Source organism: Andrographis paniculata, unplaced genomic scaffold (assembly GCF_009805555.1).
Source record: "Andrographis paniculata isolate CXL003 unplaced genomic scaffold, ASM980555v1 Contig55END, whole genome shotgun sequence".
Classification (NCBI taxonomy): domain Eukaryota; kingdom Viridiplantae; phylum Streptophyta; class Magnoliopsida; order Lamiales; family Acanthaceae; genus Andrographis; species Andrographis paniculata.
This window is the reverse complement of record NW_026137590.1, coordinates 4178344-4250432: the sequence shown is the minus strand read 5'-3', so window position 1 is coordinate 4250432 and position 72089 is coordinate 4178344. Positions and strand designations below refer to the sequence as shown.

The 72089-nt window shown below is 33.2% G+C and overlaps 2 protein-coding genes across 2 annotated transcripts; one reads left to right on the top strand and one right to left on the bottom strand.

Annotated features, from left to right (window-relative positions):
- Positions 1-16037: 16037 nt before the first annotated feature.
- LOC127256377 (2-oxoglutarate-dependent dioxygenase DAO) lies at positions 16038-18591 on the bottom strand. Its single transcript, XM_051282354.1, has 2 exons — positions 17680-18591; positions 16038-16434 (listed from the first exon to the last, which is right to left on the bottom strand). Exons 1-2 carry the CDS (start codon positions 18472-18474, stop codon positions 16144-16146), a joined length of 1086 nt encoding a protein of 361 aa, XP_051138311.1. The 5' UTR covers positions 18475-18591; the 3' UTR covers positions 16038-16143.
- A 36637-nt stretch (positions 18592-55228) lies between these two features.
- Positions 55229-63618, top strand: LOC127256145 (jasmonate-induced oxygenase 2-like). The gene is made up of 3 exons (XM_051281992.1): positions 55229-55759; positions 55866-56196; positions 63203-63618. The coding sequence occupies exons 1-3, from the start codon at positions 55254-55256 to the stop codon at positions 63452-63454; spliced, it is 1089 nt and encodes a 362-aa protein (XP_051137949.1). The 5' UTR covers positions 55229-55253; the 3' UTR covers positions 63455-63618.
- Positions 63619-72089: the final 8471 nt, after the last annotated feature.

Below are 72089 nucleotides of genomic sequence, written 5' to 3'. Positions count from 1 at the left end.
AATATTGGTATCATTTTGTAATAAATAAAATTTTATAAAATATAAAAATTACTAATAAATATATATAATAAAAATATAATGTACAAAAAATAACTAAAAAGAATATTTTTTTTTTGTCATATGTTATTGAAACACATGGCAAGAATACACCTATATCATAGTTTCGTAGATTGCTGCAGCAGCAACCAGCTCTACATGCTGGCAGTAAAAAAAATTGATTTTTAATTATTATTATTATTATTTTTTATCCGACGTAATGTGGATGGCCTTAGACCATTTACAATGCAATATAGGTAACAATTGTTCTTATATTTTCTCTTACTGTAGAACACACTAAAAACTAATTTGATTCTTTCATTCACATTGTAGAATTCGTTCTTAAAATTTACTCATTAGCTTTACATAATTTGTTCTCATTTTTTACTTTTATCCGTCCCACATAATTTGTCATTTTCTTTTTGAAAAATTAATTATACACTTTTTAATCATATTTTAAATTTTAAAATTTATTTTTTTATTTTAATTATATTATTTAGTTATTTTAATCTTAATCTATAATTATTTTTACTAAATAATAATTACTTTTATAAATATACTTCTTAATTACTTATTAGTTATATTTTACCTAAATTTTCATATCTACAATAATGCGCCATTATCTAGGACGGAGGAAATATCTCTTTTCTACATCAATAAATGTATTATTTTATATAATACTATATTTTTATATTATATACCATTTTATATAATCCCTCCGTCCACAAAAAAAGTATACAATTACTTTTGTCACAGTGTTTAAGAAAATAATAGTATTTTAATTATAGTGGGTAGTTAAAAGTAGTGTAATAACATTTTTGCCCTTGCTTTTTAGTGTAAAAGTAATGATGTGATGTAAAGTAGGGGTATTTGTGGAAAAAAGTAAGGTATTTAATGAAATGTTTACTTTGTAATTCGACGTCCCAAAATAGAAACATGTATACTTTCTATCTGAACGGAGGAAATATAATAAAATAATTTTAAATATAAAAATTATATTTTATAAATACTTTTGTATTTCTTATATTTTTAATTAAAAAATATTTTTATTTATATAGATATAAATAATTTATAAAATAATATTTAATAATAGCAATAATATAATATAAAATAATAGATAAAATACTATTATTATATATATAATAGCTCCGTTCACCAAATATTTTTATATAAAATAGTTTAATGTCTGACACGAAAAAATTATGTAAAAAATATAAAATATATATTATTTTAGATTTTAATAGTTGAATTTTTGTTTTATAGTGAGTATTTAAAAAATTTTGACCTTTTGATTTTTATTATCATTTTTGAAAAGTAAAAATTAAAAAATAATGTTAAAAGGAAAAAAAACGATTATTGTATTTTAATACTTCTTCCATTTTATTGAAGTATTGTTATTTTTAATTTTTGTCTGTCTCAAAATAAAATTAGCATTTTCTAATTCAGTAATTATATCACCTATCTAACATAATAAATATCCTTCAAACTTATAGTATATTACACAAATGTAATTATTTTTATAATATATAGTACTAATAGGGATATTTTAATTTTTTTTTAACACAATTCAATATAATAATTTTAAAAAATATACATGCAAAAAGTAAACATCATTATTTCAATGGGACGGAAGATGTATAATTTACCGTTATTATAAATATATTAATTTTTTAAAAAATAAATAAATCATTAGAAGATTTTTATTAGTTCTTAGGCCATCTCCAGCGGGACTGCAATTTTGACGTTGCAGCCCCGTAAATGGAGATTTTACTCTCCAACCCTGTGGTATTTTCCACACAAAAAATGATGTTTGCTACATTGTACTATAGTAACTTTATTTTTATAGCATTGTGTATTTTTTTAAAAATTTGTATATTAATTAATTTATTTTTTTAAAATTTTTTTTAAAAAAAATATCAATTTTAGATATAAAAAGTGGTTTGAAATAATATATAAAATAGAATATTTGAAGAATATTATTTTTGAAGTAAAAAATAGAGTTGTGGGTTACAGTATAGCAACTGCATTTTTAGAATTATAATGACATAAATAAAATTATCCGATTGAATATGGTCTCAAGGGTAGTATATTCGTTTATGAGATTTCAACATGATTTTGCTGTGGTTTTACTGTTTAAATTGTTACCCAACAAATCCTAAAAACCCTACTTTTAATTCTACCATATTAGTATTATAAGACGCTAATGAAAGTATTTTTGTAATTTTTTTTTTAATATACTACGTTTTAATATAATAATTAATACTAAAAAATCAATATAAAAAAAAATAAAACCCTTAGAACTAGATAAATTTAATATAACAATAATGGTGAAAGTACCCAAGCAGGGGAAAGAAATCAAAAAAGAAAACCAAACAAACTCACCGGCGGTGGCGGACTTCGTCTCCGAAAGAATGGTGCCGGCACAATGTAAAAGAAGGGGGAAGTTAGGGTGTGATTGCATCTCATTTTTCTAAAAAAATAAAAAACATCAAATCAAATATTTATTTTCTATTTTTTATATTATATTAAAAAATTAATTTTATATTCAAAATATCACATCAATATCAATTTATATCATATTATACAAATATTTAAATTTAAAATTTTTACTATTTAAATTTCTAACTCAAAATTCTACCGCAAACAAACACACCCTTGAAAGGAAAAAAATAAAAAAAAGACAGCAGACAAAGAAGAGAGGAAGGAAGAAATGGGAAGAAAGGAGATACGGGCGGTATGGAGTGCGTTAGAATTAGAGCTTATATATATATATATGTCAAATTAATATATTTATATTTATTAATTATATCTTTTTAAAAGTATTTAAATATAAAAATATTCAAATTATTATATCAATATATTCATTTATTAATAACTTAATAATTTTTTTAATATAATTATTACAAAATTTAAATTCTCAAATAAACACAATTTAAAAATTTTTATTTTAAAATTTTCAAAAATTTAAATTTAAAATTCAAATACCAAATAAACATACCCAAAATATTTTATAAATTACATTATTTTATTAAATATATTTAAATTATATATTAATTTTCTCTCTCCTACTTGGAGGAGAGAGAACTATGGTTACTATGCATTGTAAATGCTCTTAGTTCCCCTCATTATTTTCATACAGGGTGTATTTGTTTTGGTTGTTTGGATTTTGAGTTGAGATTTGAACAGTAAAGATGTTGAATTTGAATAGTTGTATGATGTGATATAAATAGGTGTTGATGTGATATTTTGAATGTAAAATTAATTTTTAGTATAATATAAAAAATAAAAAATAGATGTTTGATTTGAAAAAAAATGAAATGAATAATAGAATTTTATCAAAATCCTACCAAAGAACACACCCTAGGAGTACTCAAACAGTAAATTTGGGGAAATAGGGGCTAAAGAAACATGCTCTTAAAGTTTTGAGTTGAAAGTTTTTTTAATATAAAGTAGTGAGAATGGTAGGATAATATAAAAAATAATATTAGTATTAAATTTTTTTTTTAAAGGATAAAATATATATATATATATTGACAATCGTATTACGAAAAATTATTGGGCAAATAAATCCAAATTAATTACAACATTGAGCAAAAAGCATATCAAAAAAACATCTCACAAAATTTGTGTTATATATATATATATATATCTATATATATATATGTTAAAGACACGGATCAGTTGCTGATCCGGTCAAATTAATGCTGATTTGACCGAATCAGTATATACTAAAAAATAATAAATATATATTTTTTATTATATTTATGATACAATATATATCATATTATAATACATAATATATTATTTTATGATACAATATATATCATATTATAATACATAATATATTATTTTATAATACAATATATATTATATATGCATAAATACATATTGATCACCTTATAACATATACTGATTCAATTAAATTATGATGTTACTGACTTAGCCTCCCAAAGAATCCGTAGCCATATCTTTATTATTATTATTATTACTATTTTTGGGTAATTATTTTTATGGCCCAATACTAATAATAATGTAATTCCAAAATAAAACAAAATTAGTGGGACCATTTATAAAATGGTCTTCTCTTATTTGATAATCATAAAATTAAAAAATAAAAAATAGTTTCTTTATAACTATCATTATACTCAAGACATTATTTTCAATAAAAAAAAATTAGTCATTGTATATATAAAATATGTGCTCTTTTGAGTTGATAGGAGTTTTAATTAATATAATATTATATTAATTGTTTTTTATATAAAATATATATTTTGAGAAATATATAGGTTATTTAACGAGATTAAGAGAAAATATTTTATAAATGAAGTGTGTAATTAATCGTGATATATATAAATAATTATAAATTAAAAAGTATTTACGAATTTTTGTTATTAATAAAAAATACATATATTTATGGAAAGAAAGACAAACATAATTTTGACGAACAAATAAAATATTATTTTTCTTATTGAATATATATGTGTAAAAAAAATATTTTTCTTATTCAAAATATATATGAGTAAAAAAATTAAGTGACATTGAAACATATTATGTAGTGGACCGTATGACTACTAGTAAATTCATAATTTGGCGTGATTGATTTGAACATCCTAGCAATGTAAAGACTGAACAAATTATTGAAAATTCAAATAGTAATTCTTTAAAAAGAAAAAAAAAATTATACATTGAACTAAAATGAATTCATTTGTGCTGATTTTTTCCGAAAAAATTAATAACTATGTCATTTCTAATAAAAGTTGGAATTAAATTCTTAGATTTTTTAAAATAAATTCAATGTGATATTTGTAAACTTATGGATCTTAAGTGTGGATCTTTAAGTATTTTATAATACTAATTGATGCATCAAAACAATAGTTACATATATATTTATTATCCACTTGTAATCTAAACTTTTTATATTATTTGTATAAATAATTAAATCATGGTCATAATTTTCAAATCATTCAACAAAAAGAATACATTTAGAAATGTTGAAGAGTTTTTATTACATACATTTGATGATTATCGTATGTCAATTTAAATAATAATGAAACGTTTTGTTTGTCATGTACATAAAACATCTTGTTTCCCATACACATATACAAAATAGTGAGGCTTAATTGCTAATTAAATAATTCTAGTTAATTATCAAACACGGTTAATGATGAATAAATTTTTTAAATCAGTTTGGAGATATACAATATTGTATACAACAACCTTTGTGAAAATAAAATTGATAAATTATCACTGTTATTCTCATATACAATTGTATTTGAAAAAAGATCAAATATATGTCATATGTGAATTTTTTTAATGTCCAGTTTATATATTAATTGTACCACCCCACACACCAAGATGGAACCTTAAAGATAATTGAGTATATATGTCGGGTAAGAATCTCCTTCAATTGTAAAAAAATTCTCATACAAACAACGAATGATTTATTTACTACGAGATTTACAAATTTTCACTTTGATGAATCTCATTTTTCAACACTAATGGGAGATATAATCAACTGATTTATTATTATTTGTGAGAAAAATAAATAAAAAATAATGATATTAAAAAATTAAAACAAAACTTGTAGCCCACGATTTTTTTTCCAAAAACCAAGTATTGATTTAAAAAATATACATTCTCTGGTCATGGACATGATAATATTTAGACATTTTGTGAGTTTGATTATACACAAAAATTTTGATATGCGATTAATAGATGTTGTTACTGTCTATCATTATAACTTATTAAACAATTATGCTGATACAAAAATTCTAAAATAATTAGGTCAAATGTTGTATAATTGCATCAACAAAATTTTAACATGAGAAAATTACATAAATGACTATATTTGTATGTGTTTTTATAAAATAAAATAAATCAAAAATTATAATAATTGTAGTATATATCAATGGTGTCAACTTAATTGAGACTCTTGTAGAGTTCCAAAAGAGTTGTTGAATAATTGAAAAAAAAAACAATTTTGAGATAAAAAATAAAAAAAATAAAAAAATATGAAAACTAAAATTTGTCTTTATTTACAAATTAAACAATCAAAATATGTAATCTTTATCCAACAATTACTAAAATAATTTTTAATAAATATATCATATCCACTAAGTACCCTAATAATTTTCAAAGCACTTAATCCAATAAAATATTTATTTAGATAAAAAGAATTTGACCGAGAAGTATCATATCTCAATGCTATAGGTGTATTTGATATACATTGTGAACAACACTTGACCCGATATATTATTTGCTATAAATTTATTAAAAAAATTTAATTCATTGCATATTCAATGACATTAAAACTGAATTAAGTTTTTTTTTTTTTTTGGCTTTTCTGATATCTCCAAGGAAAAAATTATCTTAAATTATTTTACTCGAAAAATTCTCAACATGTATTAATTTACTCACTATTGCAAGATATATATCTGGTCTACATAAAGTGAAAAATAAAATTGAGTATTTATTTACTTGTGGCGAAATTGTGATTTGTTGGAGATCAATTAAACAAATGCTGATATTCATTTTTTTTCAAATCACCCATAAATATTGACAATTCATAAAAGTAGTTGAGCATGTATTTTCAAAAGTTGAAAAATTAGATAAACTCTAAAATAATTCATATTCACCCAAGTCCACTATTTTGTTTTCTCCTCAAAAGTTATTTCGTATTAACCAAGTTCGCTATCTGATTTTCTCTTTAAAAATTATAAACCCTAAACTGTAAATACTCAAATTTTTTCGTATTCTTCTCTTGCTTTTCTCTTTAAGTTATAAACTCTATATCTCAAATTCTTTCGTATTAATTCTTCTCTCACTTTTTTCACAAAATTTATGAAATTTATATATCAATTTTTTTTTCACTGTTTTCACTTTTTCTTCAAAAGTTATACCATATATTATAAATAATCAAATTATTTTGTATTCACCCAAGTCGCTCTCTCACTTTTTGGGTGTACCAAAATTTTTCTACATATGGTAACTCTTTTGTATGCAAAAATCTTTTTATATGATATAAGTAAAGAATTTAGCTTATAAAAAATTTCAGTCTTGTACTGTACAATGAACCTTCTCTATTTCACATATTTTATTCATCATTTATGAAGTTTCAATTTTCTTAAATAGAATCAACCTGTTTACAGATCTATCATTCCAACCTTGATTTTAATAATTTCTGTAAAAGATTGGCAGATGTGTTTTTATTTTGAAGCACTAATGAATGTCATGATCTTTATTCTAACAGTAGGTGCCATAGACGATTGAGTTTTTGTTCTTCATCATTATCTCATTTTTTAAAAATAAAATTTACTAACGGACATCAAATTTTATTTGAACTAAGTTTATTTATTAGTTTTAGAAATCCCACATTTTTCACAAATTTTAGTCCTGGGCACTAGACCTAGATTCAAGCTAGTTTTGGCCCTATATGTCAAACCTATTTTTGTCGGCATAAAATTTTCTAAGGGTGAAATAATTTTTATTTAATTTAATTGCAATAATGTTTATAGATGAAAGAGATTCACCCATAATTCCATGTCATTATAATACAATGATCATCCTTAGTTCACTTGATCATTGTTACATTGGTATTCATAGACTTCCAAAAAATAGTTAAGGAAATTCCAACAGTAAATTGAATCAAGATTGGAAGAAACATTGATGTTTTGTAAAAAACTATTATAAATAGTATTTGAATTGTTGATGTTGTCAGAAATCACAATGAAGACCTGAAATGAAAGAAATGGCTAAAAGCGGAATTTGTTTTTGTTAAAAATGAAATTAATGATTATAACATAAAAATAAAGAGAATGTTGATGGAGGAATCTATAAGTAAAATATTATTCATGATAGATGAATGATAGAGCAATAAAAATGGCATGTGGTATCTATAGACTAGGTAAGAGCACAAAAAATGTCATATAATATCTTTTTAGAAAGTTTTTTAGCTCAATCAAGTGAAAATTTATTATGACGAGAATAAATTATATTTCACTTCAACTAATATTATATATGTTGAGTTCTAATGAAGATATTTTTTGTATAAAACGTTCTAAATTTTTGGATTTGAAAAGTAAAAATCCACGAAAGAAAAAAAAAAAATGAATACAAATGAAGATATCAACAATAGTCAGATACTTGAAAATGCCAATACAATCTCTAAAGATGTTAATGCTAAAAATCTTGATCAAAATAAAAAGATGTTATTATAAGTTCATTTAACTGTACCACAATTTGAAAATATTAGAACCGAAAAAGAATCAATATTTCTAATGTTTTTGCATATATTGTAGCACTTGAAATAATGCAAAATGATGAGGATTCTATATCAATTTTACTAGATATATGTCGATCGCCAAAGAGATAATTGACCAAAATAAAAATAACGATCCAATTTGAATTGAACTCATTAAATAAAATAATGGTATTTTGCCTTATAGTCTAAATACCCGAGACTATAAAATTCATTGGTTTCGAATGAATGTTTGTAAGAATAAGAAATAAAAAATAATGATATTACAAGATTAAAGCAACACTTGTAACCCATATTTTTTTTTTCCAAAAATCAGGTATTAATATTAAAAAGATATATTATCTGGTCATTGATAGAATAACATTTAGATATTTGATGGGTTTGACTGTACACAAAAAATTTTATATACGATTAATAGATTTTATTACTGCGACAATAATGTCTATATGAAAATTCTAAAATAATCTATTATGTTTGATTTTGTAAATCAAAGACAAAAGAATCATATTCTATTAAATTACATTAATCTTTGTATGAACTTAAACAATTAGATCGAACATTGTATAATTGCTTTAGCAAAACCTTAACGAAAGAAAATTATATAAATGACCATATTTGTATGTGTTTTCATAAAAAGAAAATATGTCGAAATTTATAATCATCTTTGTATATTGAATGATCTCAACTTAATTGAAATTCTTGGAGAATTTGAAAAAAAATTATGGAATATTTTAAAAGCATAATTTTGAGATAATTGTTTTTTGAAAAAAAAATTAAAATCAAAATTTGTCTTTATTTGCAAATTGAGCACATGTAATTATTATCCAACAATTAATTTATACCAAAATGATATTAAAGTAATTTTTGATGGATATGTGACATCTATTAAGTACCTCAATAATCGTCAAAACACTCAATCCAATAAAGTATTCTTTAGACAAAAAAAAAAAAAAAAAATGCACTTAATCAAGAATTATCTTATCTCAATGCTATAGGTGTATTGGTATTCTTGCAAAAAATACTTGACCTGACATATTATTTACTATAATTTATTGATAAGATTTGACTCTTTACATATTCGACGACATTAGAATTGAATTAAATTTTTTTTTTTTTTTACTATCTCCAGAGAACAATTTATCTTAGATTATTTTATTTGAAATATTCTCAACATGATTTAATTGACTTCATTAATGCAAGATATATATTTGATCTACATAAAGTGAAATATAAAATTATATACTTATTTACATGTGGTAAAAATAGGATATGTTGGAGATCAATTAAACAAATGCTGACATCCATTTCTTCAAATCGTACTGAAATATTGACAAGTCATAAAGGTAGTTGAAAATGTGTTTTCAAAAGTTTAAAAGTTGTAAACCCTAAACTAATTCATATTCACCAATGTCTACTTTATCGTTTTCTCTTCAAAAGTTGTATTACAAAGTTTGCTCTTTCATTTGCTCTTTAAAAATTATAAATCCTAAACTGTAAACATTCTAATTCTTTCGTATTTATCTCTCGATTTCTTCAAAAAATTTATAAATTATATATCTCAAATTCTTTGTATTAATTGTTCTCTTACGTTTTTCTCAAAATTCATAATTCTATATCTTCAATTCTTCAATTTTCACTGTTCTCACTTTCACTTCAAAAATTATAAACCTTGTATTATAAATAATCTAATTCTTTCGTATTCACCCAAATCTCTCTCTCATTTTTTGGATACACCAAAAATTTTATACATCTGGTAAGTCTTTTGTATGCAAAACTTTTTTTGTATGATATAATTTACTTTATAAAAAATCTCAATTAAATATTTTATTCATAATTTATGAAGTTTCCATTTTCTTAGATAAAACTAATTTGTTTAATATGATCTATCATTCCAATTTTGATTTTAAATTTTTTTTTGAAAGATTGGCAGATGTGTCTCTATTTCGAAGGACTAATGAATGTCATGACCTCTATTCTAACAGTAGGTGTCATAAATGATTGACTTCTTCTTCTATTACATCATTTTTAAAATAAAAATTACTAAGGGAAATCAAATTTTACTTGAACTAGATTTATATTTGTACAATTTTAGAAGTCTCACATTTTTCTACAAATTTTAATCCTGGGTATTAAGCTAGACTCGAGTTAATTTTTGCCTTATATGCTAAAATTAATTTGTCTGCACAAAATTTTTCTAAGGGTGAAATAAAATTTTATCTAATTTAGTTGCAACAACGTCCATAGATGCAAAGGTCTCGCCTCCAAATCCATGTTATTATAATACGATGATCTTTCATAGTTAACTTGATCATTGTCTATATTGATATTCATAAACTGCTAAAAGATAATTAAAGCAATTCTAACAGTAGATTGAATCAAAGTTGGAAGAAACATTGATGTTCTATAAATAATTAATTGTAATAGAGTATTTGCATTTTGAATGTTATCTAAAATCACAATGAAGACCTATAAGGGAAGGGAAGAAAAGACCAAGGGAAGAATTTGTTTTGTCAAGAGTGAAAGTAATGATCCAAATCTAAAAAAAAAAAACATATATTAAGGGAGGAATATATGGTAAAATTTTATCTGTGATAAATAAATGATAGAACAATACTGGTGGTATGTGCTATTTATAGACTAGGTAATAGTACAAAAAAACGTCCTCCAGTGTCTTTTTATAAAGTTATTTAACTCAATCGGGTATAAATTTATTATGATGAAATAAATTATATTCCAAATTCAACTATTCTTTATGTTGTTTTTGTGATTTTTATTATATAACTATTCTTCACAATATATACTTAACTTATCATTGTTGAGTAGAATTAAAATCAAATTCCTTTTATTACTTAATGGGGTTAGCTCTGTCAATTGTTCCATCACCTAAACTAGTGAATTTACTTGTATAAATGGTAGTTTCTAAGTAGAAAATTTTATAAATAATATTTTTTAATATATATAATAAGTAAAAAAAAAAAAAAAACCAAATGCGAGAGACTTGTACTAATAATTTGTCTTTTGGTTTAATATTATGGAACAAGTAGTTGCTTATTTAAGTAGTGTTCCATCTTTATAAATACAAATTTATTTCAATTATATGATTAAATTACGTCAAACCTTGATTATATTATTTTAGGAAAGTATTGACATTTTCAGTAGTTTTATATAGTTTGATTTCTGTTATTTGATAAAACTATTGAGTAAAAGACTTTGACAATTAAACTTTATGTAGTTTTTTTTTTTGTTTAGGTTTAAATTTACAGTAGTGATCTAATATATGTAAATTAACCATGTGGTTAAAAATTAAATACTTGTCACATTGAAAGCAAATCGATGATAAAAATTTTACGAGAATACAATGGAGAACAAAATTATTTTTATAAGTTAATTGTATTGCAACAATGTAAGAAGACTAAATATCTTGGATAATTTAATTTGATCTGGAGAATATCAATAAAATGTTTCATAATCAACCTTAACTTATTACAATTTAATTCATATTGTTACTACGAATATCAATTGTTAATAACTAACAATATATTATTAAAAACATGTAAATTGGCTTTCGGTAACAATAAATTTTGGTCTATAGACAAAATGATTCTCTATTGAATTCATACAAACGATTTATTTACCAAAATAGAAAAAATTGTACTTTACTAAAATTTACTACAAATTTGATGATCATAATAAGATAATGCACTTCATGCAACTCAAAAGGCTATAGTACAAACAATATATAAACGTTGATTTCCTACAAATATTGTGTACGAAGTTATAATTTTAAATCACTAGCAAGGGTTCATGAGTGTACATCTTTTCTCGATAGATATTTATGTATTTCGTTCGTACAACCAACCAATCTTGGTCATTTAAATCTTGAGGCATATCCTGTAGCTGAGATGGAAACCAATTCTCCATTATATTCTATAATTTCAATTCTATTTTATATAATTTTGATATAGACGTATTTATTACGGGTGGAATTCTCATTCCCACAGAAAAAATAATGTTGATCGGCTATGAAGTTGAACAAATCTTTGTTATTAGATCTTGGAATAAGTAATTGAGAAATATTGTCTATTTAATATACAATGTTGCAAGAATTTTTCTTGGGATATTTTAGGACAATCTTGTCCTTATCATGAGTAATTGATTATGTCTGTCTATACGTTGAGCAAGGCTCTTATTCATTGGTTATAATCACATTTCAATTTAAATCTCCAAATTAGTGAACAGATCCTTAATCAAATCTAGCAATAGGGGCAATGTCATGCATTTTTGTCCACATTCTTATATAATCCATATGCGATCTTATCTACATATGCAATATTTCAATATTTCAATATCTCTACTTTTTATTTGTCCTAAAAAGAAAATATTTTTATTTTTACCTATTTTTATTAAAATGTGTAACCGGTCAAATGGACATACATTTTGATGACGGGGGAGTATTACTTATACATTACTAATAGTATTTTTTGTTTACTTAATTAAATATACTTATATTTTGACACATATTGACAATCTTTCATTATAATTATCATAACTATTAATTGTACTTATTATTTATTTAATTTTTCAAAATATTCTTATATAATTTTTATTTTTATATTAAAATACTAGTATGTTTTTTTTTAAGTCATTTTGTCTAATCTTCTAGATATAGTTTTTAAAATTTAGTTTTATCCTTTTTATTGTGTATTGTATTTATCATAATTTTCTATATATATATATTCACAAAAGATCATATTTAAACTAATATTAAAATAGAAAAAAATCAAATGCTCTTTCCATCATCGAAATCTATATTCACTTGTATTTTTAAGTTGTTATATATATATAAAAAAAAAAAAAATCTCATTTTTTTAGCAAAAAATATATCTTTTTTGTATATTTTTAATATAAAAGGCAAAAAATATAAATACAATTGGATAACGGAGACATAATAACTAACAATGTATTTATTATGTGGTCAATTACGTAAAGGAATATTAAATTGTAAAATAGATTAATTAAATTATATGAATACAATAACTGTGAAAAATATAATTTGTCGTTCAAATAACCATTGAGAAGTTTGATGGAAAAAATTCAAATACAAAGGAAAAACAAATAAGGTAAGCATCATTTTGTTTGTTTTGATATTCATTTTTCTATGATCTTCGAAATCAAAATGATAGTCAGGATGAATTAACAATCAACATTTCAGATCACCATATTTATACTCAAATCATAAAACACAACAACTATGCATTTCCAAATTGGCCTATAAATCATTTCATTAGTGAAATTCAACCTATCCTAATTATCCTAAAAAGATCATGACATAAGTTGAAAAGTTTTAGTAGGAAAAAAAATGATAATAGAATATATAATTTTTTTATAATTGTCAGATCAAAAATACTATTGACAAAATAATATATAGTGAAATCAATAAAAATCACTAATATTAAAACTGTAGAAATATTTAAACCATAATAAAAAAGTGAAGTCGCACAACCACACTATTATATTATAGTCATATTGCTTTTTTTTTTTTTTTTTTTTTTACAAAAGCGCACACACACACATATATATATATATGAACATTTAATTCACGATACATGTCTATTGTCAAGATAATAATTCTCAAGTTTAATAACGAGATCAATGTCTCACGGGCAAATTACATAATACAATTTTATTTAGAATGAATGAATTATCCATCATGGAAATAAATTTTTCGTAAAATCAAGAATATATTTCAAGTAAAATATCACAACCAACCGAAATCAAAGTCCAAATCGTACGTCTTTCATATCAATTGGTTCTTCCTTCTTGAATAAAAAAAAGAATGCAAATGCAAAAATATTTCTCAATCTAAAGATAAAAAATAAAATAAAATAATGATATCAGTCATTTTTTCGCAGAACAATCTATGACCCGTAGTGCTTCAGTTCACTCGTATTGCTCTCTAAGGTAGAATGATTTACATAATCTTGAAGTAACACAATTGTCAAAAAGCACCGGCTAATAGGATGAGGGTAATATCTTCAAAAGAGATTAAAGAAAAGAGAGAGAGAGATAAATATCTAGTTTTGGAACAGAAAACACTTGTGTATGAAAAGAAAATTCACTTCTTAAAAGTCTAATAGATTATGCTTATATAGACCATTCCACTCAATCGAAAAGAAAAATATCCTTAATTGAGATCTTAAAAAAATAATAATTGTAATTAAGAATTAACCATAATTAAGAACCAAAATAAGAAAAAAAAAAAAAAAAACTACATCCATCCGACTCTAAAGGTTTCATTTACTTTTTGCATGTTGATATTTAAATATTAATTTATATCAAAACATAGTATAAATTAAGAAAAATTGCAAAAATACTTTCACTAGTGTTTTATAATACTAATAGAAGGATATTTGTACAAAAAATTATACAAATATAAGGATATTTTTAATGTTAAGTATAATGACGGAAAAGGTAAATGTGATCCTTAGAGGCGGACGGAAAAAACATAATAATTACAGTTACGGCAATAATTAAGATTTGATTACAAGGAAATTCTTAAGTATAAAAACATAAATTAAAAAAAAAGAACACAAATATTTTAAAAGTTTGTCTAAAAAATTTTAGAATTTTTCTACTTGACCCGTGAGCTCACCGTCTCAATTCAACATTCGATCGAAAGCCTACTGTTCAGTTTGACACATCATTAAATAATCTAATACGGATAATTATATTTTCAACTCATCAATACTAATATGATAATGTCCGCTTTGGGCTGAGCTCGCACGAATTTGCTTTTGAAGTTACACCAAAAGACCTCGTACTACCGGAGTTCATTTAGACCTTATGAAATGTGAAATTTTTTTCGTATCTTCCAACGTGGGACTTGGGTTTGCACCCCAATATAAATTTTCTCAAAATTAGGGGTAAGCATTGGTCAACCCAAATTAAAATAATAATAATAAATCGGTTAATTAGTTTGGTTTGATCCAAATTGAATTTATAAATTTCAGTTTCGATTCGATTATGATTTTCAATTTTCAATTTCGATTCACCGAAAAGCCTAACCTTTAAAAAAATTTAAAAAATATATATTAATAAATAATAAATTATTATTTCAAGTATTTGTATTTGACTGTATATGTCACTTATATATTAATAAATAAAAGTTTGATTTATTCGGTGTTAAACTAAACCAAACCGAACTAGTTTCATTTGATTTATTTGGTTTTTGAAAGCTTTGATTCGGTTTCGGTTTTAAATTTTACAAACCGAAAACTAATCAAAATTTAAAATTCGGTCCGATTTGAATTGAACCTACCGAATACACACCCCTGTTCAAAATGAGTATTCCTAACACTCTTCTCTTTTACAATATTATTATTATTATATTTTCTATCAATCATATTCTTCTCGAATGTGCAGAATGTTAAATTCTTTTTTTCACGGTGCAGACCACCTGCCTAATTGAGAAAAAGAAATGTTATAGTAATCCATTACAAATAATTTGAAAAGTATAACAGTTTATTTAATTGAGCACAAGAAAAGCAAATTGTAAAATAAATCGATGCCATAAAATTATTTTTTTAAAAATATATTATTATAAAGAAAAAAAAAAGACAATATATATATATTTCTTCCCTTATTTATTTTTTTTTTGTGCATCCATTGATAATGAACTTCACAATCAATACAAGAGTGCAAATAAACTGCAAATAGAAATCACAGCATAAAAAAAAAAAAAAAAAGTCCAAAACAAACTCCACATAAATAAACTTACTTCCAACATCGATTACACCGATCTACTCTCACAAATTCTATATATACATATATATAGAGAAAGAGAGAGAGGTTCAAATTCGGTATCTCATCAGGGTATCCTTAAGGTGCAAGCACTCGTGATAAACCCTCCATGCATAATCTTCGAAAGAAAAGGAAGTGAACAAACTCTTTGATCCATTTTTCTCGTAAATGTCATCTTCTTCTTCTCTGTTTTGTAGTGATACTAAACTAGGAATACGAGGGGAGACAGTGCTCTCGACGGGAAGTGTAATAATCAACGACATTGTTATGCAATGAGAGTTGTTATTTTCACTAGGAATAGGCCTTCCTCTCACTTTCTTCACTTTTCCATTGCTCCAAACCTATTAGTATATATAATAAATCACGTACAAAATTACAAATACATATATATATATATGTATATGCTAAAGATAATCAAATACAACAATCTCAATTAAATAAACTATCATTTACAAATATTTTTTGTTAGTTGAGATTAAAGCTCTATTATCTCTCTTTTTATCTTTTTTTAACATGTGTAAAATTATCTTATAATTAAAAAATATATGGGTGTATTCATATAAATATTTTTTTCCAATATAATTTTCAATATATACAATATTTGCTCTTTATTTTCTAACAAAAAGTAATAATTTAAAACAAAATATTATTATTTTATATTATATATATACGATTCATCATACCTCACGTAAAATAATATATTAATTTTTACAATTTTTTACTATAAGAATTTTATGATGTATTGTGATTTATGTGGGATTTAAATCATAATTTTAATTTAAATAATATATTTAACCTATTATTTTTTGTTAGAAAAAATAGTTTTTATATTGAAATGTCTAAAATTAAATAGTAAAAAAATATAAAAATTAATATTTAATGAAATATTTTGTAAAATATATATTCTTTTGTTTAAAAAAATAACAAACTCAAATATTAATTTTTTCTAAAAAAATATATATTATTACATACACACGGTTTCATTTGTTTTACTATTCAAAACTGCACGTACAAAATTTATAATAATAATAATAATATAATTCCAATTTTATAAATTAGAAGTTTACCGCACGTGCTCCAATTTATATTTTATGATATAACATAATTAAAATATTATCATAACTAATTGTGGATCATTCTTGACCAATATGGAATCAGCATAAAATTAAGAATAAAAAAACTATACATAAATAAGCCACGTCAAAGATATGGTGCTAATTTTAAAAATTAAAATTATTAAATATTAAATTATTGGTACATAAATTATTTCGGTACGCAGTACAAAAAATTGTGTCAAAATATTAAATATATTATTATAAGTTGAATATTTGCTTTTTTTTTATCGAGATCTGATTTAATCATTATATTTGTTTATGATTAAATTATTTCTATTTAATCTTAATGCACAATATTTATTTTATAAATTTTAATCATGACAAGCAACTAACTTGGAAATGCTTATTACATAATTTCATAACTTAAATATTATCGGTCTCTGTTTTAATTATTTAAATTTAAATAATATTTTAGTGAAAAATAAGAATATTTTTAATAGAATCGTACTAGTTGAGTTGGGGAGCACTGACCTGAGCGATATCTCCAATAGTGACCAGCAGAGATTCTGGCCGGCCCGGGACTGTGACCCAACCCGAATCCGACAGCAAAAGCTGATTTCGTCTCTGCATTTGGTAATGGAGCCCCACTACGTACGGGTAGACCCGACCCGGTCTACTCGAACCACCCGATATCCACATCAGCGGGCAAAGCTTTTCGCCCTCCGGCGGGCTTTCGAATCCGGCGGCGGCGGCCAACGCCTCCGCCACCGTCAGCCCGATTTTCTCCATTTCGGCGGCGAACTCGCGCAGCGGACCCATGCTCAACTCCTCCGCCGACTCGGCGGCGCCCGCCGTGCCGTCGAGGCAGAACGACTCGGCGGCGCCGTCGTCGTCGCCGGTATCGTGGCCGAGCGGCCAGTTGGCCGGAAAAAGGGACTTTTTCCGGTGATCGGGGAGGTCGAAGAGAGCGCCGGCGGAGGATGCGGCGGATGAAGGGAGGCCGGCGGGGATGCGGTGATCGGCGAGGTGGAAGAAGCCGAACTGAGTGGCGGCGGAGAGGAGAGAGGAATTGAGGGAGGAGAGAGAAACTACTGGAGGTGTAGCCGTCTCCGCCGCCGCGGCGACGGCGGAGGAGGGGCGGCGGGAGAGGGAGAGGGAGGGAGGGAGGCGGAGGAGGAGATGGGAGAGAAGGTCGGAGGACGCCGTCGACGGCGGCGCAGAGAGGTTGGGCTGAGCGGAGGGGGTCGGCGGCGGTGCCGCTACCGTGGCGGCGGCGGCGAACGGAGCGCGGTGGCGGTGGGAATGATTTTCAGCCGACGATGCCATAGCTTGTAGTGCGAATGGACGGTGGAGATTGAATGATTGAAAATAAAGGGAGACTGAGCCGCCAAACTAATGTGATTTATATTATGTATGAACTCACACAGATGATATACAACAAAATAAAAAATAGGCTAAATTACACAAAATTCGTCGGTGTTATTATAAAATTGCCCTAAATCTCTCATATTTTTAAAATTGTGTCAAATTTCATTGTAGTTTCATAAATTCTGTGTTTAGCCCCTTGGCGGTCATTATCTAACGGTATTTGACTTAAATGCGCTCACACTGCGAATAAATTTTAAAATCTCAATCACTGAATCCCTAAAATTACAAATACTCCATCGGTCTTATAACTACATATCTATTTATTTTTTCCACGAAATTTTATAAATATTAATATTATATTAGAATGTAGTAGGAATAAAATAAAAATGACTAAAATAATTTTATTAGTATTGTGTGATATAAAAATAATAACATTTGTGTAATATATTATAAGTTGTAATGGTATTTGTAATGTTAGGTAGACAGTACAGTTACTAAAAAAAGAAATAGATATTTTGTTATAAGACTAGACTAAAAGAAAAAAATGAATAGTTTGTTATGAGACGGAAATAGTATATTTATTTTTTTTATATTTAGCTTGAAAAAAATAGTAAATATTAATTTTTAAAATATGAGAAAAATAACTATTTTTTAGTATATTTACTATTTTTTATGCTAAATATAAAAAAATAAATATATTTGTAATTTTACGGATTTAGAAATTAAAATTCTAAAATTTATTGGCAGTTTAAGTGCATTTAGATCAAATATCGTTAAATAAAGACCGCCGAATAAGTTAGATGCAAAATTTATGAAACCACGAATAATTTGACCAGATTTTAAAAGTATAAAAAATTTGAAGCAATTTTATAAAATTACATCGATTTTTGTGCAATTTAGCATCAAAATAAGAATTAATAAATTTAATATTAATATTAAAATTATTGGTATGCAAACCAGTTAATATAGTTTATTAGTATTTAAAAACAAACAAGCAGAGAACCACAAGGCATTGTTCCCGCAGGTTGTTGTCTTTTTATAAAAGTTAGAATTAAATCAAAGAAAAATAATTGAGCAGCTTTCTGCAGGTGAGCCCATCGTGGCTGTCACCATTTTAGTAATTTTTATATTTTTTTAAAAAATACAGAATAAACAAATACAGGATTTTATTTCTTAATTCCGTGTGGTTGGGCTTTGGGCCCAATATTGATGATCAACTACTGGGCCACTTGAGAATATGGGTGCTAATCAATTGTACTGATTGGGTACAAATTGGGGTTTGTTACTTTGTTTATATTGTTATTTGAAATTGATTTTAAATAATATGTTTGATTTATGTTTTTGTTTATATAAAATTTTAATACTCCTTCCGTCCTATAACAAAGTATTCATTTTTTCATTTTAGTCCATCCCATAATAAAGTATCCATTTCTTTTTTAGTAACTGTACTATCTACCTAACATTACAAATATCCTTTCAACTTACAATATATTACACAAATGTCATTACCTTTATATCACACATACTAATAAGGTTATTCTAGTCATTTCTACTTTATTCCTACTATATCGTAATATAATACTAATATTTCTAAAACTACGTGCAAAAAGCAAATGGATATTTAGTTCCGGGACGGAGGGAGTATGATATTTTATTAGATAAAATAAGGAGTATATTTTTATTAAAAATTTTATAAGGTGAATAATGTTGATTTGACTTTAAAATAGTAAAAAATAAATCCTTAGATTATGGTTTTAAAATTTTGATATGAAATGTAAGGTTGATTTAACTTTTTATTTAAATAGTACTCTCCCGCCCCATCTTTTATATTCGATTTACTGTAGATACAAAAATTTAAGTAAAAAATAATTAATATATAATTAACAAATAATAATATAAGTATAATTATAAATTAATATTAAGATAACTAATTAATTCAATAAAAATTTTTTAGAAAAAATGATTATAAAATTTTAAAATAGTATAAAAATATAATTATTTTTCATAAAAATGAAAAGACAAATAAAATGGGACACACGGAATAAAAATACTGAAGAAATAAGGTGGACAAATGGAGTATTTCGATGTAATGTTTATGAGAAAAAAAATACTATTTTTATTAAATATTGTATAGAATAAATGATATTAATTTTAATTTAAAATCATAAAAGAACAACTATAGACAAAGTCATGGACGGAACTATGTGGGGCTTCGGGTCACCTGCCCCGGCCCCGAAAATGTTTTTCTTTTTTTAGTTTAAAAAATAGTAAAATTGTGCGTTTTTAATATTTGCTCTCTTATTTTTAGTTTTGTGTAAAAAAAACTAATAAATTTTAGAGTCATATTGATTTGTTCTTTAATATTCAATACATTTTAGTAAAAAATAATAAAATTTATATAGTTATATTAATTTTTTTGTCTCAAATATATTATTTTTGTCCAATCTTTTCTTTTTCCTTCTTCTCTACGTACCAAATGGATCAAAAAAAAACAAAACAAAAAACAAAATCGAATTGATAAAATTAAATCCACGTTTTGCTCCCCTGTCTTAAGTATCCAATTCATACCTTTAAAATTATTAAGAAACATTAGCTCAACCTCACAATTCTTGCACATTGTAACATTCGTTGTTTCTCAGGGAATGATTATCGAGTGTTCGTACCGAACTTATACAGTTGTGTTTTTCCATTGAATCAAGACTTGAAATTTCAAGTGATTTGGTTGGGTTACCATGGTAACCTCTCCAACTTGTGGATTTCAAATTCACCCCTTTTAGCAATTTGGACATTTTATAACCCTTTGGTTAGCGGATTCCACTAAGTTTTCTAATGACTTTACATATTTAATAGTCAAAACTCCACTGACGATCAAATATTTTATAGAGTTATATCTACGCCGGATAAGTCGGAATTTATCATTGTATTATGTTCTTAAGAACTATTAATATTTTGGAGATTTTTTTTTAATAAATTTACTATATTTTTTTGCCTCAATCAAACTAAAAACCACATCCAAATGTTTTATATATTTATTTATTGTGAAAACTTATTTTTTAGTCCAATAGCTAACCTCAGTTATCATTTTAGTTTATTTTGATTTAAATAATAATTTGATATTTTATTTTATGAAAAAAAAATTATATTTTTATTAAAAATGATAAGATATACCCTTTTTCATCCAAACTTTTTATGTTATTTTGTTTTGATAAAGATATAAAAAGATTAATAATATTTTCAAATAAAAGTGAAGTAGGTTGAAAATAATACGAGAGTATTACGATTATTTTATTTAAGTGTTAACAAAAAAAAATAATGAGGTAAGTTGATAAATATTACTAAATTAGTTATTATATGTTAAAATGTTAATAATAAAATTATTTGTCAAAAAAAATTATATAAATATTCCGAATAAAAGAAATATATAGTAAAAAATTATGGGAAAAAAGTACAAATATATATATATTTGTATATATTGTATAACAAATCAATACGTCGATACATACATCGACAATAGTTAGATGCTTCTTGGTAAATTATGCGTCATACCTTCTAACAAACATTTGTCTATATATATATATATATATATTGTATGTGTATTAGAGAAAATAAGATATGATTCAAAATTCAAGTTATCTCCATTACCCTCTCATCCGGCTCTCTCTCTATCTACTGCACACTCTCTCTTTCTAATATATATATATATATATATATTATATACCTTAATACAAACACACCCAACATATACAATTATATTATATATCTACCTTTGATTGGTTCAAAAGAGATTCAACGTCTCCGAGTTTTATATGCAGCGAAAAATATGAAGTTGTGGATGGTCAACACAGCTTTGAACGCGTGGTTGCCTTGTGGTTGTAACAACAGTGTGTGTTCGTACACAAATCGATGGGTGAATGAATGCAAAGAAGAATAACACACGGGTTTGTTTACCCAGTTCGGTTTTTCAACTTGCGTTTGGGGGATTCCAATCCAAAAGTCTTAATTAAATCAAACTTTTGGCTTACACCATATAAGACACCAAACCTAACTATCCAACCTATCTTCTATCTAAACTCCATTTAGTTTATACAAACTCTCATGAACTAGCTGTTACTACACCGCAACAACTCCAGCAGGCCAGCAAACAAGCTAAGAATAAGGTTGTTTACCAGATAAATATCTTATTCGGCTTCGACTCCAAGAATCCTTCTTCTCGTCTTCAATCTTCTATTGAAGAACCTCTCAACACTCTCTCAAGGTGGAGAGAATACACTCACAAATGTTCTAATCGCTGTGTGTGAGGTACACAAACACAAATATACAAACAAAATATATACACACTATACAAAGGACAAAATTGACTATGACAACTTTTGGGGCATTGTGTTTAAAGCCATTTAATGCCATGCAAGAGGTATAAAACATTCCACAGTCACGTTTGCATCTCTTCCACATAGGACAATTCCTTTTGTCCCAAAGCATTTAAAATTCGATGGTCAAACCTGCTCCCTGTCAGATTTGCAATACCAAGTAGCTACAACATGTCAGTGCTTGTTCATTGCCAAAATAGCAAAAAAAGGACTTTGGCTTTTTGCTTGTTCCAACAAGAATAATTAATATTCTTATTTGTTATTCCTATAATATTAATATTTACAAGACGTTATCAGCACGATCAGTTTTTTCGGCATGGTAGATATATTTTAGTATTATTATGGCTACTAACATTGCAAAACAAGAATTTGTCTCACTTGTCATTTCTTGAAAAAATTATCTATCGTGGGCCATGGATGTTGAAATGCATCTGAAATCGATGCGCTTGGATGAAACGATTGTGAAAGATAATAATCTCACCATTCAGAACCGAGCAAAGGTAATGACATTCCTCCGACATTATATCGATGAAGGGCTGAAATGGAATATCTCACAGTCAAGAATCCTCTCGACTTCTGGAATATACTAAAAGAAAGATACCGATCAACTGAAGTTAAGAGTTTGATAACTCTTGATTTTACTATATTTTATAGTTTATTTTTATTTAATTAATTATTTATTTATATCGAATTTTGATATTATTTATGTTAATTTATTCTAATATTTGTATTTATTGTATCTTGTATATAAAACATTAATTTATTAGATTTTTAGGTGTAATTTATAAATATTTTGGTGTGTAAATTAAATTAATTGATTTGCTCTTTGAATTATACTTATAGGCATTCTTTATGTGTTATTTGAGTATTTAAATATGGCTAAATTAATATTATTTAGTAAGTATTATTTATTTAAATAAATATTTATAAGGTATTTATTATTTATTCAAGTGAAATAATGCTTGAAAACTGGTTTGTGGTCCAAAATTGATCTTAAAAAGCGAAAAAAATGGCTTCAAGAGCGAAAAAATAGCCATCAGTGCAAAAGTCAACACCAGTGAGTCAAAGTCAACGGTCAACAACCAACGTCAGCGCGGCTGCACGAAATCTATGACCGGAGCAGAAATCTCTGCATGGTGGTGAGCGAAGCAACGACTGCACGGAATTCCAACGGCGGCTGTACAGACATTAATGAACACGGAAAACAAGCGACGACTGTGCAAAAATTTCAATGAGCACATAAAGCAAGCGACGGTTGTGCAAAAAACGAGCGGCGTGTCACAGGTTAACTTCTTTCCCTCGAAGTAACCGTGCGCCCCTTAGCAACTCACTCCCGTCGGCTACTAAGGCAGGCTTCCCGACTCGGCCAAGCACCACAAAAGCCAAAGGCTTTCTAGAGAGACAAACTAAAGAGTGAAATTGTGGAGATGAATGCTTTTAATTGCCAAAACTTGGATGATACAAATAATAGATGTGGAGGTCCTTGTATAGACCAAGGACTCCAAAAGACACCCATAGATGATTCTAGAGTGTACAACCCTCAAAGCCAAAAGTACACCAATCTAGAATGTTCTACTAACTACTAAGGTGAGCCCAAAGATCACACCAAGTTCTACCACCTTCCGGAACATTTTAGAAGATTCTAGTGAGTTTGAGTGAAGTGTTTTGCATAATGAAAAAGTGCTAAGTATAGAAAAATCACTGCCACGTGACCACTCGAAAGTCTGGCCGTGACAACTCTCCCCCACCTAAACCTTAACGTCCTCGTCAAATACTCCCTCGGTATGCCTCGATGTGGTTCTTGAATTGCCATAGGTCTTGTTCTTTCTCCCACATCACATCGCTATCCGGCTCGCCTTTCCATCGGACTAAGTACTCGGTCCAACGAGGTGTCTCCCGTTTGCCCATCACACGATCTGCCATAATCTCCGCAACGTCTTTCTCGTAGGACACCCTGGTCATCGATGGAGCACGGTGTGACTCGTTCCGGGACGGGTCCTCATCATCTTTGTGATATGGCTTCAATAAGCTCAGGTGAAAGACCGGGTGGATCTTGAAGTTGTCGGGTAGGTTGAGACAGTAGGATCGAGTGCCGACCTTCTTTACCACCTCGAACGGTCCTTCGTACTTCCGTGTCAAGCCTTTGTGCACTTGACGGATCGCCTTCACATTTCTCCCCAACATTCGGACCAACACTTGGTCCCCAACCTCGAACTCACGTGGATGGCGCTTGTCATCCGCCCACTTCTTCATCCGTTTCGCGGCCTTTTCCAAGCACGCCCTTGCTATGTCGTGCTTCCCGTTCCATCCCTTAGCAAGTTTGTACCCCGCCGGAGTCGCTCCTTCGTATTCCCGTGCTAACTCGTGGGGCATCGTCGGTTGTTGCCCCGTAATCAACTCAAAGGACTCTGATTGGTAGACTCGCTACGCTGCAAGTTATACGAGAATTGTGCAACATCAAGTAAAGAAGCCCAATCGGTTTGATTGGCACTTACAAAGTGTCGGAGGTAGATCTCTAACAAGTGGTTCGCCCGCTTGGTTTGGCCGTCGGTTTTCAGGTGAAAGCTCGTCGAGAAGTGGAGACTCGGCCCCAAGAGTTTGAAAAGCTCCCTCCAAAACTTCCCGGTGAAGCGCATGTCACGGTCGCTAATGATATACCTCGGCACTCCCTAATACTTGACCACGTGCTTCAAGAATAGTCGGAGAGCTTCCTCGGTTTTGCACCTTCGTCGCCTGTATGAATGTCCCATACTTGGAAAACCTATTGACCACCACTATGATCGATCTGCATCCGTCCGACCTTGGCAATGCCGAGATGAAATCCATCATCACACTATCCCATGGCCGCTCGGCAATAGGAAATGGCTCCAAAAGTTCCGCCGGTTTGGCTTGCTCAACCTTGTCTTGTTGGCAAACCAAGCACGTCCGTACATAGACATTGATATCATCCTGCATGTTAGGCCAATAAAACGATTGCTCGACCAACGCCTTAGTACGGTAAATACCTGGGTGTCCCGCTCATTTGGAGTCGTGGCACTCCTTAAGGATATCCCGCCGAAGATTTTCCCACTGCGGCACAAATAGTCGATCCCCGACCATTTAGAGTAGGTCATTCTCTTTCCAAAACTTTTTCGTCGTGCCTTTCTTAGTAATTTCTATCAAGTTTGTGGCTATGGAATCCTCGGCTAATCCCTCCTTGATCCGGTCGGCAATGTCTCATTGCACTTGAGTTATCGCCGTAAAGGAGGCCTTCCGACTAAGCGCATCCGCCACAACATTGGCTTTGCCCGGCTTGTACACTAATGTGTAGTCGAACTCCGCCAAAAAGTCTTGCCACTGTGTTTGCTTCGGGGTGATCTTCTTTTGATTTTGGAAGTAGCTTGTCGCCATATTATCCGTCTTGATCACAAAGTGACTACCGAGCAAGTAGTGTCTCCAAGTCCAAAGACAATGGATGATCGCCAATATTTCCTTGTCGTGGACCGGGTACCTCCGCTCCGTGTCATTGAGTTTTCGGGTTCCGTACGCCATTTGATGCCCATCTTGCATCAATACTCCTCCGATGGCATATTCCGAGACATCCATGTGAAGCTCGAACGGCTTCGAGTAATCCGGGAGGCTAAGTACCGGGTCCTCCACGACCGCCGCCTTCAAGTTCTCGAAAGATGCTTGGAACTCGTCACTCCACTCCCAAGCAACTTTCTTCTTCAACAAATTCGTCAATGGCGTTGCCCTCGCCGAGTATCCCGCAATGAATCGACGATAGTAGTTTACCAACCCAAGGAACGACCAAAGCTCGGACACATTCTTAGGTGGTTTCCATTCAACGATTGCTCGCACCTTCTTCGTGTCCATCAAAATCTCGTCTTGCTTCACTTTGTATCCAAGGAATATCACATCCATTTGGGCAAACGAGCACTTCTCCAATTTCATGTACATCTCGTTCTCCCGCAAGGCCCGGAACACCAATCGCAAGTGCTCCGCATACTCGTCCAAGAACGTGTGAAATATCTTATTCATCAAGGTGCAAAATGTAACGGGTGCGTTAGTTAGGCCAAATGACATAACCAAGAACTTGTATAAACCATACCTCGTCACGCACGTAGTCTTTGGCTCATCACCCTCCACAATCCGGACTTGCCAATATTCCGATCGCAAGTCCAACTTTGAGAACCACTTGGCTTTCCCCAAGTGATTGAATAAGTCTGCCAACAACGGTATCGAGTACTTGTTCTTGATCGTCACTTTTTTAGCGTCCGGTAGTCGATAGTCATCCGGAGACTTCCGTCTTGTTTCTTTTGGAATAACACCGGGGAGCCATAGGGAACTTTCGAAAGTCGGATGTAGCCGGAATCTAAGAACTCCTTCAACTGTCTCTGAAGCTCCTCCAACTAGGGTGGAGCCATCGGGTACGGACCCATTGCCGGAGGTCTCACACCTTTTTCCAATTCGATCTCGTGATCGACCTTCCGCCTTGGTGGTAACTTCTTTGGCAACTCGGGAGACATAACATCCTCGAACTCATCTAACATGTCTTTGATCTCCTTCAGGACATTTTGGCCTTTCGACGGGTCATCTTCATTGAGAGCCACAAGATACATCTCGTGCCCTCGCTTAAATCCCTTCGACACTTGCATAGCCGACAAAACATGCGATTCAACTTTTTCAATCTGTAAAGGGACTTGAATAACTACATCACCTTCGGTGAAACTCATCGAGTTGGTTTTTTGGAAGATCACCGTCATCTCCCTCATAAACTTCACGCCGAATATCACCTTTTAATCGCTCATCGGAAGCACCATGAAGTCCAATTCGTCATGCCACCCTCCGATTTGAACCGAAACTCGTTTGGCCACACCGGTGATTGGTTTTGATGCCGAATCCGCCGGTTTCATCCATCTGATTCCCTTTGTCACCTTTACACCCATCTCTACCGCTTTTTCTTCGGATAAGAAGTTTCGATACGCTCCCGAGTCCATCAAGACCTTCGTAGGTACCCCGTTCACTTTGGCCTCACAATATATAAGTTCATACTTGGGTCCTTCCTCCATGGGCACCACGAACATTTCCTCGATTTTCTTCACGGCATTGAGGACTCTCATCGCTCCCAATCTCGCCTCATTGGGCTTCTCCCGCTACTCTTGGACTACAGTGGTAGCATTGAGAGCTTTCTTCTTCGGACAACTCCTGAACAAAGTGTGGTCCTCCACACATGAAACAACTCCGATCCTTTGCACCACTCTCGGGTGCTCTCTCCCAACCTCTAAATAAGGGTTTGCTCGTCGGCTTGTAGGGCTTGACTCCCCCACCTTTGTCCTTGATTACCTTCTTGGGTACGAAATCCCGTCGGATCTCCAAAAGATCTTCGGCCGCCAATATGGCTACTTGTAATGTTTGGACCTTTTGGCGCCTCAACTCAACCGCCGCCCATGTTTGCAACCCCTCGATGAAGTTAAACAATCGATACTTCTCGACCATCTCGGGGAGTTCGAGCATCAATGATGAGTACTCATTGATGTACTCTTTAATGCTCCTCGTGTGTTTGAGGTCACGCAACTTCTTCTTGGCCAACTCTTCGGCATTCTTCGGGTAGAATTGATCCTTCAAGTCGGACTTGAATTCTTCCCACGTATCGATTTGGGCTACCCCTCGGGTAATGTCATTGTAGCACCTCCTCCACCATAATCCCGCATCGTCCGAAAAGTACAAGACCGCCGTCTTCATTTTTTCCTCATCATCACATATTCTTTCTGCATCTATATAGTTCTCAATGGACCAAAAGAAATTATCAACTTCCTTAGCATTACGCTTACCCGAATACTTCGGAGGTTCCGAAGCTCTAACGCTTGAGCCTTCCCGCACCTTGGTGCCGCCACCATTCTCCAAGGTCGCCTTGAACAAGGCTCGATCCTCCTCAAGACGCTCCAACTTCAAGCCGTATGTTCCCGCAACTCGTCTAACTCCACCGCGGTCATGGCTTTGAATCCCACCTTAACGAATTTGTTAAGGGATGCCATCATGGTACCCTTCAACGCATTGATAGATTCCAACACGAAACTCCTCAACTTGTAAAGTCCCGCCAAGGCGTTGTTCTCGACCTCGCCCATGTTCGTCTCCAGGGTGTCCAACGCTCTATGGACTCCTCCACGGTAAGCTCCAGCTTGACCGCCCGTGCCTCCAAGTCAGCAAGGAATTTTCGAGACCTGCTCCGTCTCTCATTGCGTCCATCCTGGCCAACAGCATTTCCATCCGATACATTCCCGTCGTGTTCTCCCGACATCCCCACTGCTTGCCAAGATCGTTGCTCTGATACCACATATCATGGGTTAACTTCTTTCCCTCGAAGTAACCGTGCACCCATTAGCAACTCACTCATCTCGGCTACTAAGGCAGGTTTCCCGACTCGGCCAAGAACCACAAAAGCCAAAGGCTTTCTAGAGAGAGAAAGTGTAGAGATGAATGCTTTTGATTGCCAAAACTTGGATGATACAAATGATAGATATGGAGGTATTTTTATAGGCCAAGGACTCCAAAAGACATTCATAGATGATTCTAGAGCGCACAACCCTTAAAGCCAAAAGTACACCAATCTAGAATGTTCTACCAACTATCAAGGTGATCCCAAAGGTCACACCAAGTTCTACCACCTTCCGGAACATTATAGAAGATTTTAGTGAGTTTGAGTGAAGTATTTTACATAATGAAAAAGTGCTAAGTAAAGAAAAATCACTGCCACACGACCGTTCGAAAGTTCGACCGTGACATGTGGCTGCATTTACTCAACGCGGAAGGCCATGCATGGAGGTGAGCGAAGCGACGGCTACACGGAAAGCGAGCGATGGCTACTCGGAAATTCCGGCGGCTGTGCGGAAAGCGAGTGGCCGCTACACAGAATTTATGAGCGAGCACGAGAATCCTTGCATGAAATTTAGCGAAGCGGCGGCTGCGCAGAATTTCAGCGCTGGCCATTAATTTTTCCTCAATTTCAACGAAGCGGCGTATGAATTCCCGCTGGTCATGGAGCATTAACTCTGGTCAGCGGCAGCTGCATTAAATCTGCCAGATTCTCTCAGCTTCTGCATTTACTGCTCTAGCCAGCCTGCATTTACTGCACAATACTCCTCAGCTGCTACCATTAATTCCTGCATCTTTACTTAGTCCATATTTGATTATTTTGTGTATTTTTATTATAGAACCTTCTAGAATATAGGTAGTTATTACTAAGCTATTAGTAGCTATTTTTAGAGGTAGTTATTTATGGACAGTTGTAACCGCCAAATTTCTAGAAACTTCCCCCTATAAATATCCTCTTTCATTGTATATTTTATGTGTATAACCATACACACAACCATCATTCCATACACTTCATTTCTAAATTTCTTTTCTCTCATATTTTTATTTAGTTTAATAATATGTGAATTTTAGTTTTGTACCGCGACCAAGCTGATTTTCACCTCATTTCTTTTAATTTTCGCATATTATTTTAGCCAATAAAATTACTATCGTATTTCTCCACATCACCTTCGCCAAAAATTATGTTCTATTTGAATTGTTCTAAGCTATAGTAATGAATGTGTTTGTTTGTAGAGTTTTTGTACTTATTAATAAAAATATATATATTAAAAATATTAACTCAAATTGTATAATTATTTTATAAAAATTAAAAATTTGTAAATGATCAAAATAAAGGACTTGTCTATGTATATGCAAAGACTAGGCTTCATGTATTCAAATTTAAACAATTTAAACAACTCAAAGCAACCTAAACTATGAATAACTTCAACTTTAAATCTAAATGTAATAAATTAAAAATTAAATATTTAAAATATCTCAATACAAATATTTATTTTTTATTACAATAGATTTTATTTTGTATATTAAATTCGTACTTATTTATATTATATTAAATAATTGTTTGATTTAAAATTCTATTATTCAAAACTCAAAACTTACAAACAAACACTCATTTAACGACGACCTTATAATAGTGGTCATATCAAATGCCGGTAGTCCTCTAAGGTGTGTTTGTTTTGTATTTTGATTTGAATGATTTTTATTTTTTTTTTATGTAAAAATATAAAAAAATTTGTGCATAATATAAAAAAATAAATTTAGAAACATTTTACAAAAGAAACAATAAGAGATCAAATATTATTGTTGTTATTATTATTATTATTATCATTATTATTCTCTTTGTATCATATATTCAGGTATAGTGTTACAATTATCGTAGATATGAAAATTTGGAAATTAATGAATAAATAAAAATATATTAATAAAAATAAGTACAATATAATAAATATAATTATGAATTAAAATAACTAATTAGTATAATTAAAATTAAAAAATTTAAAATATAATTAAAATATATAATTATTTTTAAAAACAAAATGAAATATTATTATTATTATTATTATTTAAATCCACCAAAACACATTTAAGAGATCACTTGACATATGATTGCTCCCTAATCCTTTTTCTTTAATAAAAAAATTATTTCATAATATTTATTTTTCATTTGTATATCATATAAAATTTTTAAATTTTACGTAAAGATTTAAACGTAACACTTATGTATATCACTCTGAAAATATAATCATTTTGATTTGCCTACCATATTTATATTGTAATTTATGTCCGTTTGACGTCTTATTTTATTTTTATTCTTTGAAAAAATAATTACGTACATACTTTAATTTTATTTTACATTTTATAATTTATAATTTTTAAATTTTAACTAAAGTAATTAATTAATTATTTTAAGTTTAATTTATAATTATTTATAATAAAATAATTATTTTTACTAATATATTTTAAATTATTTACTAATTATATTAATTTTAGATATAATTTACATGTGAAGAAAGTAATCCTTATCCTCTATCAAACTCATTAAAAAAAGGGTAAATTATTTTTTTTAGTCATGTAACTGGACTCCTTATCATTTTAGTCCCGTAAGTGGAGTCTATCGCAAATTAGTCCCATAAGTGAAAAATTTTCGTTGTTTTAGTTCTCCGACGCCGGAGATGTCCGCGTAGCTCGCCGGAGGTGACGTGTCCGCCAGGTCAGCGACACCTGACGGACACGTGGATTTATTTATTTTTTTAATTTTTTTAATTTTTTATAATTGGACTAAATAAAAAAATAAAAAATGCAAATAAAATTAAAAATAAATTTAAAATAAGTTTTTTAAAAATTTTAAAAAAAATGAAAAAAAAAATCTACTTGTCCGCCAGGTGTCGCTGACCTGGCGGACACGTCACCTCTGGCGAGCTACGCGGGCGTCTCCGGCGCCGGAGGATTAAAACATCGAAAAGTTTTCACTTATGGGATTAGTTTGCGACAGGCTCCACTTATAAGACTAAAATGATAAAGGGGTCCAATTACGGGACTAAAAAAACGATTTACCCTTAAAAAAAAAAAAATCAAGGATTGTAGTTCACACAATTAATTTAATATCAATGTATTTGTTTTATTAGTTTTATATAATTCACAATTAATACATAATTTAATAAATACAATTAGCAATAATAATTTATATTTATATCTAAAAATTAGGCAAGCTAGTAGTACTTATTTTTTATTTGCATGTACTACTTTTTAAATATTACATTCAAGAATTCAATTTTATAAGTTGACTTTTCTTTATATATTTAAAATGACACCTTTTACAATTTCATTTTTAGTTTATCCTATTTTATTTGAAATATTTTTTTATTTGATAAAAAATTTTAATTCAAAATATATTTAATAAATATAAATAACTTATTTAGCATCATAACATATACTAATATCATTTTATCACATAGAATTCATTCAAAAATTTTCTAATCTTCTTAATAAACAAATATTTTATCTACACTTGAACTTTTCATCATTTTGTAAAATTAGTATATATTAATTATAAATAAATAAATATATCTTTTTATTTATTTGTGTTATATAAAATGTTATTCTCTATATAATAATACCCTCTCTGTCTCATAAGAAATATAGTATTTTTTATTTATGTCTGTTCCAAAAAAAAAATTAACTTAATAATTGTACTACTTACTAACATAATAAATACCCTTACAACAAATAATATATTATACAAATATTATTACTTTTATATTACACCATACTAATAAGGGACATTTTTATCTTTTTTTTTTTTTTATTACAAATCAATATAATACTAATATAAAAAATTTACATAAAAAACACAAATATACTCTTATTTCGGCGCAGAAGTAGTATTAATATTATATATAATTTTATTAAGGTATAACTTTTAAAACATTTAAATATATATTTTAAATTTATTTTAATCATGTATCAATTTTATTTTAAAATATTAATTTATTTAAATAAAAATAATATATAACTTAATATTAACTAAATAAATATCGTTTTCTATTTATAATAAAAACTAATAGGACAAAAAAGACACGTATTCTTTTGAAACTTGTGATGCAGATCAAGTAAAACGTGGATTTGTACCTCATAATTTACCAGTGATTTTTTTAATTAAAATAAATAAATAAATATTTAATATGATATTTTTTTTATATAAAATATAATAGGAAAAAAATCAATTTTGATACCAATATATTCAAAATTTATCAATTTTGGTCTCAATATAAAAAATTCATCAATTTTAGTGTCATTATAAACAATTTCAATCAATTTTAGTTCAATTATTAAAAATTTCAATCAATTTTGATCATACCGTTAAAAAATTAACGGAAATTGTTGACATAGATATAACAGAGATGACGTGGCAGGCTGGCAGCTGACCTGGTAACTACACGGCCATGTACAATTATACACGATCATATATATTTCAGTGTATAATTATACATGACCATGTTGATATACGACCATATATAATTTTACACAGCCGTATACGTTTCTGTTTTAGTGTAAAATTTTATTTTTCTATTATATTTTTTAAAAAAAATTATTTTGAATTTAAAATAGTTGATATAGTTAAAATGGACAAAAATCAATAGTAATCATATAATAACTAAAATTTTATCAATTTTAATTCAAATATAAAAATTTATAAAATATATTTTTTTGAAAGATTTTGTTTAAAATTCTATTCCATTATTTAATAAAAAAATTTCTCTTACAAACATTCAATAACACACCTATTTTTTAATTTTGTATATTATAGTAATATTAAAAATTAATTTATTATTTCAATACAGTAATTGAATGTTTGTAAAAGAAATTTTTTGGATAAATAGTATAATTTTAGACAAAATCTTCCAAAAGAACATACTCAATAAATATTTATATTTGAACTAAAATTGATACATTTTAATTATATTATAATTATAATTGATTTTTTTTCTATTTTAACTATATAAACTATTATAAATTCAAAATATTTTTTTAAAAAAAAATATAACAAAAAAATAAAATTTTAGACTAAAACAAAAAGGTAAACGGTCGTATAGAATTATACATGACCGTCTAACAACATGGTCATATATAATTATACATTAAAATATACATGGTCATGTAACAACATAACCGTATATAATTGTATATAGTAATGTATAAGTATATACTAAAATATATATGACTATGTAACAATATGACCGTGTATAATTGTATATGGCCATGTAGTTTCCTAGTCAGCTGCCACATTACCTCCGTTAAATCCACGTCAACAATTTCCGTTAGTTTTTTTAACGATAAAACCAAAATTGATTGAAATTGTTTACAATAGGACTGAAATTGATGTGTTTTTTATATTGAGACCAAAATTGATTGAAATTATTTACAATGAGACTGAAATTGATGTGTTTTTTATATTGAGACCAAATCTGATAACTTTTGGTTATATTTGGACCAAAATTAATTTTTTCCCAAAATTATATGTATACAGAGTTTTCCATCGTATCTACATATAAAGTAAATATTTGTTTTTTGCGCGGTGTTTAAGAAAAAATGGAATTTTAATTAGAGTGGGTAATTTAAAATAGTGTGAAATGCATTTTTGCCATTATTTTTTTGGTGTAAAAGTAATGATGTGATGTAAGTAAGGGTATTCATGGAAAAAATGGAAGTATTCAATGAAATGTTTATTTTGTAATTTGACATATCAAAATAGAAATATGTATTTTCTAGCTTGACGGAGGGAGTATATTATTATATATTTTATCTGATTCAATTTAATAGTATTTTTTTACTTTTTTTTCGCCTAAAAAATAGTTTTATTTTTATAAATAATCATATCATTATAAAATTATTTGTATTTTTATTATTATTATAAAAATATTACTATTTTTTACAATAATACACTCGTTAAGACAAAATTTTTTTACTCATATGTTTTTTTACCACTAATATAATACTTCTTCTGTCCTGGTGCAAGATTGTTGTTTAGGTTTTACACGTAGATTTTTTAATATTAGCATTATAATATATTGTAGTGAAAAAGACAAAAATATTTCAATTAGTATAGTGTCATAAAAATGTGATGGCATTTGTGTAATATAATGTAAGTTGAAATGGTATTTATTATGTTAGGTAGATAGTGCAATTACTAAATTAGAAAATAATAAACTTTTTTGAGACAGACGAAAATAAAAAATAACAACATTTCGATGGGACGGAAAGAGTATCAAGATTTCGTAAATCTCCAACCCAATATAAACCAAATATTCTATGAGGACGGAAGGAATATTATATTTAATTTAATATACTATTGAAGAGAACGAACTTGGCTTGAATAAATCAATTCCAAATCGGGTTTATAATGGATCGGGTCGGGTTTTGGTAGGTGCGGGTTTGAGTCGGCTGAATCAAATATATCATCAATACTATCTTTTTCTTAAAAGTTAGATTTAGGGGTGTTTGGCAAATAGTTTTTTGAAGAGCTTTTAGTTATTTGATCAATCAAAAAGCTAATTTAGGTGTTTGGTAAATTAGCTTTTTGGAATTAGCTTTTTGGACCCAAAAAGCTATATTTCTGAAAAGCTAACTTATCTAACGTTTTGAAATAGCTTTTTCTGAAAAAAAAAATTATTCCTTATATGCCCTTAAAAATTTATTATGCAATTTACACAAATAAATATATTTTGATTATTTATTAATTATATTAGAATATTTTATTATAATATAGTTTTACTTTTATAAATTTAAAATAATTAATTTTTATATAAAAATTATTTTAATTATAAAATATATAAATTTATTAAAATCAACATAAAATAGAAAATATAAATATTAATAATTTATTTTTATATTAAAATTACATTTTATAAATTTTATACTAAAAATAAATTAAATAAATTAAATTTATTGAAAATTATAAATATAATGAACTAATCGACAACTAACATAATAAATATATATATGAAAAATTTATTATTTTATATTTTACTAGAAAAAATTATTTATATATTTTAATAAAAATATATTATTTTTTAAAATATAACTGTAATAAAAATAAATATTTTTATAACACTTTTACAATTTTCAATGACTAATAACAAAAGATTTTAAATATTCTAAACACAAAAGAACATTCGAATATATTAGAAATAAATATAAAATAGAAATGTCTTCAATTGTCATTTTACATTTGTTTTAAATATCAAACAGTTGTTTTACCAAACATTTTAATACAAACCAGCTTCTATCAGCTAATTGTCAAACACTCTTAAAAAATTCATGGCTCTGATACCATGTTAAGACGGGGATCCGGGTTCCAATTTAAAACTAATTGATTGTAAATGGAGTAGCCCTTCACCCCTTATAAGGTAGGGAACCCTAACATTACATCCAACGTGGGATACTTAACATGCTAATATAATAAATATTCTTTCAACTTATAATATATTAAACAAATATCACCACCTTTATATTACACCATACTAATAAATATATTTTCGATTTTTAGACTACAATTCAATATAATACTAATATTAAAAAATTTACATACAAAAAACAAAGGTGGTGAAAAATAATTTTTTTATAATCATATTATATTAAATACTTTTCAATTTCAATTTCAATTTTAATTTTAATTATTTCGAAATATCAACCTCAAATAATAGTAATAATAATAATAAAATTTAAAGGAACACGCCCATAATGATCATAACCACAACAAACTGTATTGTCCTTATTTTTGTCAACCCCCCCCCCCCCCCCCCCACCCCCAGAGCTATCAGGAGCTCTCCTCCATAATCGTCACCGCAATAGAGTTTAAATACCAAGTTCGGGATAATAAAATGCGTCCCCCCCCCCCCCCCCCCTCTCTCTCTCTATTATAATATCATATCCCACATTACTTTCACGTTGCAATATATATATATATATTATGTGTTCCCACTTGCTTTTTGCCCCACTTGAACACATGTCGAAGCCTAGTTGCTTGCCTGTGTGTGTATATATATATATATATTTTTTATAGGTATAATAAAGTTTTTTCTAAAAATGAATATTATATTTGTGTTGATGTAATTTTTCAACAAAAATAAAGTAAAATTCAAAGATATAGAAAATATCTTTAAACTTGATTAATTAGTGCCTGAGATTAGGAATCTCTAAACACTGTATGGTACAGAAAATAAACTGGAAAATAAAAGACTGAAATTTAAAGTGGTGATCCCCAAATCTGACTTTGCTTTGTTGAAGTTGATTGAAGATCCCTTGCCAAATGATGATCCAAATTCTTAAATATTCTCTGGGAAACCGTACTGAAAACCGTCACCCGAACGGTTACAACGTCTCCTTCCCAACCGTCTTCCAACCCTTCTCATGCTGACACGCGTCCCCAGCAGACCAAAATTATCCCTATATTTCACTCTTTGAGCCGACCACAGACCTTCCGCTCTTTTGGCCCGACTGCCAATCTACAATAGTATGGGTCCGACCGCCAATCCTCCCGACTTGCGAACTATCTGGCTTGAGGTCTTTCCGCCTTGAGGACTTTCCGACCTGAAAACCTTCCGACTTGAGGTCTTTCCGCCTTGAGGACTTCCCGACCTGAAAACCTTCCGACTTGAGGTCTTTCCGCCTTGAGGACTTCCCGACCTGAAAACCTTCCGACTTGAGGTCTTTCCGTCTTGAGGACCTCCCGACCTGAAAACCTTCCGACTTGAGGTCTTTCCGCCTTGAGGACTTCCCGACCTGAAAACCTTCCGACTTGAGGTCTTTCCGTCTTGAGGACCTCCCGACCTGAAAACCTTCCGATTTGAGGTCTTTCCGTCTTGAGGACCTCCCGACCTGAAAACCTTCCGACTTGAGGTCCTTCCGTCTTGAGGACCTACCGACCTGAGGTCCTTCCGTCCTAATGACTTTCCGTCTTGAAGACCTACCGACCTGAAGACCTTCCGACCTGAGGTCCTTCCGTCTTGAGGACCTACCGACCTGAGGTCCTTCCGACCTGAGGTCTTTCCGTCTTGAGGACTTACCGACCTGAGGTCCTTCCGTCCTAATGACTTTCCGTCTTGAAGACCTACCGACCTGAAGACCTTCCGACCTGAGGTCCTTCCGTCTTGAAGACCTACCGACCTGAGGTCCTTCCGACCTGAGGTCTTTCCGTCTTGAGGACTTACCGACCTGAGGTCCTTCCGTCCTAATGACTTTCCGTCTTGAGGACCTACCGACCAGAAGACCTTCCGACCTGAGGATTTTCCTTAGTAATAAACCTATTTTCCTTGATTTCCTCATGGTACCCTTCAGTCAGTTCAATCAATTATATTGCCAGGCCCATTCTTCTTTTTACCTTGGGCTTTTAACCTAATTCTAAATTTCGTACGTAACAACTTGCCCGCCGCCAAGGGACTTTCAAACGCCATTTAACAATCAATGTTTGGAAGTTCATAAATCACCACCCTCTTGAAAAACTCCCTTAGCAACTGCACCAGTTACTGCAACGCTCCTGATTAACTTCCTTCTCCGCAATACAAGCTTTTGTGAATCACGATCCTAAAACACTCTAACCATGGCAAATCAATACATTCCTGCCCTTCCCTTCGACGGAACCCTCCCGGAGGGCCCATTTTCAGCCTCGAAAGTACTGACTCCGACGATCCGTCCATATTGCACTACTCCTGACGATTCAAATCGGATGAGGGAAGTCTTGGAATCCCGAAATTCCTTGGCTATCAACAGCCCTAACTACCAAGCAGTTCGCATTCGAGACAGCATCAAAACCCATCTCACAGACCCAAAAGATCCTTACCGCGCTTGGTATCGACGGGTAGCAGAACACTTCCAGACCCAATGGCGTTCCCAAAAGATCGACCAAGCAATACTACTGTCCACCATGCCTATCAACCTGCATGAGAAGGTGTTGTTGGCCATGTCTGCCTTCTGGAATGCGGAAAATGGGACTTTCCTCTTCCCATCAGGCCCCTTTGGCCCAACTCTTATGGATGTTGCAATGATCGCGCATCTCCCAGTCGTGGGTGAAGACCCTGTAATGGGAGCCCTAGATGGGCAGGAGCCACCAGAAGACCATTCAGGGTGGTCTTTACAAGGTGTGAAAGAATGGGGTTGGACAAAGTTCGCAACCGATCAGCAAGGGGCTCCAGGGACCCCTGTAACCGACCGGGAGCATACTGCCTTTATCCTTTTTTGGCTTTGTAGGTACGTCATTGTTTCCCCTTCCAAATGTGTTCTTCCTTCTCATCTCGACCTAGCCATTCATATCGCGTCAGGTCGTTTTTTCTCCCTTGGCACCCTGTTTTTAGCCAATCTGTTTGAAGGACTCACTAGAGTTAGCCTTCGTTTAACAGATAATGATAATAGGAAATTAGACACTGCCGCGTCGGGTCCTTTTTGGTTTTTAGAACTTTGGTTCCGGCTCTACTTCCCCAACGCGTTTAACTTAGGATCTCCGCCCACTATGCCAACAGCTGAAAAACATTTGGGATTAGCCCTTAACCGACTCTGCTCAGGACGCAATAACCTCCAATCTTCCGATCCAATAATAATCGCAGTTTTAACAGATACCCGCAGTAACTCTCGATTTTCTATGTATAAAAAATATGCGGGCTATGCTCCCGACCATTTTTGGCCTTTTCCAGTACCAAATCCGCTTCCGACTCCTGAGCCTTGTCCTCATTCCACTTATCCTTTTGCCTGGGACGTTGCCCTCAAACCCAGGTCTCTTTTTAGTAGCAAAAAACTTGATAAAAAAGGGCAGAAAACCTTTTACACTTTTAATTATGAACCTCAATTCATGGCGCGCCAGTTCGGCTGTTGCCAAGGTATCCCTGGACCCGTCGCGTGTCCGCATATAATTTTTCAAAGCCCTGACCGACGAGTCCTACCGAATTCAATCCCTTCTTATATCTCCCAGCTCACCACGTATATAATTTCCAATTCTTATATTCCTTTCCGCTCCAACCCTGAGACTGTAGAAACATTCAATGAATGGTGGTCGGTTGTATGGCCCCTGATCTCCCCTGATGAGGGTCGGTTGCTGAACATACTCCTTCCCCCCCAAGGATTGGTTCTAGGGGCGGCTAGACACACTAGCACTCAACAACAAACAGCCGCCCCGGGGACCGGGTCTAGTGTTCCAACGCGAAAAAGGAAGGCGTCCCGGCTGCCAACACCCCCGACCTCTGGGGCCGACCAGCAAGCTCCAGCGGACCTTGGAACTACTAAAACATCAGCAAGGATCCGACCCCGAATAGGTAATTTTTCTTAAAACCGTGAACCAATTCACTATATCTTAACTTTGATTTCACATATCATTCACCAGAACTGACCTTGGCAGCACCGACCACACAACCGACGCCAACCCCAGCCGACCAACCTTTGGTCCCGACTGAGGCAGTTCCTCTCCAAACCCCTACTCCACTTCTCACTTTGCCAATGAGCAGTCGAACGGAGGACCCGACGAAGAGGCAAACTCTTCCTCCCGAACCGAGGAGTGGTCGGGCTAGGCACCCGACCAGGAGGCAATCTTTACCAATTGTGCCTATAGAACCAGTAAGTTCTCTCATCAGCAATACTTAGGATTCTAATGATCAACCCTGATATATTTAACAACCAACATTTCCATGATTTTTTCACAGACACCTTCACCCATCGGATCAGCAGCAGGGGTCTCTTCTGACAGCGAGGGAACTACTTCCCAGATGGGTCGACCGCCATACATAGCATCAGACTCATCCATGTCAAAGGAAGAACCAGCCGCCCTCGCCGAAGCTGACCCTCAAAACGACATTCCTGATGCTGCTGATCCCGAAATCGAAGGTGCCCCAGAGATCCCGGACGCAGCGGCACTAGCCGCAGCCGCCCGACCAGCAACGGCGCTACCTCCAGCAATCGAATGGCAGGCAGAAGAACCACCTGTGGCAGCCCAACATCCAGAAATGGAAGAAGTTTCGTCATCTGATTCGGAAACTTCTGTAAATTTGGTAAGATTACACCAATCCACACCACAATGTTTCCCTCAGAAAACACTAACTGTATTATATACCGCGTTTCATAGGGACCCAGGTCGGCACCTCAGCGACCATTCGCAGCAGCCGACGAGTCGGCCGCTATTATACCAGCTGTCTGACCTACTCAACCGACCTCATTGCTGCCCCCCTCACTGACAGCAGTCCGCCCAGAGGTAACACATATCTTATCTTAATAAATTTGCACTTCCCTTGGAATACTTATTGACATTGTAGGACTTGCAGGGGCCTTCGGACTTAGCTGTCCTATCGACTGTTCCGGTTCCGGCGGAGGCTCGAACCATATTCACTGAGGCCATTAACCATCCCCTGTCAGAATTGAGATCCGATTTATTGGACAAACTCATTCAGACGGTTGGTGGCCTTCTTTTTTACACTCCAACGGAATCACCAGCCGTCCCCATTCTGCATCGGCTGATGGAAAGACTTACAGAGCTCAAGACTGAAGTGTTAGTCATTGGACTCCTGTCAACCGAAATCCCCCAGCCCGACTTCGATCAAACAACGCTGGAGAATTCTTTGGCTAAGACCCGAGAATCCCTTCAGCAGACTACTGGACGGCTGGGTGGTCTCCTTAGCACGAAAGCTCAAGTCGATGAAGCTATTCAGAAAAAGGAGGCAGAATTGCGGGAGCTAAAGAAGGAACAGTCTACCCTGGATAAGCAAATTACCAATGAGCAGCGTCTGCTTGAGAAATATACCAAGAATGAGGCTGAATTAGATCAGGAGTTGAAAACCCAAGCCCGATCCCAATTCATCATAAGATATCAGACGGCTGCCAATACCAGAAGACTATCCAGGGATGAAATCAAATGGACCCATATAAAAACTGCCCTAGGGGCATTGTTGTAATACTTTCCCCTTTGTAACAATACTTGACTTAGTAATCCATTTTTTCTTTCTTCTCAAAACAAGGATCACCTTTCAATCCCCAACTTTGTAGGAATCGAAACAAACTCCTTCTTTAAAAGAATATTGTTTCTCACATTTTAAGAAACACATTCCAAGGCATATTTTGAAAATCAAAACATTTGAAGCGTTAACAAACATGGCGAATGACCGACCTTATGTTCCATCAAACAACTGGCAGGGTGTTCTTCAACCCTTCTTTGTGGGTAATCATCCTATTGGAGGCCATGCAGAAGACTTGTTACATATACTCAAACAACTAGACTTCAAATTCCGATTCTCCCAACGAGGAAGAAGAACCATTCATCGCATCATCCGCCTGATGGAAAAAGTCATTGAGGGGTATGAACCTCTTCGTGACATCCTTAGCCGCATTCCTGATCTCCATCACCACATGGAAATGATAGAAAATCACGCAGCAACTATACTTCCAGATCTTGGTTGGGATAACATCTTTTCCAATCAACGAAAAGTCTTCTCAAGATTACGGACCATTGTTGATCGTGAACATCAAGCCATAACAGACATGCAAGCACGTACCCATCAAGATTTAGACGAAATGCAAAGCCAATGGGAAAGGTACCGACCAGATTTGGAAGATCTTATTGAAGAAGAACCAGAACTAATATCCACTCACTGGGATGAAAAGTCTGATTCAGAGGCAGAAAATTTCTCACAACTACACGATGACTAACAGAAATGAACCTTTAAGTAGGTCCGAACCCCACAAATGGGTTCTGAGAATAATATTTTGTTTCAGGCAGTTTTGTTATCTGAAAAGGCAGGATAATACCTCTTCAGATATTTAGCATTAATACAATCATGTACTCTTCTACCTTCATGATTTACAATAATGAACGCGCCATTTCCAATATCCTTTTGAACAATGTATGGTCCTTCCCAATTCGGTGACCACTTTCCCAATTGATCAGTTTTCTTATATGTAGGAAGAATGGTCTTCCAGACTAGGTCTCCTTTTTGGAATGTCCTGTGAAGAACTTTCTTTCCATAACTCCTTGCTCTGATTTCACTCTGTTGCACACTTCGACCTATTGCATGGAGACGGTTAACATCCAAATCTTCTAACTGTTGCATCATAAGTTGCTGGTATTCTTTTGTAAGATCACCATTAGTAAACTCTGTTCGGCCAGATGATACTCGGATTTCGGCTGGTAAAACAGCATCTTGGCCAAACGTGAGTTGGTAAGGTGAGAACCCAGTGGCCGTATTTCTGGTATTTCTATGTGCCCATAAAGCCTGAGACAGTAACAAATGCCACTTTCTTGGGTTCCCTTCAACCATCTTCTTTATAATCCCAATAATAATCTTATTTGCTGCTTCCGCTTGCCCATTAGCTTGGGGATAATAAGGTGACGAATGATGTAACCGAACACCGAATTCTGCCAAGAAATTAGAGAACTTTTCCCCTGTAAAAACCAGGCCTTGGTCGGTTGTTATAGACTGAGGAATGCCATATCTGTAAATAATTTGATTCAAAACGAAGTCTATCACCTCCTTCTGATCTACACTTTTCAAAGCAACTGCTTCTACCCATTTGGTAAAGTAGTCAGTCGCGACCAATATGAAACAATGATGTTTCGATGAAGCAGGATGTATTTTACCAATAATATCCATAGCCCATGATTTGAAAGGCCATGGCTTTGCCAGAAATTGCAATTCGGTTACTGGCAAATGGTTTAAATTTCCATGTCTCTGACATTCCTGGCAGCCTTTGGCAAATTGTATGCAATCTTCAAAAATCTTTGGCCAGAAAAAACCTAAACGATGAATGGCCCATCTCATATTCAGACCTGCCCGATGAGCTCCACATATTCCGCCATGTACTTCTGTCATTACCTCTAGAGCTTCTTTAGACCCCAAACATTTCAAAAGTAAACCTTCAAATGATCTCTTATACAAAATTCCATTTATCAATTGAAAACGCAAAGCCTTCAATCGTGTCGCAACTGAAACACTTGCACCTGGATTCTGTAAATACGTGATAAGCTCTGTTCTCCAATCGGGCACTGTTTCATCTTTATGTCCGACTGTAACTAAACCATCGAGCTCCTGTCCGACAGTAACTATGCAGTCGGGCTCCTGTCCGACAATCTCCTGCCCGACCATAACTTCGCAGTCGGGCTCATGTCCGACGGTCTCTTGCCCGACCGTAACTTCGCATATTGGGTCTGTCTTTCCTTCTATGCCCGACTTGACCTCCGACCACATATCCTCCAGAATTCCTTTACAGGCCCTTTGAGCCAATTCATCAGCACGTTGGTTTTCTTTCCTCGGAATGAACTCAATTATTACTTCTGAGATTTTCGTCAGTAACCGACCCACAATGTCCCTGTATCTGCGAAGATGAGGGTAATTGCAAACATATTGGTTGTTTACCTGGTTGACTACTAATTGAGAATCCCCCCTTATTATTACAGACTGGACCTTCCTGGCTATTAAAGCCTCCAGACCCAAAATTAAAGCCTCATATTCTGCCGAATTATGGGTCATGGCTTCCAATCGTAGTTGCAAATTGATCTTTTGACCATCAGGTCCTTGCAAAAAGACCCCTGCCCCTGATTTGTTTTCAGAGGTAGAACCATCAAAGAACATCAACCATGTTCTGGTACTTATATAAGGCACACATCCGACCTGTAGATTATTCAGATATGATGAACAACTAAGTGGTCGGACACTATCACAAAGGGAATACCCGACTTGTGAGAATTCTGCTAAGAAGTCGGCTACTGCTTGTCCCTTAATTGCCCTCAAAGGGGAATGTTGAAGATCAAAAGGAGCCAATTTGATGGCCCACTTCATGAGTCTGCCCTTCATAGTAGGTCTTTGCAAAATCAATTTGATAAGATCCACCTTTGATATGACCTCAATGCTTTTGGGCAGCAAATAATGCTCGAGTTTAGTACAAGCGAAGACCAATGAATAACACATTTTTTCTGGCATAGTGTAATTCAGTTCTGGTCCTGTAAGGGTTTTACTGAGATAGTAGATTGCTCTTTCCTTCCCATCATCACCATCCTGTGCCAATAAGCAGCTAACCACTTCATATGTATTTGCCAAATAAAGTTTAAGTGGCCGACCTTGTTTAGGAGGCATCAAGACTGGAGGATGAACCAATGCCTGCTTGATAGCATCTAAAGCCGTCTGTTGATCGGGACCCCATTCAAAGGCATTTTTTCCAGCTTTCAACAATTTAGTAATGGGTCTGACCTTACCAGCAGCATTAGAAATGAAACGCCTCAAATAATTCACCTTACCCAAAAGACTTTGGATTTCTTTAACCGTCTTAGGTGGCCGACTATCAAGAATGGCTTTAGCCTTATTGGCATCAATTTCGACTCCTCTCTCATGAACTAAAAATCCTAAAAAGCTCCCGGCTGATATTCCAAAAGCACATTTGGTGGGATTCATCTTCAACTTGTACCTCTTCATTCTTTCGAATGCCTCTTCAAGATTTCTCAAATGTTCGTCAAAACTGGAAGATTTAACAATAACATCATCAATATAAACTTCCATAGATTTGCCAATCAAATCATGAAAGATTGAATTCATGGCTCTTTGGTAAGTTGCCCCTGCATTCTTTAACCCGAATGGCATAACTGTCCATTCATAAATACCCAAAGCCCCTGGGCACCTGAATGCTGTCTTAGGAATGTCTTCTTCTGCCAGAAATATTTGGTTATAACCTGCATAACCATCCATCAGACTAAGGATTTTATGCCCTGCTGCTGCATCTATCAACATGTCGGCCATAGGCATCACATATTCGTCCTTAGGGGTAGCTAGATTCAAATCCCTGAAATCGATGCATATCCTTATCTTGCCATTTTTCTTGACCACTGGCACAATGTTAGCCAGCCACTCCGCATAACGGCAAGGCTGAATGAAACCCACTTTGAGAAGTTTTTGGATTTCTTCCTTGATTTGAGGCATCAGGTCCGGGCTCATTCGCCTTGGAGGTTGTTTGTAAGGTTTACAACCTTCCTTAATAGGCAATCGATGCTCTATTAGACTTCTTGTCAAACCAGGCATCTCTGAATAATCCCATGCTAAACAATCAATGTTGTTTCTAATAACTTCGAGCATCATTGTTTGTTGCTCTTTAGACAAATAACCACTTAACCTGATCACTTTCGGAACCAATTCGGTTCCTAAATTAAACTCCAATAATGGGTCTTGTGATGAAGCTGTTGGTTCTGTTTTTTCTAATAAGTCGGGCCAACGAAATTGTTCATCTTCTTGGAGGTGAACATCAAGAATCTCTTTACTATTTTCTGCTTTATGTAATAATTGCTTTAAATAGAACTTATTAATAAGAGAACTACATATTTCTAAACTTGTATCCTCCATTACAAACAAATTATATGGGAATGGGTGTGGCTTTATCATGAGCCATACAATAAAGGTGTTCTTTTAATAGAACATCGAGTTCTGGCCAGTGACTTTATAACCCTTGTTTGGGTATTCCCTGGCCATATACAACTGAGACATCGGAGCCAAATGACTGGAATAAAACACTGACTCTTCAACTTGTTCTGATACATCGAATGGGTTGTCATTTGCTTCCATTTTGAAAACCTGATTTCCTTCCCAGAACATTAATTGTTGGTGCAAAGTTGATGGCACACATTGAGAGGCATGAATCCAGTCTCGTCCCAGCAAGAGAGAGTATGTAGTATCTGCGTCCACAATAAAGAAAACAGTGGAGATCTTCTTTGGTCCGACTTCAATTGTGGCAACCATCATGCCTTCAGGTTTGGTCGGCTGCCCTGTAAAACTTGTCATTTCGAATTCCACAGGAGACAGATCGTGAATTCCTTTCCCTAGCTTCTTGAGAGTCTTCAACGGCATAACATTAAAGACTGCTCCATTATCCACAAAAACCTTTGTGATTGGTTTCCCACAAATGTGAGCATTAACATACAGAGGTTTCAAATGGGAGATCGCACCCTCTGGAATGGGAGGAAACACAATCGAAGGTGCCTCCGTCTGAGGCTCGGAATCTGAAGTCTTTGCCCACTCTGTTTCCTCTAATTCATCATCTGCCAAGAATGCCCATAAAGGTTCGTCCAGAGTATCATCTACCAGACTCGCCCACATCGGTTCATCTCTAATCTGATTAATCTCTGTTATCCGACAAGGGATTCGTGGTCCCAGACGAGATTTAACAGATCTTGAACTTTCCTCTGTAGTTAGAACTTCTTCCTTCGTCTTGTTCTGAGGTTGAAGCGTCAAAGATTCTATACGGAAATCTTCAAGAGATGGATTGATGTTGATCCGATCACAATGTTGGCATCTAAAACCTTTAATTATTTCATCTGCCATTCCTTTACCTTTCCCCTGTCCCGACGAACTTCCTTTGGTATAGTCGGAAGCGCCTAATCCATCATTCGGTTGCTTTCCTGAACAGACCCGACTGGACCGACTTCTTGGAGATTGAAAGGCTGCTCCCTGCTCGTTGGTCGGTTGTTCTGAAAAGACTCTAATGGACTGATCTCCTGCCAAGTGGTCGGCTGCTTTTTGTTCGTCGGTTAGTTGTTTTGATGAAGGAACTCGTTTCCCATACTTTGCAGCATACCTACGTTTGGCATTGCGAATCTGTGTACGATTCATACCTGGGAAACGAGGATCTATATCAACAGGTAAGGGCTTTTTATTTCGAGCCCAATTGTTCCCGACTGACCCTGTTTTTCTTGTCGGGTGGTCACGCACTAACACCCTTTCTTTCACCTCCACATTAAAAGAACCGTCTGGACGGTCCCATTTTTCAGCGACTGGCCTTTCAACCACTTTGAGTCGTTCTTCAGGTCGGCCACTGTTTGGCTGATTTCCTTTCTTTGTTCCGGGGCTTCCTTGAGTTCGTTCCCCTGTCTGTCCATTATTGGCCGACCTTTTCCCTGTTTCCGAACTTGGTTGGATGTCAACCATTGCCGTTGTTACTTTCGGAAACGGTTGCTGGTCTACACCTAGAGTGATGTATTTGAGCCGACCTGTCCTGATGGCCTTTTGAATTTCCTTCCTGAAATGAGTACACTGACTTGTATTATGCGTGAAAGAATTATGCCACTTACAATATGGTCTCCCTTTGATCTCTTCTTTAGTGGCCAATCTTTGCCCCTTTGGAATACGGATCTGCCCATCAGTCAGTAGGATATCAAAAATTTCATCAGCTTTCGAACTATCAAACGTTGGTTGCTCCTTTCCTTCAGACCCTGGTACTGGCTTTAGTTTAGGGCATACATAAGGTTTTCCAGAAAGGATTTCGGCTGCCATCTCTTCTGACTGATTAAAATCAAAGTCGCATGTTTCTGTTCCCATACTTGCCATATGTTGGCCTCTATTACGCCTGTTATGCTGATCTTCCTCTCTAAACAAAGACTCTAAACGTCCTGCCTTAGATGCAAGACTTGCCAAATCCTCAACATCCAGGGCAGTGAGTGCCTTTCTTAAACGAGTATGCATATTCCGGACCACTAGATTGGTCATCTCTTTCTCACTGATTACCGTAGGACATCGTCCCTTCATCAATCGCACCCTTTCTATAAACTGCGAAGCAGATTCTTCTGGATACTGTCTCAATTCTAGTAAATCAGTTAAAGAAACAGTTGGTAAAGGATTGAAGAATCTGGCATGAAATGCCATTTCCAATCCTTCCCACGTCTGAATTTGTCCAGGAGGCAGACTTACAAACCACGAAAACGCCGTTCTAGTGAGAGACAAACCAAACAGCTGTAACTTATAAAAAGGGTTATTACCAACTTCTCCCAATTGTGCTGTGAACCGACCAACATGTTCTATGGTGGAAGATCCGTCCTCCCCTGAGAATGCATGAAAATCGGGTGGTCGATAATTCCTTGGGAGAGGATGTTCATGAATGATCCTTTCTGGGAAAGGTCTCTGATATGCAGGGCGGTTAGCCATCTGAGGAGTTAATCCATACTGATCCCTTAATATGTGTGCAATCTCATCAGGATCTACATGAAAACGTTGATGATCAGGAACATGGAACGGATCCTGCACAGGAATATGAATAGGATCATGTATATATCCTTCAGGCCTGTCCTCCCTTGTATTGTTCGGCTGCGGATTGGTAACCCTTTGTCCCAGTGGCACATTATTGGGAAAAGTCAAAGGAGATTTTCCCCTATCCATTCGGTTGGGATTCGTGGCACTTGGGAATGTACTATCCACGAATGATGGCCCTGCGAAATTTGTCTGTGGTCTGGACGGTGATACTCCTGGTGGAGTCTGAGTGGGTTGAAGACTAACCCTTGACAGTGCTTGATCTATCATGTTCTGCATCAGACTCTGTTGCTCGCGCAACATGCTCGTCTGTTGCTCACGCAACATATTCTGCATAACCAAAGTATGCTGGTTGTTCATTTGTTGAACATAAGACCACCAATCAGTTGGTGGTTGTGGGATTTCCCCGGCATTTGGCACAGTAGGTGGTGGAACGGATTCTCCCACCGGTGCCGAAGATGACTGTGGTTGTGAACCTGCCATATGGACCCTTCCGATGATTCGGCCGGATCTAAGACGTATGAAATTATCGCCGGAATTGGAATGAGCAATTTTGTCTTGCTCCCACTGTGGTCGCCAATTTGTTGATGTAATTTTTCAACAAAAATAAAGTAAAATTCAAAGATATAGAAAATATCCTTAAACTTGATTAATTAGTGCCTGAGATTAGGAATCTCTAAACACTGTATGGTACAGAAAATAAACTGGAAAATAAAAGACTGAAATTTAAAGTGGTGATCCCCAAATCTGACTTTGCTTTGTTGAAGTTGATTGAAGATCCCTTGCCAAATGATGATCCAAATTCTTAAATATTCTCTGGGAAACCGTACTGAAAACCGTCACCCGAACGGTTACAACGTCTCCTTCCCAACCGTCTTCCAACCCTTCTCATGCTGACACGCGTCCCCAGCAGACCAAAATTATCCCTATATTTCACTCTTTGAGCCGACCACAGACCTTCCGCTCTTTTGGCCCGACTGCCAATCTACAATAGTATGGGTCCGACCGCCAATCCTCCCGACTTGCGAACTATCTGGCTTGAGGTCTTTCCGCCTTGAGGACTTTCCGACCTGAAAACCTTCCGACTTGAGGTCTTTCCGCCTTGAGGACTTCCCGACCTGAAAACCTTCCGACTTGAGGTCTTTCCGCCTTGAGGACTTCCCGACCTGAAAACCTTCCGACTTGAGGTCTTTCCGTCTTGAGGACCTCCCGACCTGAAAACCTTCCGACTTGAGGTCTTTCCCCCTTGAGGACTTCCCGACCTGAAAACCTTCCGACTTGAGGTCTTTCCGTCTTGAGGACCTCCCGACCTGAAAACCTTCCGATTTGAGGTCTTTCCGTCTTGAGGACCTCCCGACCTGAAAACCTTCCGACTTGAGGTCCTTCCGTCTTGAGGACCTACCGACCTGAGGTCCTTCCGTCCTAATGACTTTCCGTCTTGAAGACCTACCGACCTGAAGACCTTCCGACCTGAGGTCCTTCCGTCTTGAGGACCTACCGACCTGAGGTCCTTCCGACCTGAGGTCTTTCCGTCTTGAGGACCTACCGACCTGAGGTCCTTCCGACCTGAGGTCTTTCCGTCTTGAGGACTTACCGACCTGAGGTCCTTCCGTCCTAATGACTTTCCGTCTTGAAGACCTACCGACCTGAAGACCTTCCGACCTGAGGTCCTTCCGTCTTGAAGACCTACCGACCTGAGGTCCTTCCGACCTGAGGTCTTTCCGTCTTGAGGACTTACCGACCTGAGGTCCTTCCGTCCTAATGACTTTCCGTCTTGAGGACCTACCGACCAGAAGACCTTCCGACCTGAGGATTTTCCTTAGTAATAAACCTATTTTCCTTGATTTCCTCATGGTACCCTTCAGTCAGTTCAATCAATTATATTGCCAGGCCCATTCTTCTTTTTACCTTGGGCTTTTAACCTAATTCTAAATTTCGTACGTAACAATTTGATTTATGTTTTTTCTTTAATAAAAAAAAATGTTAATACGAGATGAATATATCTTTTAATAAATATAATATTTTCTCGGTTCATAAATAAATATTTATTTGTTTTTTATACGGAATTTTATATATTAATATTATATTAATATATAGTAGAAATAAATTAGAAATGATAAAAATAACGTTATTAGTATTATATGATATAAAACAATGATATTTGTGTAATATATTTGCAAATTGTAACAGTATTTGTAATGTTAAGTAGATAGTACAATTGTTAAAAAAAAATTGATATCTTATTATAGAACGGACTAAAAAAAAAGATAATTTATGATGGGACGAAAGGAGCACTGCTTCTTATACTAGTTGATTATAATATAAAATATTGATATTTTAAAAAATATATATGTGAAATAATAAAATAAGTGAATATTTTGGATAAAATGAATATGTAGTACTCCCTCCGTCCCGCGACAGATAATCTAGTTTTTTTGTCCCTCCCATAAAAGATGACATATTTTTATTTTTAGTAAATTTATTCATTTTAAACATATTTAATAAATATAAATTAATTTAATTAAAATGTTAACTTCTTATACATGGCCCACCCAAAACCTCTTTATTTCTATCTCTCTTCAATAAACAAATATTTTGTTGGACAATCTATCTGCGAAATCTAAGATATGACAAAATCCGAAAAATACAAATCAAATTGGATGCAAAATTAAATTCGAGCCTCGTGTGGCATGCGATTTCTTTGAAGCGAATTCGGCCCTCCACCAATCGCCATCCAGGATAGAACGAATTATCAACGAAATAAGAGATTCTGCTAACAGAATTAGAAGACATTTTGAAAGGAAAATTTGCATAGAATTTTCAGAGGATATTTGAAGGGAGATTTCTCAAAGAGTTTTTGAAAATTGTTTTTTTTTTTCTCTTCTTCAGAGGGAGGGAAAATATAATATATGTATATATATATAATTTTCAGATTATTTTGTATTTAATCGCGTGAAGAGAAAAACTGTCAACTTTTGCACGTTGCATTCAGCTGCAACATAATACTTTATCTGATTATTTAATTTTTCTAAGTCAAAATAAATTAATCAGATAAAATATGGGACAAATTATTTATTCCTCTTTCACATTTTTAATTAAATACCTAACAATCTCCCACATGAAAGAGGAAAACAATGACTCGATGAAAGAAATATTAATTTTCTATAGGATAAGTAGGTTTTTCTTTGAACTTTCTATTGAGCAGTACGTAGTCTTTACCAATTGTCCAGTGGATACGTTGTCCTTGAACTGTTCAATTTTTCTAATAAGTGTGTTCATACCGACACAAAATTCATATGCCTAGTTCGGTTCTCATTGTTTGGTCCATTTTGGCCATGGAACCCATCCCGGTTCAACGAGAGTTTCTAAAGAATTGAGTCTAAATAGTCCTCCTTTGAAGCGGCCTCACTTCTCTCTCACATAGGTGATCTTTCTAAGTTTTCGAGTGATACAACACTCACTTAGTGATCATTAAAGCAATTATTCGCTATTCTCTCTACTCTGTCATTGTTCGTAGACATGAATGAATTTAGGGTATTAGCCCCACAGTGACATACATAAACCTTATAGGTAGGTTGTCCCATTGAACCTAGTTTTGAGATTTTCAATCTTTTTAGGTTGAGTTTTCCTTTATAAAATTTTTTCCTTAGCAAACTTAAGTCTCATACCTCTAGTAAGCTTTTAAACTGCATCTCGATTTAACTATTTGGTTAGCGGATAAGCTAAATTATCTTTTAACACAACATGGTGTATCGCAATAACCATAGTTGTATTCAGTTGTCTTATGAAATTGTGTCGATTACATTGGCCTTGCTACCGAGCATCAGATGTTCTCTGCTTGCAATCTACGATCTATGCTCCTCATCAATTTGGAAACGATTGATCAGTCTTGCCATGTCAATTTCTTTCCCTTTGTATTTCAAGTAAATTTTGAAATCACCCCAACTATGCGGAATTTTTTTTTTTCATCATCTGCTGCTGCCATGTTTTTAAAATTCTAACCGTTGAATTTTTTTTGCTTCTTGGTTGTCGCAGCAATAGGATGTCTAAAAGTTGTAGCAACAGGCTGCATTACATGGTCTGCAATAACAACAATCTATATACCCTCTAAGTCATCTAATTGCTGTCTGGAAACGCAACGAGACTCTGCACAAATTCTGCAATCATATGTTGCAGACGAGGCAGAACAACAATAGTTTTTTTTTTTTTTTGGGCAACAGGATGGTTGGAGGTCGCAGCAATAAGTTGCACTTTCTTCATTACGGCCTTGAAGGCCTATTTGTACATTGTCTGCACAGCCTTTTCGGCAGCAACCCTCTTGGCTGCCTTACCGGTTGGGCAGGGTGGCTGAGATCATGAAACAAAGAAAACGGGAGTGTGAGACTTGCTGGAGTTAACCTTCTTGTTTTCCTCCCCATCTACGCCAATCTAAATATCATCATTCAGATTTGTATTTCTTCCATCATGCACAGAAAAGTGTGAGAGAGACAAAAGCACAATACATGTTGGGAACCACATTGCTTATCGAAGTCAATGCCACATTCAACCGCTATCTCTTGAATTAATTCCCAAGCCGATGAATCAGCTGCGAGAATCGAATCACGACCAGAATCAACAAATTCTAGTAATGATTCTGCGTTGATAGAACCGCCAAACCAATCAGTTCCTTTGAAATGACGATATTGCCCTTTCCACCTACCATCACATTCTTGAACACACGCATAACCGCCTCTGATTTGGCGTACCTCGGGAACTCCATCCTCTCTTATTCGGAGGCTTCCGAATCCAGATGGACTAAATAGTAATTTCGCGGGTGGTACAACACCTAGAGAAACCGCTTCAGCCGCTAGCCATTGCCGCATGTGCTAGAGATGAAATACGCGAATTGTAGCGGTTCAGGCAACGCTGCAGTCCGATTAATCGGGGAGGAAATGATGCTGGTCTTGGGCTGAGAAAAAATTAAGATGGAAACTAGGAGGATGGCGGCGAGCATTTCCTATTTGGAGGGTTGTGAGATCGTTTCATTACTTACAGAGAGTTCTCGCCAACGACTAATCGATCGATGGTGTGATTACATTTGTGCTGCAGCAAATCTTGAGGGTTAATGGATTGGGGGATTTTTTTTTTCGCCATTTCAGATTTCAAGAATTCGCTTCAAAATTGTTAGACAATCTATCTGCAAAATTGTTAGAAATCTGAGATATGACGAAATCTGATAGGATACGAATTCGGTCCTCCACCGATTGCCTTTCAGAATAGAATGAATTAGCAACGGAATAACAGATTCCACAAACCAAATTAGAATGCCTTTTTGGAAGGAAAATTTGCATAGAATTTTCGGAGGATATTTTTGAAGGGAGATTTCTCAAACAGTTTTTGAGAATTGATTTTTTTCCTTTTCGGGAGGAAAAATATAATATAAAAATAATACAAAAAATCTTTGCTATAAATTAAAAATATACTCCCTCCGTTCCTTAATATATTATCAATTTTTTTATTTTGGTCTGTCCCATAACAAAATATTCATTTCAATTTTTTTTTTAGTAATTGTACTATCTATCTAACAATTATATATACCTTTCAAATTTACAATATATTACACAAATGTTATTATCTTCGTATCATACAGTTAGTTTAATTTTTTAATTTTTTTATAGAAAATATGGGTAATTTTCTTATTTTTTTTAAGAAAATATGAGATGGAGAAAGTTTATTATTTTTTGGAAAAAAAAAACACATGCTTAGATTTGGTTCAACAATAGAGTATTTTATTTATAAAACATTATACAAAATATTTTATTTTTACATTTTTCAAAAATTTCAGAACAAAAAAAAAAAGAAAAAAAAAAAGACATTTATTCTAAAATCTTCAACTTATACATACATATCTCTATCGCTATCTCTATCCCTCTCTATCTCTATCCCTATCCGAACATCTTTATATATCTATATATACACATACATAATAAATTGGAAAGCCTTCTTAATTACAATGGAGCCGTCGCCGGACTGGCCGGAGCCGATAGTCCGGGTGCAATCCCTATCGGAATCCTGCCGGGACACCATCCCCGACCGATACATAAAGCCGCCGGAGGCCCGGCCCGCCACCTTATCCTCCACCACCGCCACCAGCAGCGACGCCAACATCCCCCTCGTAAACCTGGAGGGCCTGTACGGCCCCGACGCAGCCCTCCGGCAGGACACCCGGCGGCGCGTGTCGGAAGCGTGCCGCGAGTGGGGATTCTTCCAGATAACCAACCACGGCGTCCGGCCCGACCTCATGGACCGGGCCCAGCACGTGTGGCGCGAATTCTTCCACCTCCCCATGCCCCTCAAACAGCCCTACGCCAATTCCCCTAAAACCTACGAAGGCTACGGCAGCCGCCTCGGCGTCGAGAAGGCCGCCGTCCTCGACTGGAGCGACTACTACTACCTCCATTACCTCCCCTCGGAGCTCCGGGACCTTCGAAAATGGCCGGCCCTCCCCGCCGACCTCCGGTGCGTAACTAATTAAAAATGCGTGTTTTTAATTTCAATTAATCAGAAACGCGCTTTTTTCAATTTCGGCGTAACTGTAAGTAACTGTACGCCCGCCGCACCGCAGAGAGGTGATCGCGGAGTATTCGTCGGAGATTGTGAGGCTTGGCGGGGAGCTGCTGAAGGTCTTTTCGGTAAATTTGGGTCTGAGAGAGGATTCGTTGCAGACTGCGTTCGGCGGGGAGGAAATCGGGGCATGTTTACGGGTCAATTTTTACCCGAAATGCCCCCAACCCGATTTGGCACTCGGACTCTCCTCTCATTCGGATCCTGGCGGGATGACGTTCCTTCTGCCGGATCCGGATGTCCCGGGGCTCCAGGTCCGACGACCCGACGGGTGGGTCACCGTTAAACCCGTTCCTCATGCATTTATCGTCAACATTGGAGATCAGATTCAGGTATTTTTTTATTTAGTTTTTTGGAAATAATAATCTTTTTTAATCAAACACTATTTATTTATTTTTTTGTTAATAATATGACATGTAACAATTATTTATACATTTTTAACTATTTTTTTTCATATAAAATTGATATGTTTTTATTATTAGTGATAAAATTAATTATTATACTTTATATTATTAGTATATGATTGGTCAGAATGTCACTAGATATTCACTGGATACTCTAATAATATAAAAGGTATTCATTAATTTTTATGTCTAATATTTATTGAAAATTATAATTCTGATTAATAATAAAATTTAGAATAAAAAGTCAGAAAAGACAGCTATAGAATACGAGAGAGAGTGTGTACAGAGAGACGACAAATGTACACGAACTCTATTTTATTTTATTTTTTAACTATATAATTTAAAATAAATAAAATCCTTATAATACCAAAATAATATTAAAATATGATCATGTGTATAATATTCTTTTATATTTTGTCAAATATATCATAGAGTAATGTTATATCCCTTCTATTATAAAAATATTGTGTCAAAATACATATAAATATATATATTATAAATTATTAAATTCGTTCAATTTAAAAGTATATAGTTTTATCAATTTTTTATATTAGGTTAAAAAGATATATATTAAATTTTTTTTTATTTTTATATGAATTAAAAATATATTATTATATAAATCATTAATAATTACGTAAAGTATAAAAAGTAAGCAAGTCAAAATTATTTATATATTAATAAAATATTATTATTTTTTTATTTGCTTAAAAAAACAAAAATAGAATTTTAGTTAAAAATGAAAAGTAGGGAGTATCAAACTATAAAAGTAAAATATATATATATAATATTGCATGTTTTTTTTGCTTTATTTTTTTTGTCTTAGTATTTAAATTTAAATTTAAATTAATACTATTATTTAGTCCGTATAATTTTTAATAAAAATATAATTATATTTAATAAAATATTATATAAAAATAATCATATCATCCAAATCAAGACGTAAAGATAAATGTTATTATTTTTATATATATATAAAAAAGTATTAATAGTAAAAAATATTGAAAGAAAAAAATATACAAAATAAAACTCAAAGGAACTGTTGAATATTATAGTTGTTAGTCTTTACATTATAGTAATTCAAATTTATGTCAATTTTTTTTAAAGAGTTATACGTTTTTTTTTAATAAAAACATCTACTACTATAAAAATAAAAGGTTACTATTATACTCCATCTGTCCCATTGAAAATTTATCATTTTTCATTTTTGTCCGTCCCAAAACAAAGTTATTATTTTCTAATTTAGTAATTGTACTACCTACTTAACATAATAAATACATTTAACTTACTATATATTACACAAATGTCGTTACTTTTATATTACACCATACTAATAGCGGTATTTTTGTCCTTTTTACTACAATTCAATATAATACTGAACGTGCAAAAAGCAAACGCCACCCTTCCAACGGGACGGAGGAGTAATATATTTATATTAAAATTTATATCTAACCAAATAGACATTGATGAAAAGAGTATTTATTATATATATATATATATAGATATTAAAATGTTTATGTACACATGTTTTATGTGTTTTCGAAAGAAAAAAAAATCTCCTACGGAAAATAATATATTAATTTTTTTATTTGATTATTCGGCATATATATTGTTTTATCTGTTTTTGTCAAATAATATTATTACAATTCAGTATATTTATAAGAATAATGACTCAATTATTTAAAAAAATTATATATACTTTTGTCTTTTTATAATCTTTTGGTATCTATTTTTATTTGAATATAATATTTTATAAAAAAATAATTTATTTAGATATATATATTATTTTATTTGTTTTTGTCAAATAATATTATTATAATTCAATATTTTATAAGAATAACGGCTCAATAATTTAAAAAAGTTATATATATATATTTTTGTCCTTTTATAATCTTTTGCTATCTATTTATTGGAATATAATATTTTATAAAAAAAAAATAATTTAAGTAATTAATGACCTAAGAGGTTTCTTAAGATTTATAAATTGGATTAGTCAAATATGTAATGATGCATAATAATAGAACAATAAATTGCACACTACAAGAATTGATGTAACACCTACATTTTAATATTTATCTTAAAAAATCAACATTTGTACTTATATAATAATATATAAATAAATTGTATTTTCTCCCTATGTGAAAATTACAGTATTAGTTTTTTTTTTTGTTTTTTTTTACCCCATTAAACTTATGCAGTAAAAAATAAATATATTTATAATTTTATTATTTTTATTTCACCAAATAGCAATTATTACAAACACAAACTTTAGGATTCGTTTACTTGTATTTTAAACTTTACCTTTACATTATTAAGAAAAATATTTATTTCGGTAAAACTTATAGATTCGTTGACTTAGTACTTTTGGATAATTTATTTTTATTTATTTATTTATTTATTTTTATGTTAGGTATAAGGATATTCTCTCTGTTTCGCTTGAATTTATCTATTTATGGTGTCTTTGTTTCGGGGTTGAATTTTGAGTTGAGATTTAGATATTAAAAATTTTGAATTTTAATAGTTGTATAGTGTGATATAAATAGGGGTTGATGTGATGTTTTGAATGTAAAATTGATTTTTAGTATAATATAAAAAATTAAAAATAGGTGTTTGATTTGATATCTTTGGGGAAAAAATGGGATGAATAGTAGAAGTCCACCAAAATCCTTCAAACAAACACACCCTTAGAATTTTGTATTAAATTAATTAGTTAGTAAAAATATGTAAGATATTTTGACATTTTTGTTCTTTAATTTTATTAAAATAAGAAAGATATATTTTTAGAAGGATAAATAAAAATGATAAAAAAAAATGTATTTGAATTTAGAAGGAAAAATAATATTTTGTATTGAATTATTAACTTTTTTAGTATATAATATATATTGTGTTAATATAAATATATATTTTATTTTTTATAATAATTATAGAAAATCGTATCATTCAATAATATTAGATGAATAAACTCATTATATTCAACACTTATTCTTCATTTAATTAAATATTTTTTATTTAAAATATTGCATCAAGTATCTATTTTATATTACAATAATATTTACTTTCTACTCAACTTGCGGCTATTTATTAAAAAATAATTAAAATACTTTCAAAAACATATCTAAATACACTTATTTTGTAGATTAATAATTCCTCCGTCCACTACCAATTTTTCATTTTTCATTTAAATTTGTCCAAATAAAAAAATTACCTTTTTAAAAAAAGTAACTCTCAATTAAATATCGAAATATTACTATTATTTTTTTATATTTTCATATTATTTTTGAAGAATAAAATAAATATATTATTTTATTATACTTTATATCTATAAAATATTAAATTTTTCTTAATTTTCTTACAAAAATAAAACAAAAAATTTACCATCCACATGATTATATATATCTACATACTAAAAAAGGAATGTATTATAATTTCCTGAAAAAGAAAAATAAATTAAATCTCCCCACCCCACAACGCCACTCCTCTCTCTCTCTCTCTTCTCTTTCTCTCTCTCTCTCTCTTCTCTCTCTATATTTGTATATTATATCAAATTTATATTATTATTATTTTTTAAATTTTTCACTAAATTTATATCTATTTTATTTTATTTATAGTAAATAATTTTAGCTCTTAATTTTACTAATTAGCATATTTTAACAAATAATATATTATTCCATCACTTTTTATTAATTTTTTAATAAACTTATCATAATATTTTAATTTTATTTATTTATTTCACTTTATATTGAAATACTAATATCTCTGCTTTTAATGGTCACATACACGTTTTGCGTCATTTTATTTAATATTAAAAAAATATTCTTATATCTGTATAATTTTTTGTACAAATGTCATTCTATTAGTATTATATGACACTAATAGAGATATTTTTTCAATTTTTTTTTAATTTATACTATATTTTGATATAATAATTAATATTCAAATATCAACGCACAAAAAGTAAATGAGAGGCGGACGAAGATAATATTATATTTAAAGTCTTTCTATTTTAAAAAACTTACATATATTTGACATTCAGATAAAATATTTATTAGTATGAAAAATAGGTAGACATCTCTTTGCAGATTTGAAAAGCAATAATTTTTTGTGAAATAATGCATCCCCACATAATAATAATAATAATAATAATAATAATAATAATAATAATAATAATAATGGTTGATGTAAAAATATGGTCCAAAATGAAATTGAATAAAATAAAAAAAATAATATAGAAGGGAAAAAAAGTAAGTGTAATACTAGGAAACGGAATGAATGGTGACAATATCACAATACAATAAACGTGCTTATTTATTTATTTATTTATTATTTGGAGCCTCGAAATAAATATGATATAATATAATATAGATAGTGGTTGTCAAATGTGATACGTTTCATCTATTTTGAAAAATTAAAAAAATAAAAAAACCTTTCTTTGAATGTGATAATTTAATTAATGGTGGACCCTAAATTAAATAAGAAATAATTTTACATATTTTGGCTGTCCTTTTTCTTAAGTTTCAATTAAATAGAGATTTTCTTTTTTTTTTATAATTTTTTATTTGTTTTAAAGATAATAAAAAAAATAATTTGATGTGATGGTTTATAAAATAAAATAAATATTTTTTTATATAAAATATAAATTTGTAAAAATGTATGCTTACTTTTTCCCATTCCATCACTCATTCAAATACTATTATTATCATTATTATCACTATTTTGTCACATTTATTCCAAAATTGTTTGGTTAGGGTCCCCATGTTAATAAGATTTAAATTAATTTATATATATATTAGAAGTATTTTTTAGTGGTTTAAGTTGATTTCAAATTAGTCAAATTTTTAAAGAAAATAGACATCGAATATAATATTTTAAATGAAAATGATAGTTTTTTTATTTATTTAAAATATTTTATCAAGTAATATTTTGATTTAATTTTTTATTATTCACAAACCTCTAACTGAACACACCCTGGGATATTATAGAAATAGAAAAAACATTTAGTGTGATTTATATTTTATCTATAATATTTTAAATAATAAATATTTTTTTCCATTATTATTATTATTATTATTATTATTATTATTATTATTATTATTATTATTATTATCATAATTAAAACTTCTCCCATATCTCTCTTTCCTAACAAATCATTTAATAATGCATCATACTATTCATTAATTTTTACTTTTATTTTTAAACCATAGGTTAAAATAATCATTTTTTATTCAATATAAACTTAAATATCTATTTATATTAGAGTAAAAATTAATTTTGATTCCAATCAAACATGTTCTTCTCATTTTTGGTCTTATTCAAAATTAATTATCAAAATTAATTTCATATAAAAAATAAATTATCATTTTTAGTTCCTCCGTTGAAATTTTAATGAAATAGGCTAACGTGGCAATAACGGAGGTTGATGTGGCAAGTTATCTGAAACAAACACGACCGTGTTAAATATAACATGAACGTGTTATTTCAATTAAATAATAAATCATTATATTTATACCCACACGAGCGTATTCAAATTAAAGCAGTAATTAAAATTTTAAAAAGACAGCTGGGTAAGTTTCATAGTAATTAGATGGCCCCACTTAATATAAATATATTTAATAATTTGACAATAATTTTTTTTAATTTAATATATTTAATTATATATACATTATCTCGTGCATTTAGTAACATTTAAAATTAATTTTTATTTTTCTATGCACCAAAAATACCACTTTTTATTTTTATTTTGTCTTCAGATTTTTTTTTTTTCCTGTTACATAATAAAATGATCTATTTTTATTTTAGTAAAATTATTAATTTTAAATACACTTAATAAATATATATTAATTTAATTAAATTTATGATCTCTTACTCATAGGATCATTCAAATATTTTTTATTTTTATATCTCAATAAACAAATATTTTTATCTATTTTTAATTTTTTTTATATATAAAATTAATTTATGATAACTATAAATAAACAAATATATTTATTATTTATTTGTACTATATCAAATTTTATTCTTGACTATTTATATTAAAAATAATAAAATAAATGTATTTAAAATTGATGAATTCACAAAAGATTAAAAACAAATTATCTTTTGTAAAACAAAAAAATAAAAATAAAAATGATCATCTGGGATATTATATTTTCAGACAAAAAAATAAAAATAAAAATGATATTTTTGTGTGCATAAAAGAAATTTATTTTAAATATTACTAAATACATAAAATAATTTATATGTTATTAAATATAGTATTAAATTTTAAAAATAAATATTATAATTAAATTGTTAAATATATTTATATTAACCGTGGGACTCACCCTCATTAATAGGTCTGATCCAACAGCTTTTTTAAATTTTTAATTACTGCTTTAATTTGAACACGCACTTGTTGGTATAAATACAGTGATATATTGTTTAATTGAAATAAGACGACCGTGTTTGTTTCAGATCATTTGCCACATCAACCTCCGTTATTGCCACGTCAGTCTTTTCCGTTGAAATTTCAACGGTGGGACTAAAAATAATAATTTATTTTTTGTATGAGATTAATTTTGATAATTAATTTTGGATGGGACAAAAATGAAAAAAACATGTTTGATTGGGATCAAAATTAATTATTACTCTTTATATTATATAGAAAAATATTTTAATTCAATTTCACAAATTCGAACTCACATTCAAACTTAAGGAAACACATCCTTAATTTTTTTTTTTTTTAAAAAAATATTATAGAAATATAAATAAATAAATTAATAAATGTTTGATATAAATAAAAATATATATTTATTTTGATATATATTTCAAATAAAATCTATAAATAGTGCATGCCAAAAAATACCTACATCCAAAGGCATCTTATCTCAATACTCCTGTATCATATATATATATATATATTTATTTCAATTTATTTGGAATTGAATTAATTAATTTGCAGATACTAAGTAACGCAATTTATAAGAGCGTGGAACATCGGGTGATCGTCAACTCAACTCAAGAGCGACTATCGTTGGCCTATTTTTACAACCCGAAAAGTAATATACCGATACAACCTCTGGAGGAAGTCGTAAAACCAGGCGAGACGGCGTCGTATTCGGCCATGACTTTCGACGAATATAGAATGTACATTAGGACTAAAGGTCCCAAAGGAAAATCTCAATTGGGAGCTTCCTTTAAATGTACAAGATAGGAATTGATACTATAAGTTAAATTTATGTGAATTTTATTAGTGTTAGTGGCAAATAGATTGATTATTATTTAATCAATTGCCAAATAGAAATGATTGAGATTGTAAACAATAATTATAATTATAATTTATCATATTTCAAATTATAATTAATTAATTTTTTTTTATACTGATTATAATTTATCATATTTATAATATAATTAATAATATAATATAATGTTACGAGTCGTTATACATTCATATAGGTGTTATAATATTGTAATGTCACATGGTTTAATGTGGTAACTGATCATTTTTTAATTGTTTATATAAAGGCTTCGTACTTGATGAAATGAAGGTGATAAATGTACTGATAATACGCAGCTAGATGTATATGATTTTCTAGTATACCCTGAAGGTGGGTACTATGAAAATCCCGGAAATACATGCATATAGATATGTGTATATATTTTTGTAACACATGTAGTTTTTGCTCCCTATTTTTTTTAATGATACGAAAGCTATGTATTTTCTCCAAATTTTTGATATATTTATTCTTATATTTCTCTCAGAAGAAAAAATATGAATGTTGAGCACGTTATAATAAATAATATGGAAGACAGTTCATGTCTCATTGATAGTGCATCAACACACACCATTTTGAAATATAAGAAATATTTCACCAACCTGAAGTTAGAGAAAAGGTGAATACCATAAGTGGTTGTGCGAAGTTAATTGAGGGCTCTGGAAGAGCGATAATATTTCTCCCCGAATGAGTAAAACTTGATATCCAAAATGCACTATATTCTAGTAAATCTCAAAGAAATTTGTTGAGTTTTAATGATATTCGCAGAAATGGATATCATATTGAGACATCAAGTGAGGCAAATAATGAATTTTTGTTGATTACAAAATTCATTGATGGACATAAATATATATTAGAAAAATTGCCTTCATTGTCTTTCGGATTATATTGCACAAAGATTAATGTGGTTGAAACATATTTGGTAGACAGAAGTCTACAAATTTTATAATTTGGCATGACCGGTTTGGGCATCCCGGTAACACTATGATGAGACAAATTATTGAAAATTCTAATGGTCATAACTTGAAAAATTAAAGGGTATTTGTTGATGTAATTTTTCAACAAAAATAAAGTAAAATTCAAAGATATAGAAAATATCCTTAAACTTGATTAATTAGTGCCTGAGATTAGGAATCTCTAAACACTGTATGGTACAGAAAATAAACTGGAAAATAAAAGACTGAAATTTAAAGTGGTGATCCCCAAATCTGACTTTGCTTTGTTGAAGTTGATTGAAGATGCCCTGCCAAATGATTATCCAAGCCTTTAAATATTCTCTGGGAAACCGTATCGAAAACCGTCACCCGAACGGTTACAACGTCTCCTTCCCAACCGTCTTCCAACCCTTCTTATGCTGACACGCGTCCCCAGCAGACCAAAATTATCCCTATATTTCACTCTTTGAGCCGACCACAGACCTTCCGCTCTTTTGGCCCGACTGCCAATCTACAATAGTATGGGTCCGACCGCCAATCCTCCCGACTTGCGAATCATCTGGCTTGAGGTCTTTCCGCCTTGAGGACTTCCCGACCTGAAAACCTTCCGACTTGAGGTCTTTCCGCCTTGAAGACTTCCCGACCTGAAAACCTTCCGACTTGAGGTCTTTCCGCCTTGAGGACTTCCCGACCTGAAAACCTTCCGACTTGAGGTCTTTCCGCCTTGAAGACTTCCCGACCTGAAAACCTTCCGACTTGAGGTCTTTCCGCCTTGAGGACTTCCCGACCTGAAAACCTTCCGACTTGAGGTCTTTCCGCCTTGAAGACTTCCCGACCTGAAAACCTTCCGACTTGAGGTCTTTCCGTCTTGAGGACTTCCCGACCTGAAAACCTGCCGACTTGAGGTCCTTCCGTCTTGAGGACCTACCGACCTGAGGTCCTTCCGTCCTAATGACTTTCCGTCTTGAAGACCTACCGACCTGAAGACCTTCCGACCTGAGGTCCTTCCGTCTTGAGGACTTACCGACCTGAGGTCCTTCCGTCCTAATGACTTTCCGTCTTGAAGACCTACCGACCTGAAGACCTTCCGACCTGAGGTCCTTCCGTCTTGAGGACCTACCGACCTGAGGTCCTTCCGACCTGAGGTCCTTCCGTCTTGAGGACCTACCGACCTGAAGACCTTCCGACCTGAGGTCCTTCCGTCTTGAGGACCTACCGACCTGAGGTCCTTCCGACCTGAGGTCCTTCCGTCTTGAGGACCTACCGACCTGAAGACCTTCCGACCTGAGGACTTTCCTTAGTAATAAACCTATTTTCCTTGATTTCCTCATGGTACCCTTCAGTCAGTTCAATCAACTCTATTGCCAGGCCCATTCTTCTTTTTACCTTGGGCTTTTAACCTAATTCTAAATTTCGTACGTAACAACTTGCCCGCCGCCAAGGGACTTTCAAACGCCATTTAACAATCAATGTTTGGAAGTTCATAAACCACTACCTTCTTGAAAAACTCCCTTAGCAACTGCACCGGTTACTGCAACGCTCCTGATTAACTTCCTTCTCCGCAATACAAGCTTTTGTGAATCACAATCCCAAAACACTCTAACCATGGCAAATCAATACATTCCTGCCCTTCCCTTCGATGGAACCCTCCCGGAGGGCCCATTTTCAGCCTCGAAAGTACTGACTCCGACGATCCGTCCATATTGCACTACTCCTGAAGATTCAAATCGGATGAGGGAAGTCTTGGAATCCCGAAATTCCTTGGCTATCAACAGCCCTAACTACCAAGCAGTTCGCATTCGAGACAGCATCAAAACCCATCTCACAGACCCAAAAGATCCTTACCGCGCTTGGTATCGACGGGTAGCAGAACACTTCCAGACCCAATGGCGTTCCCAAAAGATCGACCAAGCAATACTACTGTCCACCATGCCTATCAACCTGCATGAGAAGGTGTTGTTGGCCATGTCTGCCTTCTGGAATGCGGAAAATGGGACTTTCCTCTTCCCATCGGGCCCCTTTGGCCCAACTCTTATGGATGTTGCAATGATCGCGCATCTCCCAGTCGTGGGTGAAGACCCTGTAATGGGAGCCCTAGATGGGCAGGAGCCACCAGAAGACCATCCAGGGTGGTCTTTACAAGGTGTGAAGGAATGGGGTTGGACAAAGTTCGCAACCGACCAGCAAGGGGCTCCAGGGACCCCTGTAACCGACCGGGAGCATACTGCCTTTATCCTTTTTTGGCTTTGTAGGTACGTCATTGTTTCCCCTTCCAAATGTGTTCTTCCTTCTCATCTCGACCTAGCCATTCATATCGCGTCAGGTCGTTTTTTCTCTCTTGGCACCCTGTTTTTAGCCAATCTGTTTGAAGGACTCACTAGAGTTAGCCTTCGTTTAACAGATAATGATAATAGGAAATTAGACACTGCCGCGTCGGGTCCTTTTTGGTTTTTAGAACTTTGGTTCCGGCTCTACTTCCCCAACGCGTTTAACTTAGGATCTCCGCCCACTATGCCAACAGCTGAAAAACATTTGGGATTAGCCCTTAACCGACTCTGCTCAGGACGCAATAACCTCCAATCTTCCGATCCAATAATAATCGCAGTTTTAACAGATACCCGCAGTAACTCTCGATTTTCTATGTATAAAAAATATGCGGGCTATGCTCCCGACCATTTTTGGCCTTTTCCAGTACCAAATCCGCTTCCGACTCCTGAGCCTTGTCCTCATTCCACTTATCCTTTTGCCTGGGACGTTGCCCTCAAACCCAGGTCTCTTTTTAGTAGCAAAAAACTTGATAAAAAAGGGCAGAAAACCTTTTACACTTTTAATTATGAACCTCAATTCATGGCGCGCCAGTTCGGCTGTTGCCAAAGTATCCCTGGACCCGTCGCGTGTCCGCATATAATTTTTCAAAGCCCTGACCGACGAGTCCTACCGAATTCAATCCCTTCTTATATCTCCCAGCTCACCACGTATATAATTTCCAATTCTTATATTCCTTTCCGCTCCAACCCTGAGACTGTAGAAACATTCAATGAATGGTGGTCGGTTGTATAGCCCCTGATCTCCCCTGATGAGGGTCGGTTGCTGAACATACTCCTTCCCCCCCAAGGATTGGTTCTAGGGGCGGCTAGACACACTAGCACTCAACAACAAACAGCCGCCCCGGGGACCGGGTCTAGTGTTCCAACGCGAAAAAGGAAGGCGTCCCGGCTGCCAACACCCCCGACCTCTGGGGCCGACCAGCAAGCTCCAGCGGACCTTGGAACTACTAAAACATCAGCAAGGATCCGACCCCGAATAGGTAATTTTTCTTAAAACCGTGAACCAATTCACTATATCTTAACTTTGATTTCACATATCATTCACCAGAACTGACCTTGGCAGCACCGACCACACAACCGACGCCAACCCCAGCCGACCAACCTTTGGTCCCGACTGAGGCAGTTCCTCTCCAAACCCCTACTCCACTTCTCACTTTGCCAATGAGCAGTCGGACGGAGGACCCGACGAAGAGGCAAACTCTTCCTCCCGTACCGAGGAGTGGTCGGGCTAGGCACCCGACCAGGAGGCAATCTTTACCAATTGTGCCTATAGAACCAGTAAGTTCTCTCATCAGCAATACTTAGGATTCTAATGATCAACCCTAATATATTTAACAACCAACATTTCATGATTTTTTCACAGACACCTTCACCCATCGGATCAGCAGCAGGGGTCTCTTCTGACAGCGAGGGAACTACTTCCCAGATGGGTCGACCGCCATACATAGCATCAGACTCATCCATGTCAAAGGAAGAACCAGCCGCCCTCGCCGAAGCTGACCCTCAAAACGACATTCCTGATGCTGCTGATCCCGAAATCGAAGGTGCCCCAGAGATCCCGGCTGCAGCGGCACTAGACGCAGCCGCCCAACCAGCAGCGGCGCTACCTCCAGCAATCGAATGGCAGGCAGAAAAACCACCTGTGGCAGCCCAACATCCAGAAATGGAAGAAGTTTCGTCATCCGATTCGGAAACTTCTGTAAATTTGGTAAGATTACACCAATCCATGCCACAATGTTTCCCTCAGAAAACACTAACTGTATTATATACCGCGTTTCATAGGGACCCAGGTCGGCACCTCAGCGACCATTCGCAGCAGCCGACGAGTCGGCTGCTATTATACCAGCTGTCTGCCCTACTCGACCGACCTCATTGCTGCCCCCCTCACTGACAGCAGTCCACCCAGAGGTAACACATATCTTATCTGAATAAATTTGCACCTCCCTTGGAATACTTATTGACATTGTAGGACTTGCAGGGGCCTTCGGACTTAGCTGTCCTATCGACTGTTCCGGTTCCGGCGGAGGCCCGAACCATATTCACTGAGGCCATTAACCATCCCCTGTCAGAATTGAGATCCGATTTATTGGACAAACTCATTCAGACGGTTGGTGGCCTTCTTTTTTACACTCCAACGGAATCGCCAGCCGTCCCCATTCTGCATCGGCTGATGGAAAGACTTACAGAGCTCAAGACTGAAGTGTTAGTCATTGGACTCCTGTCAACCGAAACCCCCCAGCCCGACTTCGATCAAACAACGCTGGAGAATTCTTTGGCTAAGACCCGAGAATCCCTTCAGCAGACTACTGGAAGGCTGGGTGGTCTCCTTAGCACGAAAGCTCAAGTCGATGAAGCTATTCAGAAAAAGGAGGCAGAATTGCGGGAGCTAAAGAAGGAACAGTCTACCCTGGATAAGCAAATTACCAATGAGCAGCGTCTGCTTGAGAAATATACCAAGAATGAGGCTGAATTAGATCAGGAGTTGAAAACCCAAGCCCGATCCCAATTCATCATAAGATATCAGACGGCTGCCAATACCAGAAGACTATCCAGGGATGAAATCAAATGGACACATATCAAAACTGCTTTAGGGGCACTTTTGTAATACCTTCCCCTCTGTAACACCAATTGACTTAGTAATCCATTTTTTCCTTCTTCTCACAAAACAAGGATCACCTTTCAATTTCCAACTTTGTAGGAATAGAAACAAACTCCTTCTTTAAAAGAACATTATTTCTCACATTTTAAGAAACACATTCCAAGGCATATTTTGAAAATCAAAACATTTGAAGCGTTAACAAACATGGCGAATGACCGACCTTATGTTCCATCAAACAACTGGCAGGGTGTTCTTCAACCCTTCTTTGTGGGTAATCACCCTATTGGAGGCCATGCAGAAGACTTGTTACATATACTCAAGCAACTAGACTTCAAATTCCGATTCTCCCAACGAGGAAGAAGAACCATTCATCGCGTCATCCGCCTGATGGAAAAAGTCATTGAGGGGTATGAACCTCTTCGTGACATCCTTAGCCGCATTCCTGATCTCCATCATCACATGGAAATGATAGAAAATCACGCAGCAACTATACTTCCAGATCTTGGTTGGGATAACATCTTTTCCAATCAACGAAAAGTCTTCTCAAGATTACGGACCATTGTTGATCGTGAACATCAAGCCATAACAGACATGCAAGCACGTACCAATCAAGATTTAGATGAAATGCAAAGCCAATGGGAAAGGTACCGACCAGATTTGGAAGATCTTATTGAAGAAGAGCCAGAACTAATATCCACTCACTGGGATGAAAAATCTGATTCAGAGGCAGAAAATTTCTCACAACTACACGATGACTAACAGAAATGAACCTTTAAGTAGGTTCGAACCCCACAAATGGGTTCTGAGAATAATATTTTGTTTCAGGCAGTTTTGTTATCTGAAAAGGCAGGATAATACCTCTTCAGATATTTAGCATTAATACAATCATGTACTCTTCTACCTTCATGATTTACAATAATGAACGCGCCATTTCCAATATCCTTTTGAACAATGTATGGTCCTTCCCAATTCGGTGACCACTTTCCCAATTGATCAGTTTTCTTATATGTAGGAAGAATGGTCTTCCAGATTAGGTCTCCTTTTTGGAATGTCCTGTGAAGAACTTTCTTTCCATAACTCCTTGCTCTGATTTCACTCTGTTTCACACTTCGACCTATTGCATGGAGACGGTTAACATCCAAATCTTCTAACTGTTGCATCATAAGTTGCTGGTATTCTTTTGTAAGATCACCATCAGTAAACTCTGTTCGGCCAGATGATACTCGGATTTCGGCTGGTAAAACAGCATCTTGGCCAAACGTGAGTTGGTAAGGTGAGAACCCAGTGGCCGTATTTCTGGTATATCTATGTGCCCATAAAGCCTGAGACAATAACAAATGCCACTTTCTTGGGTTCCCTTCAACCATCTTCATTATAATCCCAATAATAATCTTATCTGCTGCTTCCGCTTGCCCATTAGCTTGGGGATAATAAGGTGACGAATGATGTAACCGAACACCGAATTCTGCCAAGAAATTAGAGAACTTTTCCCCTGTAAAAACCAGGCCTTGGTCGGTTGTAATAGACTGAGGAATACCATATCTATAAATAATTTGGTTCAAAACGAAGTCTATCACTTCTTTCTGATCCACATTTTTCAAAGCAATTGCTTCTACCCATTTGGTAAAGTAGTCAGTCGCGACCAGTATGAAACAATGATGTTTCGATGAAGCAGGATGTATTTTACCAATAATATCCATAGCCCATGATTTAAAAGGCCATGGTTTTGCCAAGAATTGCAATTCGGTTACTGGCAAGTGGTTTAAATTTCCATGTCTTTGACATTCCTGGCAGCCTTTGGCAAATTGTATGCAATCTTCAAAAATCTTTGGCCAGAAAAAACCCAAACGATGAATGGCCCATCTCATATTCAGACCTGCCCGATGAGCTCCACATATTCCACCATGTACTTCTGTCATTACCTCTAGAGCTTCCTTAGGCCCCAAGCATTTCAAAAGTAAACCTTCAAATGATCTCTTATACAAAATTCCATTTATCAATTGAAAACGTAAAGCCTTCAATCGTGTCGCAATTGAAACACTCGCACCTGGATTCCGTAAATACCTGATAAGCTCTGTTCTCCAATCGGGCACTGTTTCACTGGCATCTTTGTGTCCGACTGTACCTACGCCGTCGGGCTCATGCCCGATGGTAACTACGCAGTCGGGCTCCTGTCCGACAGCAACTACGCAGTCGGGCTCCTGTCCGACTATTTCCTGCCCGACCATAACTTCGCTGTCGGGCTCCTGTCCGACAATTTCCTGCCCGACCGTAACTTCGCATATTGGGTCTGTCTTTCCTTCTATGCCCGACTTGACCTCCGACCACATATCCTCCAGAATTCCTTTACAGGCCCTTTGAGCCAATTCATCAGCACGTTGGTTTTCTTTCCTCGGAATGAACTCAATTATTACTTCTGAGATTTTTGTCAGTAACCGACCCACAATATCCCTGTATCTGCGAAGATGGGGGTAATTGCAAACATATTGATTGTTTACCTGGTTGATTACTAATTGAGAATCCCCTCTTATGATCACAGACTGGACCTTCCTGGCTATTAAAGCCTTCAGACCCAAAATTAAAGCTTCATATTCTGCCGAATTATGGGTCATGGCTTCCAATCGTAGTTGTAAGTTGATCTTTTGACCGTCAGGTCCTTGCAAAAAGACCCCTGCCCCTGATTTGTTTCCAGAGGTAGAACCATCAAAGAACA

What these genes read in the sequence shown, in the direction of transcription:
- LOC127256377 (XM_051282354.1), bottom strand. Translation starts at nt 18,474, where the DNA reads ATGGCATCGTCGGCTGAAAATCATTCCCACCGCCACCGCGCTCCGTTC. An exon ending in CTATTGGAGATATCGCTCAG is followed by an intron (nt 16,435 to 17,679) that starts GTCAGTGCTCCC and finishes ATATACTAATAG; the next exon opens with GTTTGGAGCAATGGAAAAGT.
- LOC127256145 (XM_051281992.1), top strand. Translation starts at nt 55,254, where the DNA reads ATGGAGCCGTCGCCGGACTGGCCGGAGCCGATAGTCCGGGTGCAATCC. An exon ending in GCCCTCCCCGCCGACCTCCG is followed by an intron (nt 55,760 to 55,865) that starts GTGCGTAACTAA and finishes GCCGCACCGCAG; the next exon opens with AGAGGTGATCGCGGAGTATT. An exon ending in ACATTGGAGATCAGATTCAG is followed by an intron (nt 56,197 to 63,202) that starts GTATTTTTTTAT and finishes ATTAATTTGCAG; the next exon opens with ATACTAAGTAACGCAATTTA.